Below are 67,990 nucleotides of genomic sequence, written 5' to 3'. Positions count from 1 at the left end.
GTTATATTATTTCAAATAGCTTGATCATTAACGTACATAGCCCTTAATGAGTGTACATAACGTACACTCATCCTTCGTCCCACTAGTAAATGGTCAGCTTCCTTTCTTGTCCCTAAGGTCTCTTCTGCATTCTCTTGCCCTTATTTGTTTTTGTTTTTTTTTTTTTAAAGATTTTATTTATCTATTTGAGAGAGAATGAGAGACAGAGAGTACGAGAGGGAAGGGAAGGGAAGAGGGTCAGAGGGAGAAGCAGACCCCCCGCTGAGCAGGGAGCCCGATGTGGGACTCGATCCCGGGACTCCAGGATCACGACCTGAGCCGAAGGCAGTCGCTTAACCAACTGAGCCACCCAGGCGCCCCTCTTACCCTTATTTGTATGGTCCAAGTCCTCCCCTGGGTGTTGGGACTCTCCTTCCTGAGCCAGCCCCAGGTTTGGGGTGTAAGATTGAGCTACAGCCATGGTAAGGGTCACATGAACTTTATTTCAGGCATGGAAATACATTCCAGCCTTCTGCATCCTTGAGCCCCACATCACTCCCCTCAGGAGTGATGGTGATTTGTTAAGACCTCTATCCTAAAACCTTCACCTCCCCATGCTCTACAAGTGGAGTAACTTCAGAAGTAAACAGCCCTCCCTCCTAACCCATTGGCCAGATCTCACAGCTTTGTATACTTTGGGCAGAGGCTGGTCTCTCAGCCACCGCAAGACTGTGAGCCTCCCAGGGCCTGGCCTCCACCTGTCTCTCCAGACCTCTCATCCCTGGAATCCTCAGCCACTGGCCAGTCTGGTAACGGGACACCTCTACCTTGCTGGTTGCTCAGAACCCTTGGAGTTTACTTCTTTATGTTCTCTGTAACTCTAAATGATCCATTGTTTAGCTGTAAATGTTCTTAAGCATTGCATACTATATATGTATTCTGTGACTTGCCTTTTCTCTTCATGTTAGCTTTGTGAGATTAATCCATTCTGGCATGTTAGTCATACCACCACTGCATGTAACACATCACTGCTCTATGGTATTATATTTTACGAATGTATCACAATTTATCCATTTCCCTGTTGGAGAATATGTGTGTTACTTCTTTTTCTCCCCATTACAAACAATACCACCAAAGACTTTATTAAAGATTTTCTTTATTTATTTGACAGAGAGACACAGCGAGAGAGGGAACACAAGCAGGGGGAGTGGGAGAGGGAGAAGCAGGCTTCCCGCAGAGCAGGGAGCCCAACATGGGGCTTGATCCCAGGACCCTGGGATCATGACCTGAGCTGAAGGCTTAACGCTTAACAACTGAGCCACCCAGGCGCCCTGACTTTTATTTTTTTTTATTCTTTATAACTAAGCTCTACACCCAGCATGGGTCTTCAGCTCACGACCCTGAGATCAAGACTCACATGCTCTACTGATTGAGCCAGCCAAACGCCCCACCACCAAGGACTTTTGTGTACATGAATCCTTATACATGCATGTCAGTTTGAATAGTCTCCTGTCCTTACATATCCAGTTTGTCAGCAAATCATGCTGGTGTTACCTTAAAAATAACACCAAAATCGGATTGCATCTCACACCTCCACTCTGGTAGGCACTCTCATCAGCTCACCTACATGACTGCAACAAAGCCTCCTAACTGGTCTCCTGGCTTCCACCCTTACCCTGTTACGGTCTTATATCCACACAGCAGCCAGAAGTTTCCCTCCACGCCATGACTTGGGACTTGTCTCTCTGCTGCTCAGTATCCTGCAATGGTTCCCATTTCACTGAGAGTGAAAGCCAAAGTCTTCACAAGGTCCTCCCAGGTCTAGCTCTGTTGCCTTTGAACTCCTCTCCTACTCTCCACTCTGCCTCAGCCACATAGCATGAAGCCAGGAGCTGGTGCGCACTCTCCTGTCAGTGTTCAGGGAGTAAAGGTTTTGCTTGCCGGCTGGGGTCACAACCACATGCCTTGGTCTGTAGGGTAGACTGAAATTTGTCAACAGAGCCCGTGGATGTCATTTAGGTGGTGAGGAAATCCTAGAGTGGAGAAATAACTGTTTTGGACATCGTTTGTGGAACTGTAACTTTATACAATCCATTTGGAAAACAGTTTGGCAATACCTATGAAGTCTGATGCACATTCTCTTCAATGCAGTGTTTACGCTTCTGGAATACACCCTAAATACACATGGATTAATCTCACAAACAATGTGAAGGGGAAAAAAGGCAAGTTAAAAAAGAATACATATGTAGTATGTAATGTATTTTTTAAAAGATTTTTTTTAAAGATTTTTACTTAGAGCAGGAGAGGGGGGAGGATCAGAGGGAGAAGCAGACTCCCTGCTGAGCAGGGAGACTGACACGGAACTCGATCCTGGGACTCTGAGATCATGACCTGAGCCGAGCCAAAGGCAGTCGCTCAACCAACTGAGCCACCCAGGTGCCCAAATGTAGTATGTAATGTTTAATAATATTTACTTATATACTTATACTATATAGCTCAACTATTGTTTAGAGTTAAATATAATATAGTAAAAGAAATGCATGGGATTGCTAAATGCTAAATTCAAGCTAGTAATTACCTGGGCTGTGACCAGGGGGTGAGTAGAGAGAGTGGTGCAGTCAAGGTGGTATACATGGGGGCTCCATAGGAGCTCACTGTATAATTTTTCATATTTTTTTATGTCTGAACTATTTCTTAACTTAAAAATATGGTTTGGGACCTGTGAATTCTGAAGGGCTGAGCAAAGGCAAAAGCTAAGTCACTCCCACAGAGACACCTGCAGACTCTGAAGCTCAGACATAGAGCTCCCTTGGAAGACATCCAAAATGAGCCAGATTCCAAAACCCTGGGCATCCACCCCAACAGGAGCAAGTCAGCAGACGCAGCAGCAGGTGACTTTATAGCTAAGAAACTCCGATAACAGCATGTATGAAGGCTGAAGGTGTTCAAAGAGATAAAGAAAAAATTTATTGCACACAAACAGGGTATTACAAAGAGCAGGTAGATTTGAAAAGGAAGCAAATGAGGGGCGCCTGGCTGGCTCAGTCAGTAGAGCATGCAACTCTTGATTATGGAGTTGTAAGTTCAAGCCCCAAGCTGAGTGTAGAGATTACTTAAAAATCTTTATTTATTTATTTATTTTTAAAGATTTTATTTATTTGCGAGAGAGAGAATGAGAGACAGAGCATGAGAGGGAGGAGGGTCAGAGGGAGAAGCAGACTCCCCGCTGAGCAGGGAGCCTGATGTGGGACTCGATCCCGGGACTCCAGGATCATGACCCAAGCCGAAGGCAGTTGCTTAACCAACTGAGCCACCCAGGCGCCCCTACTTAAAAATCTTTAATTCGGGGGCGCCTGGGTGGCTTAGTTGTTAAGCATCTGCTTTCGGCTCAGGTCATGATCCCACGGTCCTGGGATGGAGCCCCATACCAGGCCCCCTGCTCAGCGGGAAGCCTGCTTTTCCCTCTCCCACTCTCCCTGGGGGAGTGTGTTCCCTCTCTCTCTGTCTCTCTCACTGTCAAATAAATAATTTTTTTAAAGATTTTATTTATTTATTTGACAGAGAGAGAGATAGCGAGAGCAGGAACACAAGCAGGGGGAGTGGGAGAGGCAGAAGAAGGCTTCTTGCTGAGCAGGGAGCCCGATGTGGGACTTGATCCCAGGACCCTGGGATCATGACCTGAGCCAAAGGCAGACGCTTAACGACTGAGCCACCCAGGCGCCCAATAAATAAAATCTTTAAAAAAAGTCTTTAATTTGGCTTGGGTCATGATCTCAGGGTTGTGAGATTGAGCCCTGCCTCGGGCTCTGTGGAGCCTGCTTGAGAGTCTCTATTTCCCTTGCCTTCAGCCCCTCACCCACCCTGCTCATTTGCTCACTTGTTCTCACTCTCAAAAAATTTTTTTAGTTAAATATATTTTTTAAAAGATTATTTTAGAGAAAGAGCACAATTTGCGGGAGGGGGAGAGGGAGGGAATCTTCAAGCAGACTCTGCTGAGCATGGAGCCCCACATGGGGATCGATCTCATGCCCATGAGATCATGACCTGAGCAGAAACCAAGAATCGGATGCTTAACCAACTGAGCCACTCAGGCGCCCCCACCCCAAATTAAATCTTTAAAAAAATTTTTTAATTAAAGCAAGCAGAAAAACTCAAATTGAAATAAGCGAGTACATAAGCACAGTAAGTTAAATAACAGAACAACTGAATAGAAAACTAGTGAGTGGAAGAAGAAATCCATAATGTGGAGCAGAGAAAACAAGTGAATAACTTTTTTTTTAAAACAAGTGAATAGGGGCGCCTGGGTGGCTCAGTCGTTACGCGTCTGCCTTCGGCTCAGGTCATGATCCCAGGGTCCTGGGATCGAGCCCCGCATCGGGCTCCCTGCTCGGCGGGAAGCCTGCTTCTCCCTCTCCTACTCCCCCTGCTTGTGTTCCCTCTCTCGCTGTATCTCTCTCTGTCAAATAAATAAAATCTTAAAAAAAAAAAACAAAAAACAAGTGAATAATTTGAAAAGGAAGTTAATATGAAGGATGGTAGGAGATGCTCCAACCTTTGGCGTTGTGCGTTTAGAGCTGCCCTCACCTGGTTGGTTTGTTACAATGCCGCTGCCAGAACAGCTCTGCCCAGGGGCACATGGGCGCATCTGGCTGGAGCAGCTCAGGGCCATCTGTTAATTTGTTTATTGTAGTACTTTCCCATCCATTAACATCCTCCTTTCCCATGATTATCTTTTGATTGTTGTATTTCTCTTTTTTTTAATATTGTATTTATTTAGTGTGTGTGTGTGCGTGTGTGTGTGAGAGAGAGAGAGAGCGCACAAGCAGGGGAAACGGCAGGCGGAGGGGAGAAGCAGGCTACCCGCAGAGCAGGGAGCCCGATGCGGGGCTCGATCCCAGAACTCTGGGATCATGACCTGAGGAGAAGGCAGATGCTTAATGACTGAGCCACCCAGGCGCCCCTGTTGTGTTATTTCTCAAAGAGTAAGGAAACAGGCTATCCCTAAGGGTTAAAGTATCTGCTGACTCTTCAAATGTTAAATGTAATTGCAGGCAGTCAGGTGAACCTCAGGTGGTAGTGGGTCAATTCTAGGCTGACTGTTGCCTGGCAGTAAACCACTGAATTCTAAAGAATGTAACAAAGATAGAGATGTCACCAATAATCCCCAGTTATCTGCTGACATTAGGTAATAAACCAAGGTGGAGGTGGGGGCCGGGGAGGGGTGAGAGCTGTCTCTCAAGAGCCTGCCATAGCAGGTATCACCTGGATCAGGGCGCTTCCCATTTCCTAGTGGCATACGGAGAGTGGCTGTGCTCCACACGGGTTGTTGTCTTCTAAAGGAGGCCAAGCAACTGTTATAAAAAACTAGTTTTTTAAACTTTTTATTATGAAACTTTTAAAAAAATAATGTCTACCCCCAATGTGGGCCAAGATCATGAGTTGCGTGCTCTATTGACTGAGCTAGCCTGGTGCCCCTGAAGCTTTTAAAACAGTAGGAAGGGGGGGGTGCCTGGGTGGCTCAGATGGTTAAGCGTCTGCCTTTGGCTTGGGTCATGATCCCAGGGTCCTGGGATCGAGCCCCACATCGGGCTCCTGGTTCAGCGGGGAGCCTGCTTCTCCCTCTCCCTCTGCCTCTCTCCCTGCTCATGCTCTCTCTCTCTCTCTCTCTCTCTCTCTCTCTGTATCTCTGTGTCTCAAATGAATAAATAAAATCTTAAAAAAAAAAAAGTCACAGTCCCAAATAGAGCCATTTAAAAACAAAAAAAGAAACAAACAAACAAAAAACAGTAGGAAGGGGCGTCTGGATGGCTCAGTCAGTTAAGCATCCGACTCTTGGTTTTGGCTCAGCTCATGATTCAGGGTTGTGAGATGGAGCCCCGAACTGGGCTCTGCACTGGGTGTGGAGCCTGTTTATGGATTCTCTCCCTCTCTCTAGCCCCTCCCCCCTAAAAAAAACAATAGAAAGAATAGTACAAAGAACACCCATATACCCACATCTAAATCCAACAATTGTCAACATTTTTCTGAATTTAAAAATATGTCAATGGGGCACCTGGGTGGCTCAGTCGGTTAAGTGTCTGCTTTCGGCTGAGGGGCTCAGGTCATGGTCCCAGGGTCCTGGGATGCAAGCCTCACGTGGGTCTCCTGGCTCAGTGGGGAGCCTTCTTCTCCCTCTCCCCTCTGCTCTTGCTATCTCTCTCTCTCTCAAATAAATACAATCTTGAAAAAAATTAAAAAAAAAATATGTCAAATATATATATTAAATTAGGGCGCCTTGCTGCCTCTGTCAGTAGAGCGTGTGACTCTTGATCTCAGGGTCACTGAGTTCAAGCCCCATGTTGGGCCTAAAGCTTGCTTTAAAAAAATAAAGAAAAGTAAAAAATATATACATATATATATTAAATTATATACACATTTGGCAGGCTCATTTCAAAGTGAATCACCATGACATTTTATCTCTAAATAAATGGCAGGTTTTTGTTTTGTTTTGTTTTGTTTTGTTTTAATTTTAAGTAGGCTCCACACCTAGTGTGGAGCCCAACACAGGGTTTGAATTCTGAGATCAAGACCTGAGCTGAGGTCAAGAGTCAGACACTTAACTGACTGGGCCACCCAAGCATCCTGGCAGTTATCATTTTTTAAAGAGCCAGTATCCAATCAAGGATAAAGCACATTATTTTTTGTTACATCTTGTTAGTCTTTTGATTCTAGAATGACCCCCTTCTTTTCTCCTTTCTGGGACATTGATCTTTTGAAGAGACTAGGCCAGTCATCTTGTAGAATGTTCCACATACTGGCTTTGTCTAATTGTGTCCTTTTGGTGTTTTGAACTTGTTCCTCAATCTTCTCTGCATTTTCTTTAAACTGGAAGTTGCCCCTAAAGGCTTATGTAGATTCTGGTTACATAGCCTGGGCAAGAATACTTCATGTCTGACATTATGTATTACTTTCTTGTGGCCTGTGTAACAAAGTACTACATAGTTGGGGGGTTACAGCAACAGGTATTTATTTCCTCACAGTTCTGGAGGCCTGACGTTTAAAACACTTTCCCTGGGCCAAAATCAAGGTGTCCACAGGGCCTTATCTCCTCCAGAGACCCTAGGCGAGAATCCATTCCTGTCTCTTCCAGCTTTTGGTAGCTGTTGGCATTCCTTGTGACTTGTGGTTACATCACTCCAGGCTGTCTCTGTGGCACATCGCCGCCTTCTCTTCACTCTGTGTGTGAGTCTTCCTCTGCTTCCTGATACAACCGTATAAATGATTGCATTCAGGGTCCACCAGATAAGCCAGGATAATCTCCCATCTCAAAATCCTTGACTCAATCACACCTGCAGATTCTCTTTTCCCCTGTGAAAGGTAGCATTCACAGGTTCCAGGGATTAGGATGTGGATATCTTTTAGGGGATCATTTTCAGTTTACCACATGCTATGTGCTTCACAGGGCCTTGGATCAGGGGTATCATCATATCTACTTGTCCCATTCTTTTTTTTTTTTTTTTTTTTTAAGTAGGTTCCATGCCCAATGTGGGGATTGAACTCACAACCCTGAGATCAAGAGTCGCATGTTCCACTGATTGAGCCAGCCAGGCACCCCCTACAAGTCCCATTCTTTTTTTTTTTTTTTTAAGATTTTATTTATTTATTTGAGAGAGAGAGAATGAGAGACAGATAGCAAGAGAGGGAAGAGGGTCAGAGGGAGAAGCAGACCCCCAGCTGAGCAGGGAGCCCGATGCGGGACTCGATCCCGGGACTCCAGGATCATGACCTGAGCCGAAGGCAGTCGCTTAACCAACTGAGCCACCCAGGCGCCCTACAAGTCCCATTCTTGATCTCAGCTTGATTACCCAGTTAAAGTGGTGACCCCTAGATCTCTTCATTGTCGAGGTACTTTCCCCGCTTGTGACTGACAAGATTTGGCACCATATGAATGAATATCCAGTTCCCCATCAACCTTTAACCTAATGGTTTTAGCATCCATTGACGATCTTTGTCCGCGTAGAGGAGGAAAGTGTTCCCTGACCCTCGCAGGGTCCCTGGCTGGGTCTGAACATTAAGACAAATACACAGAAAAAAGGCATACAGATTTATTTAATATAAGTTTCCCATGACACTGGAGCCTTTATATGGAAATGAAGATCCAAGGACACGGTGACTACTTGTTTTTCTGTTGGGTTGAACAAAGAGAGGCAGTTGTGACAAAGTGACTAAACTGTGGGGAGGTGACAGGAAATCGGAATTATTTTAACAGTCTGTTTGTGTAGCATTCGCTCAGTCTCAGCCTCTCGTCCTTGATAATGAGAATGTCTTCCTTCCTCCGGCTACAAGGAGGGCACCTTTCACATGGGAGCTTTATTTCCTGCTTTCAGGAAGAAAAAGGAAGGACAGAGGGCCTTCTTTGCACCTACTGTTTTTCCAGTGCCTTTAACTCAAAATAATCAATATGCCAACACCCCATGTTTGGGGCGACACGCTCTGAACTCCTTCACCTAAGTTAGTTCATTCAGGTTTGCCAAATGATTTTCTAATTTGATTATCCTTCCTCCCCTTATTAGATGATATTCTGCTGTAAAAGAAGCAATAAGTATGTCATTTCACCAACATTTATTTATTTGAGAGAGAGAGAAAGCATGAGCAGGGGGAGGGGCAGAGGGAGAGGGAGAAGCAGGCTCCCTGCTGAGATCATGACCTGAGCCGAAAGGAGATGAGATGAGGAGTATTTTGTCAAAACTGAATTACTTGTTTCCACTGCAAAGGCAGGATAAATGATTCATTTTTTCCCTTTATTTACAGTATTGTGTGTGTGCGGAGTTGGTATAAAAGTCTCCTCCAACAGTGGCAAATGAATTCCCTTACTTCTTTTTATCCAGGAAATTTCCCTGTGGACCCTTTGACCTTATCAAATGCCTTGCTGAGACCCAAACATTCTGAGACACTGATCTTCCTCTGATCTCTGTTTTTAAAATTGTGGCCAAGGAAATGCCCGTGTGTTTGGCCTGACATCCTCAGAGGACCCACGATAGTTCCTGGATGTTGCTCCCACCTCCAATAGCAAGGGCATCTCCACATCTCCAGGGATTTAAAAATAACAGAACCAAGATCGGTAATTGTCAAACAATACATGTCCCTTAAATTGGTTAATTGATAGCAACATAGCAAAATTAGATGGGCTTAAGATACTGAGGCAAGAAGTTAACTATGTATATATCATATACATATATAGTGTATATAATAATAATGTACAATTTATTATTACTACTTTTTAAAAGTAAGTTCTAGGCCCAACGTGGGGCTTGAATTCATGACCCAAAGATCAGGTGTCACATGCTCTACCACTGAACCAGCCAGGCGCCCCTAATTACATACACTTTAAAGAAGACTAATAAACAACATGTACTTACCGCTGAGCTTAAGATCTGGTACTGCTAAACTTGTGGCTTGCAGATTTGGAGGCGACAGAGGATGTGATTTCTGGTCCCAATCCCACAGGAGTGTGAACTTCTGTTAGGCGTTTTCCAGAGACACTTCCCTGACCTTGATCCAGAACAAAGTCAGAGGCCAGTTGATCCATTGAAGATGTGGCCTCTTGATACTTTGTTTACAAAAAGAGGCAGCCCACTTGTGAGCTGTAGTTTGCCAATTAGATTTTTAGAAATATTGCATTCAAACTTTATTTATCTTGATTCCTAAGTTTTTTGGTGTTCTCTAAACAGGTTAAGTATCTCCTTTCGGCTCAGGTCATGATCCCAGGGTCCTGGGATCAAGTCCTGCATTGGGGCTCCCTGCTCAGCAGGGAGTCTGTTTCTCCCTCTCCCTCCGTCCCTACCCCTGCTCATGGTTTCTCTCTCTCTCAAATAAATAAATAAAATAAAATATTTTATTTTTTTTAAAGATTTTATTTATTTATTTATTAGAGAGCGAGCGAGCGAGAAACAGCATGAGAGGGGAGAGGGTCAGAGGGAGAAGCAGGCTCCCCCTGAGCCGGGAGCCCAATGTGGGACTCAATCCCAGGATTCTGGGATCATGACCTGAGCCGAAGGCAGTTGCTTAACCAACTAAGCCACCCAGGTGCCCATAAATAAAATATTTAAAAAAAATTTTTAAAAATTATGCACCCAAAGTGCAGTCCTGCTTTGTTGGGGATGGGTTGGGGGGACAGGAAGAACTTTCTTGTTTAATTTTCAGTCCTCAGGTGCCTGGCTTTATCTCCTGACTGCAAATCTGAGATCCACTGAAACCCTGATTTCAGCACTGAGCATTGGCTGATGTCCGCAGGGCAAGCAGAGCCTCCAGGCCCACTTGATTTTCTGGATTCTTGCTTTCTATTATTTATGGTTTTTGAAGATTTCCCTTACTTTTCTGCCAGCTAAGCCTTACACTAAAAATGTGTTCTTAAAAATATTCTATCCAGAGTATTAGGAAAGGGAAACCTACTCTTTCATTGTGGTAATTTGAGTCAGGTTTTTTGGTGGTCAAAAAGAAGTGCAGGCTTTTGCCTTAGATCTTCTCTCCTAACCTTTCTTTTTTTAAATTTTTTAAAAGATTTTATTTATTGGGGTGCCTGGGTGGCTCAGTCGTTACGCGTCTGCCTTCGGCTCAGGTCATGATCCCAGGGTCCTGGGATTGAGCCCCGCATCGGGTTCCCTGCTCAGCAGGAAGCCTTCTTCTCCCTCTCCCACTCCCCCTGCTTGTGTTCCCTCTCTCGCTATGTCTCGATATATCTGTCAAATAAATAAAATCTTTAAAAAAATTTTTTTTTATTTATTTGACAGGGAGAGTGCACAAGCAGAGGGAGCAGCAGAGGGAGAGAGAGAGAGAGAAGCAGGCCCACGGTTGAGCAGGGAACCCAACACGGCGCTCAATCCCAGGACCCCAAGATCATGACCTGAGCGGAAGGCGGATGCTTAACTGACTGAGCCACCCAGGTGCCCCTCTCCTAATCTTTCTTTGGGCAAAATTGATTGACCTCCTCCTGCTCCTTCCTGGTAGCAACTTCTGGTTGTGAGGACTGACTAGTGAAAAGTATACCTGGTGCCTGGTCCCTGGTATTTGCTGCTCAACCTAAGTTGTTAATGATCTTTTCTCACTGTTTAAGGGCAGCCTGAGGACAGGGAGAGAGAGCCCAGAGTTCAGTCCTGAGCCCAGGGGCTGGGGAGAGGGATGGGGGTGGGTGAAGGGGAGGGGCCTGTGTTAGGGGCCCAGCTCCAGGCTAGAATGTGGCTGCTCGCCTAGGAGACACTGGCCAGGCTGCAGGCTATGTTTGCTCTGTCCCATTTGTACAGATAAGCACTACACCTTCCTCTTACAGCCTCCAGACATTCCTTCCAATCCCCCCTTTACATTAAAAGAGATCCCCTGTGCCCATCTGGGACCATACTTTGAGAACCACTGGCCTAGCTCCTTACCCACCCTGATCTGTCTTGCCTCCAGTATGAGGCACCCACCATGTGGCAGCTGTTGTGGGGGCATTCAAGGTGCTGGGGTAAATAAGCAGGTTTGGTCCCAGCCGGCTATTAGGGTTACTTGTTTTTTGGACATAAATTCTTCCTACTGAAACAGTTTCTCTTTTGAGATCTTTTTTTTTTTTTTTTAAGATTTTATTTATTTATTTGAGAGAAAGAAAATGAGCAGGAGCGGAGGGGCAGAGAGAGAGGGAGAAGCAGGCTTCCTGCTGAGCAGGGAGCCCCATGTGGGATTTGATCCCAGGTCCCTGAGATCATGACCTGAGCGGAAGGCAGATGCCACCCAGGCTCCCCTTGAGATCTTTTCTACAGTGTTTTGAAGTCTATTCTTCCTAAGTCTAGGCTAAATGGGCTCCTCACTTAGAGGGGAGTCTGCTCCAGATTCTCTCTCCCTCTGTCCCTCACCCCACTAGGGTTTATCTCTCTCTCTCTCAAATAAATAAATAAATAAATAAATAAATTTAAAATGCAAATCCCAGATTGATTCTAGAATACTGAACTTGCAGTTCTGGGATGGGGCCCAGGGATGGGGCCCAGGGCTCTGCCCCACACCCTCCTGGGGGAGGATCCTCTCTCAGCTGATGGTTCTTGGCTAAAAAGGAACAAGGTCACTCTTCACAAGCCTTCTGCCACATCTACTTAAATGACACAGTAGCTCATGGGTCAGACATTCATGGTATCATTTCCTTTCTTTCCTCCAGTATTTTTTTATTTTTATTTTTTTTAAGTAGGCTTCATGCTGGGCTTGAACCCACGACCCTGAGATCAAGACCTGAGCTAAGATCAAGAGTCGGACTCTTATCCGACTGAGCCACCCAGGCGCCCCCTCCCCCAGTATTTCTAAAAGCACTGTTGGCAAGACCTTGTCAGAGGTGCAATTTTTAGTGCTATTAGATAGATGTCCCAATTGCTGCAGACGCCACCCTCTCCGATCTTCTCGCATCCTCTCCGATCTTCTCGCATCATACCTATCTTGTGATCTGTATTAGAAAAACAGACCCCCTCACCCCACCAGCCATGCTGCCTGGGGCCTGGGTTTCTCTCTCCTTTCTTCCCTCAGATGTCCCCCTGCCTCCTCCTACCGGCCACAGATTCTTCCTCTATATGTCCCCTGTGTGGTTGGTAACAGTGTGGTTTACTGGCCAAGACAAAGTATTACATCAGTCAGTTTACTCTGAGAACTGGCAAGTAAAAGGGGGGAAGTTAAGCGTTTATCCTGCCTTTCCCTACAATGCTTCAGGGTAACCCAACAGCTTTGATGAGGGAAAGCTCTTTTTTTTTTTTTTTTAAGATTTTTTATTTATTTATTCATGAGAGACAGAGAGAGAGAGGCAGAGGGAGAAGCAGGCTCCCAAGGAGCAGGGAGCCCGATGCAGGACTCGATCCCAGGACCCTGGGACCATGACCTGAGCCAAAGGCAGACCCTTAACGATCTGAGCCACCGAGGCACCCAGAGGGAAAGCTCTCTTTTTACTGAAGAATTTCAGGTAATGGGTAGAAATAATAGAATTAAAAAAATCAACATTTCACAACCCCTCAAAATGGTTCAGGCAAAACCCATCTGTGGATGAAATTGTCAGTTGGAGGGTTGATGGGGGGAACTTACAAAGGAGGGGTCAGGCTGTGGCCACCTGAACCCACTGCTCAAGCTCAGCTTTACTCAGTACTTGCCCCCTGAGGGGGTACAGTAGGAAGCAGACACCACCTGGGAAGGGATCTTATCCTGCTGCCCTCTCCCCCGCCCCCGCCCCCAAAATGGATCGGCAGCCAGGCCTTCAGGTTTGATAACTGGAAATGTGAAGGATGGAGGAAGAAGTTAAATGACAGTCTGAGGAGCAAACTGACAAATCAGAGTGGAACGTTCTATAGGATAAATGTCTCTATTTCTGCATAGATGGTATCAAGAAAAATTGAAAGAGGGGAGGTGGGATGGCAGATTAATCTAGATTTAAGAGACATCAAAATGAAATATATAGGTTTTCTTTGGATCCTGATTTGAACAAAACTATAAATAAGACATTGAGACATTTGATGAAATTTGCACATTGACTGGATGGATATTAGATGATATCAGAATTATTGTTGGGGCGCCTGGGTGGCTTAGTTGGTTAAGCGACTGCCTTCGGCTCAGGTCATGATCCTGGAGTCCCGGGATCGAGTCCCGCATCGGGCTCCCTGCTCGGCGGGGAGTCTGCTTCTCCCTCTGACCCTCCTCCCTCTCATGCTCTCTGTCTCTCATTCTCTCTGTCTCAAATAAATAAATAAAATCTTAAAAAAAAAAAAATTATTGTTAATGTTTTGGGTGTGCAATGGTGTTATGGTTACATAATAAAATGTTCCATTTTTAAAGAATGAGATGCATACTTAAGAACGTAGGGGTGAATGTCACAAAGTCTGGGATCTGCTTCAAAGTATTTCAACCAAGGAAAGGAAAAGAAAAAAGAATCGGAGGAAGCAAATGTTGGACATGTGGGGCGTACATGGCGTTCATTAAGCTATTTTCTCTACCTTTGTGTTTTTAAAAGTGTCTGTAAGTGAGGGCGCCTGGGTGGCTCAGTTGGTTAAGCGACTGCCTTCGATCAGGTCATGATCCTGGAGTCCCTGGATCGAGTCCCGCATCGGGCTTGGGCTCCCTGCTCGGCAGGGAGTCTGCTTCCCCCTCTGACCCTCCCCCCTCTCATGTATTCGCTCTCTCTCATTCTCTCTCTCTCAAATAAATAAATAAAATCTTTTTAAAAAAAATGTCTGTAAGTGAAAAAATTGAAGTATTACCTTTTTTATCACAAATTCTGGATCAAATACAAAACTGAACCATATCCTCACACACAGTGGGATTATTCCACTTTTCCTATCTGGCGGAATGAATTAACCTAACATTTCTTAGATGTTAGGATAATTAGACAAGTAAGTTGAAAGTAAAAGGAATCTCTAACTGTAAGTGAATGTGACCCTTACTCCTCAGTCTTTAACATTCTTATCACCTCATCTAGGCATCATATTTTCTTTCCTCCTCCATATGGAGGAAAGTTACATATGGCTCTCCCACTCATCTGTAGGCTGCCCATTCTCTTCACAGCATCTGCCTGAGGATGGTGCTATTTTCTCACATAATTTGTCACCGTGCTTATTTCTCTGCCAGGTTGGTCTGGGTGAGAGGCTTCCCATCTGCATTTCACACACCTGCCCCCTGCCTCCCAGAGGACTCCATCTTAGCAATATGAAACAGGGCAGATTTTTAAATATCTCACAGGGCTCCCCCTGCTACTCCTCATTACACGTATGAAGATGAATCTGTTTTCCTGTGAGAAAGAAGAATGTGAAAGGGAAAGGAGGATTTAATGTGCCGAAGTCCGATTTCCACAGGCAATAAGCACACCAGCTTCCTCCCCAAAGCTCATTCCCAGCCTCTTACAAGTGTACACGAAGAATGGACATGAAGATGCGCACTGATAGAACCACACAGACTCCACAAATGCTCATTCTCCTTCATTAAAAACGTTAAGTTACAAATATTTCGATTTATAAATAGTCAAGGTGGGTGGGGCACCTAGTTCTTTACCCTGAATCCAAATATTGCCCTTCCAGAACTTTCACCAACCCACACCATAGCCCGCATCTTACCCCGAAGAGGAAGCTCAGCCTTCCCCAATTCCCTGAGTTCGCATTTATTCAATTCTACAGGCCTGCCTCGCCCTGCCTAAGAAAAGGACCAGTCATCGCCCCGGGAAGGCAGAAGGGGCAGGGGGCCAAACCCAGCAATGATGTGGAAAGAAAGTGCTCTCAAGCGAGGGCAGGACTTCCTGTGTGGAAGAAGCCAGGCTTGCAGTCCTAACAGAGTGATTTCCCTGTCAAAGAGGACTTGGTTTTGCAAAGGCTAGAGTCTAAAGGAAGGTGGAACTGTCTTTTAGTCAACTCTAGCAGATCTCTATGGACCCATGGGCCCAAAGGCTAAGTCCAAGGCCTTCTACTCCTGGGGCAGGTGTACAGCTCAGAGTGTCCCATAGACGCTGACTTTGGCCAGGGAGATGCTCTCTGTGTACTGGTTCCGGCCTTTCTCATACAGGACATAGAGCTGGGGGGCCTCGTCCTTCCTACCCATGCTGCCCTCCAGGGCTGCCAGTGAGGAGTAGCCGCTGGGGCCTGGCCACAGTTGGACCGTCTCTTTCCGCCACGAGGTACCATTGCTGAAGCTCCAGCGCAGGGTCAGGTTCACACCTGGGGAGGGCGGGAGGCTCAGGGGAGGGGCTCTGGGCGCACCTTCTCTAGATAAGGGAGGCTCCCCCCGCCGGCTCCCCCCCGCCCCCCGACAGACACTCACGGAACTCGGGATGCGCTGGATTGGAGAAGAAGACGATGCCGGAGCTGGTGGCTATGGCTCCTGCGGCTACCACAGGGTCCACGAGCTCAGGGTCAAAGGTGACGTCCCGGGGCCGTATTGTGTCACAGGCGTCGTAGCTGCGGAGGACTACCCGGCAGTGGCAGTGGTAGTTGTTCTGGTTCCGGGCGTTGATGGCGACCGAGCCATCTGGGAGCTCGTAGGGCTAGTGGGGGAGAACAGGGCTTCAGCAAGACCCGGGGACCCTGTCCCTGAGGAAGCAGGCGGCGGGGGGAAGGGGAATGGCACAGAGCTGGGCGGCCAGATCCTGGGTCTGTGAGGCAGGGCAGGCGGGGCGGGTGCGGAAGCGCCAGGGCCTCCCGACCTGGCACTCATCGGGGTTGAAGTCGTTCTCCCGCTTGGGCTGGCCGTAGGGGATGCCGCTGACCCCGCTGCCGTAGCGCCACGAGGCCCCGTGATCATCACTGAGGAGGCAGAAGACCCCGTCCCGCTCCAGCGTCCCATGGCCACACACGATGAGGCGGCCCTTCCGCGGCTCCCGCTGCTTCTGCAGGAAAGGAAGCTGCGGTCACTGAGGGAGACACTGAAGGGGCTCCCAGGCAGGGAAGGGGAACCCATCACCTCCCAAGTGGGAGAACACATCTGGTCCCCTTCAGTTCTGTCCCGGCTCCTGAGGGTCCCAGGAGGATCCCATAAACACCACTGCCTGAATCAAGGAGCTCTTTCGCAGAATGAGCTCCTTCAGGACAGCCGGGGCGTCCACAGGAGGACAGGTTGTGCGCAGGAGCCGGGGGTCTAGCCACAGGGGTGCGTGGGAGCTTAGAGCCAGGCTTGGTGTGCTCACTCACCAAGCTGAGCACCACGGACCACAGCACAGGCTTGTGTCTGCTCAAAGCAAGGGCTGCCTTTTCCCATTCTGCACAGGTACCACGTAGACTAATAAGGCCCTGTTGACAACCCCCAGATGGAAGGCGATGGCAAAGTTCCACCTTCCCTTGGGAGGCAGTTCCTCCCAGGATGTCCTTTTCTTCCAAGGAATGCCATCTAAGCAGAAACCTGACTTCACAAGACCTTCTCCCTGGGGAAGAAGCCCAACTGGGGGCATCTCCCAGACTCCTCAAAAGGCAGCCCCCTCCACCCATCTCAGGACAGAGACCTGGATGCCAGAGCCTGGTCCAGGGGCAAACATCTCGGTGCCAATATCCAACGAGAGATTCCGGGGAGGGCTCCAGGAAACCCCGTCATCTTTGCTCCACACCAACATGGTGGAGGCCACCTGGCAGCCAGCCTTGTGAGCGCAGAGGGAATAGAAAAGGAACACCACTCCTGTCTCCATATCGCTCACCACTGCCCCCAGGTTCAGCCCATCTGGGGTCTCCCCATCATCTACGATGAAAGCTGTCGGAGACCATGTGCTGCCTGAAGAGAAAAGAGAAGTAATCCAGGGTGAGCACTCTGAAGGTGCCCTTTCTACCACTCCCTGTTAATTTCCACCCCTTGGTAGGGACCCAAGGCCTCAGAGTGGCCCCAGGGCCCCACAAGACCTGCCCCACCTCACCTCTCTGATCTTATCTATTCCACCCTTGCTCACTCCATCATGTCCCCCAAGTTCCTTCCCATTCCTCATATACTTCTCTCCAGGAGGCCTCTGCACAGGCTGGTGACATCTGCCTGGTATACCTCTGCCACTCCCTCTGCTTTGTGCTCTCTCACTCTAGATCTCTCTCAAATAAATAAATAAATAAATAAATAAAATCTTTAAAAAAACTAAAAAAATAAAATTGCAACCAATCTCCAGCACCGTTTTATTTCTCTCCATTATATTTATCACTTTCCAACAAAAAATAAATTTACCTATTTATTATGTTTATTGTCTGTCTCCCCACAGACAATATAAGCCCCAAAAGGGCAGAGATTTTTGGTCTGCTTTGTTCACAAGTGTATTCACAGAATCTAGAATGGGGCCTGGTATATAGCAGGTGCTCAATAAATGTTTGAATGCTCAACTCCTAGGTGATCACAATTTCTAGATCCCTGCTCTGGACAGCTATGCCTGAGATGGGTGGAGGGGGCTGCCTTTTGAGGAGTCTGGGAGATGCCCCCAGTTGGGCTTCTTCCCCAGGGATAAGGTCTAGATCCCTGCTCTGAGCTTCCCTCCTCAATAAATGTTTGAATGCTCAACTCCTAGGTGATCACAATTTCTAGATCTCTGCTCTGGACAGCTTCCCTCCTCAATTCCCTCTACCCCTCAGGGACCCAGGCCTCCAGCTCTCCCAGTGGTCCTATCCTATCCTCAGGGCCCTTGGGCAGGTCAGGCTCCCCACCCATGCAACCCAACACCAGCCCTTGCCACCCAGGCATCTTTATACCCTGGTCAGTGGATCTCCGAAGAGCAATGAACTTGGCCCCCTCATCCGATGTGGACATTTTTCTGGCCTCGGCGAAGGCAAGGAGAGTGCCCTGAGGAGTGGTTGTGATGAGCGGGATTCGGAAGGTGTGCACAGAACCGATCTGCCTCCCGCTCACCCACAGCAGCTGCTCCATGGTCACCAGCGGCTGAACCTGCGAAGGGAGGAGGAAGGAAGGGTCAACGGACAAACTTGACTTCGGGTTTTAGGACCGGTGAATAGTGGCTCCGGGTCGAGTTTCCCTGGGAAAGCCAGGGTGTTGGGGATCAGAGTGTGGGTGGGGGGCAGAATGAGGAAGGGGAACCGGAGGAGAGTTTGGAGCAAAGCTGGGGGGGCTCGGAGCCGGGGAAGGGCTATGAGGGGAGAAGGCGCCTTCGGGCAGCGCGGGGGTGGGGGACCTCCAAAGGGAACGAACTCGAATGAAGAGGAGACTCGGAGGGCAGGAGAACAAGGGCCCGGGAAGGGAGAGGGGTTGGGAGCGGATGGAGGGAACGGGGTCTGAGAGCGGCGGGAGAGTCCCTCGGAGGAGGGGGTCTCAGCAGCCCGCGTCCCAGGGGGCGCTGGGCATAGACGACCCGCGTGAGTCTGGGATGGGTAATACGAGGGGAGACTCACCAGACTGAAGTCGTTCCTTATCCCAGCCCCAAATTCTGCCAGAGACAACAGCGGCAGGAAGATCGCGGCAAATACCTGAACTCTACATCCTCCCCAGAACCCCGGCATCCGCGGTCCCCCGGGCCTGCCCAGGAGCACTGTGCCGAGTCGGTTCGCCATCATCTCTTCCTGGGCAGCCGGGACCCAGGCCCCCAGGGCTAGACGCGGGCTGGAGTCTGTCAGCTGACCGGGCCCTTTAAATGCCAGCTACTACTCCCCCCCAGCCCCCCTCCCACAACTCCCCCAACCCGCCCGGAGTCCAGCCACCTGCCGCACTTCCGCGACTCTAATTGGCCCTCACACACTGAGACTCCTCACATGACCGGAACCGGGCCTTCCAATTGGCTCCTTTTGAAGCCTCGGAACTTGTGACCCGGACTAGAAGCTTATTGGCTGGGATGAAGAAGGGCTGACATCACTCCGCAGGAACCTTTTGATTGGCCATGGCTCCTGGGGCGTGTTAGAGGGGGCGGGGCCTATTTTAAAGAGCCAGGCGGCGGAAAAAAAGCTGCAATTCGTCATGGAGGAAATAAAAGTCCCGGACTTTTTGAGAAAACAAAGTATCAACCTTTAATAATTTTTTTTAACTACAAAATCGAGATCTGGAAGGCGGGGTGAGGCTGGGAGGCTGTACAGGAGGGGTGCAGCCCTGGATCAGGGCCGCGTCTCTCACTTCTTTTTCTTCTTCTTGTCCCCTGGGAACGCCTCGTTTTTCCTGCCTAGGATCTTCAGAAGGGATTTGGGCATGTAGTAGGGCCGGTCCAGGGAGCCGTCGTTCCTCTCCAGGTCTTCCACTGAGCCGCAACAGAGACCGTTAGAGTGGACCCTCGGGAGCTACCCCACTCCCCGGGAAGATAGGGGAAGACGAGACTAGCTGCCTGGTTTCAGGCTGCACCACCACGGGCTGTTCTTTTGGGCAGTTTTGGTAACCTATATGTAATCTCGGTTTCTTGGTAAAGTGGGGTCAGTAATACTGTAGTTCATAGCGTGCTAGAGCTTAAGAACAGAAATGCATGTCAACCGCGTACTGCAGACTGCAGTGCATACTAAACCCTGAATGGATGTAGAGCTGACTCTTGAACGACACAGGGATTAGGGGCGCTGACCCCCCACGCAATCAACAATCGGCCTATTGCTTTTTTTCCATCCGAATTTTATAGCCTACTGTTGACCCAAAGCCTTACTGGTAACAGTCAGTTAACACGTATTTTGTATGTTATATGTACTGTATACTGTATTCTTACAATAAAATAAGCTAAGGAAGAGAAAATGTTAAGACAATCCTAAGGAAAAGAATACGTTTACAGTACTTACTGTATTTATCGGGAAAAAATGGGGTTGTTCAATGGTCATAGGAGGGTGAGCTAATCCCCACTCACTACAGCCACCTGCTGGGAAGTCTCTTGTGGCCGTTCTACCTTCGATTTTCTACGGAGAGATACCAGAGGCCTCTGCCCCGGAATGCTCTTTCTTGGGAGACCCTGCCAGCCTGGCAGCTCATTTCCTCTTTTCTTCCGCAAGCCCCTGGCTTGAGGATGGCAGAAGAGGCTTCCTCTGAGTTTGGCTCCTTTAGCTCACAAAGCTGCTGTTTCTAGAAGTCCCAAGTCTCCAAAAAACCCTAAACAATCTGGTACCTTGAAATTTGGGGGGAGTGGGAGGGGCTGTCACTCACAGAAACAGAGGAAGAGTGTGTCCACACACATGCCAAAAACGCTGAAGAAGCCGCTGGCAATGACATAGGCCCCCAGGATGGAGATCTGGAAGATCCAGGGCATGTTAGAGTTCCTTCAGGGGGTTGGACAGTGAGGCAGAGCCGGGGAGTCACTCACCATGATGGGCAGCCAGTAATAGTTGAGGAAGGGGTTCTCAAAGTCTCTACCCAGCCCCTGGATGCGACCGGTGAAGAAAAAGAAGGACAGGACCCCTGGGGGAGAGGTCTGGAGGTCAGTGTCATCACTCCTCTGAGGTCACCTCGGCTGCCCTCTGCCCCTGCCCTCCGTCCGCGTAACTCCCAGCCCTGGCCCTTACCGACACCTCCAACCACCAGCAGCTTCCCGAAGAGCAGCAGCAAGTCTGTGACTTTATCCAGAACGACCACCCTGTATGGGAAGTTGGGGTGGGTCGGGCATGAGGGGGCCTGGCAGGGCTAGGAACTGGATTGGCTATATAAGTTGCTGTGACAGATGCAAAATGAAAATCGTTCACACTTCAAGATGAAGGCAGCAGAACATTCAACCAAGCTCGAGGCCCTGCTGAGCACCGCATGCCCACAAAGCCGGCCTTGGGTAGGAGATCCTGGGGGTGGGGGAGAGCCTGACCTGACAATGTTCCGCATGAGCAGCATGAAAGCATTTTTGGCGGAGACACAGAAATTCTTCCCGTAGATGGCGATCTGAGTGGGGTCGAAAGGTCAGAGTCACCTGTGTGGAGCTTACCTGGACCAGGGCGGGGGCCTGAGCCCAAGGACCCCAGAACAAGGGGCTGCTCGTGCAGCGGGGCTCACCATGATGTAGGCATTGCGGTTTAGGAACTTGATAAACTTCTCCAGACACCAGAGGCAGCACTTAAAGCAGCACATGATGCAGCGGGCCACAGGGTTCTGGGCTCCTGGGAGAAAGGGGTCGCTCATGTTTGGTCACTGTGCCCTGACAGCCCCACCCCAAGGGGCCAGCTGCTCACCTCTCAGTTTGCTGTCAGTGTACTCCAGAATGACTCGGGCTATCTGCACAAGGGTCAGGATGAGGGCTCCAAAGGCCAGCGACCCAGTGTGGTAACTGCAGAGGGGCCAGGCAGTCAGAGGCAGCTCCAGGGCCCCTGAGACTCCCAGGCTCACAATTCCCAGCCCCCGGCCCCAGGCTTACCGGAGTGTGCGGATGAAGGCAGAGCTCAGGGGGAAGGTGGGGATGTCCCGGGGCTTGTGGAAGGCCCAGTAGAAGGAGGCAAAGGCCCCAGCCAGGACACACTGGCCCAGGGCCAGTACCCAGTTGATGGTCCAGAACAGACCCAGGACCCCGTAGATTTGCAAATTGAAGAGAGAACGCTGAACCAGGCCTGTGGATGAGTAGCTCTGGAAGACGCACCCCAGCCCTGGGCATGAGGAGTTCACGGGCTGGGCCTGGGGGTGACAGAGTACGGTCATTCCCAGCCAACTCCTGCCACTCCGAGTAGAGGGAGGGAAGTAGCGGCCTCCCTGAGTTGGGGAAGCCATTTCGTTCCAGGAGATCCTTCTCCAGGTTCTAGTTGGGTTCAGATTGCCTAGTGTGTGAGAGTAATTAGCTTTCCTTCAGTCTCCATATGGGCACAAGAGGTCCCAGGCTGCATGGGCCAAGCCTGAATGGTGTGAAGGCAGCGTGACCAGCACCTAGCTCTCTCCCTGGCGCTCAATCAGCAATCCCCTCTAAGACAGCCTCTGCAGGGACGCCTGGGTGGCTCAGTCGGTTAAGCGGCTGCCTTCGGCCCGGGTCATGATCCCAGGGTCCTGGAATTGAGTCCCGCATCAGGCTCCTTGCTCAGCAAGGAGTCTGCTTCTCCCTCTCTCTCCCTCTGCTTGTGCTCTGTCAAATAAATAAAATCTTAAAAAAACCCCAAAAAGACAGCCTCTGCAACTTCAACCAAAATGCTTGCTAGCAAAAATGAACACACTGGGAATATTAGATGGTATTAAGGAATTATTGTTAATCTTGTTGGGTGTGATAATGGTATAGTGGTTAGGCTTTTTATTTATTTTTAAATTTATTTTATTTTTTATTTTTTTGGTTGTGTGTTTTTTTCTTTTTAAGATTTCTTTCTAGAGAGAGAGAGAGCAGGGAGAGGAGCAGAGGGAGAGGGAGAGAATCTGAAGCAGACTCCCCACTGAGCAGGGGGCCTGCCCCAGGCCTCAATCCCATGACCCTGAGGTCATCGCCCTGAGATCATGATCTGAGCAGAAATCAAGAGTCAGATGCTCAACCGACTGAGCCACCCAGGCGCCCCTTTGGTTATGCTTTTTAAAGTCCTTATCTGTCAGGGCACCTGGCTGGCTCAATCTGTAGAGCGTGCGACTCTTGATCTTAGAGTTGAGTCTGAGCCTCACGTTGGGGGTAGAGATTATTTAAAAAAAAAAAAAGTAAAAAGTGCTTATCTGTCGAGATCCATCCTGATGTGTTTACGGGTGAACTGGCACATATGTCCAGAATTTACCTTAAAAAACTCCAGGAAAAAGGATTGTGGGGGGTGGGGGAGTGGAGATGGATGAAACAAGGACAGTGGGAAGGTGAGAGTTTGTGTGGGTTTGAAAATTTCCACAATAAAAAGTAAAAAACACAGAAGTAAAACAAAAATCAAAAAAACCCAACAACCCTTTCCAGCAAATGTGACAAAAATCTTAAGAATTGCTGAAATTGCTGTGTGTCTTCAAAAATTTTTTTTTTTAAAGATTTATTTATTTGAGAGAGCGAGAATGAGAGAGAGTACATGAGAGGGGGGAGGGTCAGAGGGAGAAGCAGGCTCCTCGCTGAGCAGGGAGCCCAATGCGGGACTCGATCCCTGGACTCCAGGATCATGACCTGAGCCGAAGGCAGTTGCTTAACCAACTGAGCCACCCAGGCGCCCTCAAAATTTTTTAATAGGAAAATAACTACTTTCCACTTTGTAACTGTGGGTTTCTAGCAGTCTCCACTGCTAGATCCTGAACAAGCTGGAAGCGAGAACCAGGTCATTTGGAGCTTTGCATACCTAGTGCTTGGCACAGGGTGGGTCCTCCCTAAATGTAAACCAACCTCCCTCCCTCTCCTGTTGTAGAGTGGGCTAATGCCTGGGAGCAAAGCCCCATCCCAGCTTCCAAGAGGTGGCCCCACGAAAGCTCTGAAGACAGCAAATCCCCTGCAGTCCCATGCACTTTCTGGGAACCCCAGAGGGCAGAGTGTGGGGAAGCGGCTTCTCTTCCCCGCCCCCCCCCACTCAGCCCCACCTGCCTATTGCCTAAGGCACTTTGTTCCCAGGAAAAAGGCTTTAAAATGAAACAAAACCCATCTACAGTTATCAGCTCTTATCAGGTGCCAGACATTGTACAAAGCACTTTACGTGCCTGATGTCATTCAATCTTCTCAGCCACTCCGAGGGACAGGTATTATGATTGTCTCCATTTTACAGATGAATGGACTGAGACTGGAGGCCCAAGTGGCTAACAGTCCTCCTGGCAGAGGCCAGTTCAGGGGAGGGTGGGAAGGGCCGACCCCGCTTTCCCAGAGCCACACGCCTCCTCCAGCCTCAGTTTCCTTCTCTGAGTAGGGGTGGCTGAGGGGGAGGCATACTGGATCCAGAGTCCACTACTGGCCCCCTTTCTGGCTCTACTGGGGGCCTGTCATGTGACCTTGAGGGAACTCCTTTTTCTCTCTGGTCCTCAGTCTCTGCTGCACAATGAGGGATTTGGACCAGCTGGCCCCTAAGGTCACCTCAGCCCTGCTGGTGCCCACCACCATGTCCACCCCAAATCCCCTCACCATGGGGTCGCACGATGTATTCATTTGCACTTTCTCACAGCCGGGCAAGCTGGCGTTGGGCACCCAGAGGACATATTGGGGTTGCCCGGATGTGGCCAGGTACCCAGAGGGGAGTCAAGGAAGAAGGCATAGTCACATGGGGGTCTCCACGGGTACGTTCCTCAGGGACACCTTCCCAGGCACTTGCGCAGGTTGTTCACTGCAGAAAGGGTTGGAAATCAGCCTGGGCTCAGTCTTTCAACTCTGTCCAGGGGCGGGCCTGTGTCTGCCCGGAGAAAGGGGCACCTTCTTCCCATTGCACTAAGGCATTGTACAGGTAAATACTGCCCCTTCCCCGCCGCCCCCCCAACCCCGCCACCGACCCCCCCTCAGAAGGGCCTTGGCCATGTGGCCAAAGGATACAGGGCAGTCATGGTCCAATAGACAATGCAGATGAGCAGGAGGACAAAGGTGACCAGAGGGTAGAACAGGGTAGACATCATCTGCCCCACAGCCCTGTAGGGAGGTAAGAGTAGTCCATCAGTATGGCCCCGGGCCCCAGCGCCCACCCATCATCCTGTCCTGGGGCTGACCCTGATAAGGTCCCCACTGCTGCCCTTGCCAGGGCCTGCTCTGTCCCCCAGGCTGGGCACACAGTAGGTGCTCACTGAATGAACGGAATTGAATAAACCAGGCTCAAGGGACCCTTAGAGGAAATCAGAGTAGCAGAGGAGCCACCTGGGGCAGCTTCAGGGAGGATAAGGGAGCAGAGTCCTCAAAGTCCGGTCTCCTGACGGGCTCGGCAGGTAGGACCGGGGTGGGAACAAGCCTGGGCTCCTGCCATCCCACCCCTCAGCCACCACCACGGCAGCCACCTTTCTGCCCGCTCCTCATGGAGAGCCTGCTTCCTGTTCTGGGAACCTGACAAGACACTAACTCATTTAATCCTCATGACAACCCTACGAAGAGGGAACTATTTTTTTTTTTAAGATTTATTTATTTATTTATTCATTTGAGAGAGCGAGAATGAGAGAGAGAGAGAGAGCACATGGGGGGGGAGGGTCAGAGGGAGAAGCAGACTCCCCACTGAGCAGGGAGCCCGATGCGGGACTCGATCCCTGGACTCCAGGATCATGACCTGAGCCGAAGGCAGTCGCTTAACCAACTGAGCCACCCAGGCACCCCTGAAGTAGGAACTATTATTGGCCCCCACCCCCCGGGCACCTGGGCAGCTCAGTCGGTTGAGTGTCTGCCTTTGGCTCAGGTCATGATCCCAGGGTCCTGGGATCGAGTCCCGCATCAGGCTCCCTGCTTGGCGGGAAGCCTGCTTCTCCCTCTCCCTCTGCCTGCCACTCCCCCTGCTTATGCTCTCTCTTCCTTGCTCTCTCTCAAATAAATAAGTAAAATCTTTAAAAAAAAAAAACAAAACTATTATTGTCCCCATTTCACAGGTAGGTAAACCGAGTCTCAGACAAACTGAGTCACGCGGCAGTGTTAACCACTGCGTAACTCTGTCCTTCTCTTCCGGGGCTCCCCGCCACCTTCCCAGCACTGCCATGCCATGCCTGCACCCCTGTCCTCTGCCCCATCTCCCTCCCAGACAGGTTCTGACTTGCTGGCCTCCTTCAGGAGGGCGATGGCGATGCAGATCCGCTGCCGCAGGAAGATCAGCAGCAACAGCAGGATGCCTTCAAGCACAGCCAGCACGATCACTGGGGGTGGACAGGGAGCAGAGGGGCCTGCGTCAGGGCCGGGGCTCGGCAAGGGCCGGGCCAGCCCCTGGGCGGCTGGTGGTCCGGCAGCGGGCAGGGCACTCACAGGCAGCCAGCCAGGTCTCCTGAACGTTGCGGTAGGCGCCGAGGTTGGTGGTGATGCCCAGCTGGTTGATGGAGGCACCCTTGTCCCGCAGCACTCGGTACTCCTCCCAGCAGTGGTAGATGCCGTATGCCAGCACGCCCAGCACCCCGAGGATCAGCACCAGCACCAGCGGCCCGGCCACCAGGCGCAGAAGCAGGATAAACAGCAGGCTCAGGACCAGAGCCACACCTAGGGCGCTGCAGGCAGGGTGAAGTAGTTGAGAGTCATCCCTGGGCCCCTAAATCTTCTCCCTTTCCGAGGCTCCCGAATGCCTCACACTCCCCATGTCCCCAGGTTAGATCCCCTTTCTCTTACAAATCTTGTTGGGTGTGGGGTCAGTTCTGAGCTCCGGGCTCCTCCTCCTCTGTCCAAAGTTTCTGCTTCAGACATTGGGCTAGGAGCCAGAGGAGGGGGAGGGAGGGCAGCAGGGAAGGAGAGAGTAGGGGGACCAGGGACTCACACAAGAATCCAATGCCAGGACTGGGCAACATCTTCGAAAATCTTCACAGTGATGTCACGGGCACTGAGGCTGTCAAGAACACCGCTTCGGCGGGGTGGGGGGGCAGAGTCAGATGGGGCTCTTGGGGGGGGAAGGGGTACGGGACAGAGGTGTGGGGGCAGGAGGATGCCCACCTGATCCCGTGGGAGATGGAGGTGTTGCTGGGGATCCCTGGGAGTTCGGGTGGAGTGCTGTTCGCCAGCGGAAGACAACGCCCCAGAGCTGGGGGGAGAAAACCGGGGCTCCTGGGTGGGCAGGCCCAGAGCTTTGCCTTGAAAGCCTCTGGCCTCCACCCAGCACCCGAGTGGCCTTAGGGAAGGCAGGAGAGATGGGCTTTGCCCCCCCTCCCCACCCAGAGAGCTGCTCTTGACTCCATAGCCAAGAGGGAGTTCCTGCCCCGCGGGGCCCCAGCCAGCTTCTTTCCCGGTCTCTCAGGACCACTTCCTCCCGTCCTTGTCTCTGCCAGGTGGAGACCCGCATTTCCTCTGGCCTGACTCTTACATTCCACCCTCCACCCACCCTTATACTCCACCCTTCAACCCCCCTCTGCCCAAGAGTCAGGGAGACCATGCCTCCTCATTCCCGGGCTCTAGAGCATTCTGCTGCTCAGACACTTCCAGCAGCTCTGCCCTGGAGTGCCCACGCTCCCTGGCCAGGCTTCAAGGCCCCACCATCGGAGCTCAGCCCACTTTCCCCTCACCTCTACTTCTGCTCTCCCTGAGCCTCTCTCTGAGTGTTCTCCCTCCAGAAATCCCATCCATTACTCCCTGTTCAGCTCCATCTCCATGTCACCTCCTCCAGGAAGCCTTCTCACCCCTTCCCCAACTCCTTCAGCACCTATTATGTGCCTACAGAATCCTTTATCTCCACCCTTCCAACGACTTTGCCAGGCAAGCTGGCTTTGGCATTTACATTCTAAAGATGAGGAAACAAATCTCAGAGAGGTTGAGTAATTGGCCCAAGACCACACAGCTGGAAAGTGCTGGAATCTGGATCTGAGTTTGGAGCATTCACTTGAGATCTTTTTATTGTACTTATTTGAGAATTGGCTGTTTTCTCATGCTATAATTAAAAATTTTTTCCTATTAAAAATACCATTGACGGGGGGGGCGGGAAAAAAAAATACCATTGACTATTGGAAAGAAGAACATATAGAAAAAATTAGAAAGTCAACTGCGAGCCCAGTACCCAGCCACATTTGCTTGTGAGTCTGGCTGGACATCCAGTCTGCTCCCAGTGCACAGACATTAACGTGTGTGGGTACATTTGCCCAGCTGTGTTTCTGTGGGATGCTCATGCAGTGTCTTTGCCAACATCTCTGATCTCTGCACCTAAAATGTAGCTCGAACCGGGAGCAGTTTCATCTGCCCTGTGACTCGCCTGGGTGCCTGTGCCCAGCAGGTGCACAAGACGGTAGGGTCAAGATGCAGAGAGCAAAATGAAGACCCGGTGCTAATTCCAGTTCGGCCAGACAAGCTGCATGACTTTACTCTCTCTGGGCTTGGTTTCCTCATTTGAGCAATAAGAATACAGGACTAGATGCTGCCCGAGGAAGGAATGCAGCTTCTCACCTGGAGTGGAAGGGAGGAGGAATCCGGGGCAGAGCTCCTGCTGCAGGCTTTGGGTCACTGGCTGGGGGTTGGGGGAGGACATACAGACACACAGACAGAGCAGGATGAAGGAGGGAGCCCCCCGCACCACCCCCACCCCCACCATAGTCACCTACCCAACTCCCCGTCCCCCCACCCAGGTGACTCCTCCTTGGCCACAGGGATGACACTGGAGGTGGCTCTCACCATATCCCAGGGCACCCCTGGCAGGCAAAAGTTCCTGTCTGCCATGTAGAAGACCTCCCCAACCTTCTGCGAGAGCTGCTTGGCTTCCACCGTCCATGCATCCTTGGGGCAGGAGGACACACACACCTGGGGGCAGAGAGAGTGCTGAGGGGCTGGTACCTGGACCCTGGGGGCAACCGGGGCAGAGGTGGGTCCCCGGCTCTGACCTGGGGTGTGGGACACTGCAGGCCGTTCTCAGCGACCACGATGACGTTGGTGGCCAGAATGCAGCTGAAGATGTTGAAGTACAGAAGATACGGTTTATCTCTGCGGGAGGGAAGGAAGTGTGGGCATCAGGACCTGGTCAGGTGTGGGGAAAGGGGAGGACTGCCGGGGCCCTGGCTCAAGAATACAGTGGGCCCAGTGGAAGTGTGTGTGGGGCCCATACCCTGATGCACACCACTCAGCTCCTGGCCTTAGGAAGCTCAGTTCAGCTGGGAAGATACAGGAGGCACCCGGAAGACTTCCCAGAGTAACTGAGCATCGAAGCTGCTACCAAATGGCTAAGAGTTTTACGACCTTGAGCAAGTCACTTAACTGCCCACTGCCTCAATCCCATCAGGTGTAAGGTAAGAGGACCTGCTTCGTAGGGTTTCAATGAGTGTGTGTGTGCAAAGTACACCATCTGCCTGGAACGTAGTAAACGCCATGTCATTGGGAAGGTTTTATTATTTACTGAAAGTTTCCTGCTGGCGGAACTGATGGCATGGTTTCAGGGATCCCCCCTGAGTTTCAGATTAAGAAATCAAAAGCTCAGAGAGGTTGACTACCTTGCCCAAGGCCATACGACCAGAACTGACTTAGCCCAGTTGGGGAGTCAAACGCCAAATTCTGAACTTTAAAACCCATGCACTTAACCATGGCTCTGCCTCCCATTTTCGGAGGGCATCAGAAGCCAGCTGCTCAGAAATGGAGGCTGCTCAATGTGGCCTCGCCTGAGGAAACTCAGGGAGGCTTTGGCCCCCGGGCGGGGGGCAACAGAGGAAGGATCTGGAGCCTGAGTGTTGGAACCATGCTGGGGAGCCTGCCCCTCTTTTTTTTTTTTTTAAGATTTTATTTACTTATTTGTCAGAGAGCGAGCGCACAAGCAGGGGGAACAACGGGCAGAGGGAGAAGCAGGCTTCCCGCTGAGCAGGGAGCCCAACGTGGGGCTCAATCCCAGGACCCCGGGATCATGACCTGAGCCGAAGGCAGACGCTTAATGACTGAGCCCACTAGGCGTCCCGATCTGCCCCTCTTCCTGCCTTTGTACTCACTCATTAGCCCCTACCCCGCAGTAGGCACCGGTAGAGTTCCTGGGGTAGAGGACTTGCCGGGGGTCTCCGTACACCCAAGCTGGAAGCAGATGGAGAGTTGAATCACCAGAGAGTGGGACTTGGGGGATGGGGAGCAGCCTCGGGGATGGTCTTTGCTCTCCCCGCCTCCCACCACCGCCCCAGCACCGCGCCCGCTGGAAACTCACCCACGATCCCCACCACGATGTAACCCAGAATGAAGACAAGGAAGAGGACACAGCAGATGATGTCTGTGCAGCTCCTGGGAGAGAAGTGGGGGGAGGCTTTGGAGGGGGAGGCGGGGCGCATGGTTTGGAGGAGTCACGGGTTGGAGAGTCGGGGGATGCTGGAGAAGGTGTGCCGGTAGGTTTTATTTTATTTTTCTAAGAAAACCTTTTTCTCACAATGCACCAGGGAATAAATAAGAAGCGCTTGTTTCCATTTGTCCTCAGGAAGGTGTGTGTGGGGGAGATGACAAAAAAACCCCCAAATAACCGTTTTTTGGGTGAGTAAACTTCTGAAGTATGACCCAGAAAAGTAAACAACTCCTAAGTGCCCCGCTGGATGAATTTTCCCAAACAGCACACACCCGTGTAGCCAGCTTCCAGGTCAAGAAACAGAACCTCACCAGCACCCCAGAAGGCCCCTTGTGCCTGCCCCAGACAGAAGAGTTCACCCAAGGGCACCACTTTCCTGGGGCAGGAGTTTTCTTTTTTATAAACTTATTACCAATATTTCAGCAAATACAATGCAAAACGAAGACCCCCACCCCCTAGTTGGGCAGGTGCCCAGAACTTACCTGTTCCTGATGGGACCTCGGAAGGTGGGGTCATATTTGGCTGGCTTCCCTGAGGGCACGGGGAGGAGTAGGGAGAGTGAAGCCTGAGTGGATGTCTCTTCCCATGTCCTGTCCCTCCCACATCCTTCCTTGCAGTGTGATCCTACCCTGGCCCAGGATCCTCCCTGGACCTCAGGAGTTCAGGGGGAGATGGACAGGGGCAGAGCTGGTGGGAGAAGTTGGAGAGCAGGAGAGGTAGGATTAAGGCATGGGCAGCAGCTTCACTGCTCACCGTGAACTCCACCAAGTTGGCTTTGGAGGGAGGGGAAAAGGGGGCCTTAACAGGTTGTTTCCAGCTCACACCTCAAGGCTGGCAGCCAGGGAAATAGCCTTCGCCTCCTGCCCCCATCCTGGCCCATTTCTCCTGTGTCTCCCCCTGGCTGGGATGTGGGACTCTGAGTCAAGCCACCCCAGTGGCTCTCCCACCCCAGTCCTTATCCCTCTCCCCTCCCTGTGCCCAGGCCAGGGTGGGCACAAATCTAGAGCACCTCAGGGAGGTCACAGCCCCTCCCCACAGCTGCCCCAGGTCCTACCTCCACCCTCTGGCCCAAGGCCGCAGAGAAAGAGACTGGAGCCAAAGGCATTAACTCCTGCAGGACCTGGGCAGGGAGGGGCCCCTGTAAGGCCTCCCCACCCAAAGGGACCCCAGGCCACTGCCAGTCTCTGGGTGAGCAGTCAGGGTGACACCTGAGCCGGGTGGTTGAGACTGTGGTCGGTTTAGATTGTGGCCATGTCCTGTTCCTGGTCCTCCCTGAGTACACACAGGGAGGAGGTGGGGCCAGGCAGCTAGGGTCCTGTGTTGGCACAGAGCAGGGAGGGCAGAGGGTTGGGCAAGAGTGTGGGAAGGGGTGAGATTCCTTCTCCTTAGGTGTTCTGGACTCTGTCCCTCCATGGCTCTCACACATGAGATCAATGATTGACCCAAAGCTGTTCCAGGAAGTCTGCTGGGGAGGCCTTACTGTTCCTTGTCCTAGCCTGCTTAGGAACCCAAGCTTTGCCTCTGGGAGGCCCCTCCCTTGGGATTCCCTCCCCTTCAGACCAGGAGCTCAGACCTCTAAGCCCCAAGGGACCCTGCAGGCAGGCCTGTGGCCCTTACTGCTTCACAGGGAGCCCAGAGGCTGGTGTCCCAGTTCCCTCTTGTCTCAGAACACCCCACCCCTAATCCTAGGGGTCTCTGGGACAGGCTCCTGGCCCTGCGTCCTCACGGAGATTCTGCAGATAGGCTCCCTGCTCCCTCTCCCCTTGCCTTACCCTTCACAGGAAGCCCTTGTGAAGCCCCTGCCCCTATCTTTCATAGTACCCTGAGAAGTCTTCCCCTCCTGACAGAGACCCCAGAGGCAGGACCCGGCCCCCTCTCCACAGAGGCCCACAGCCCTAACGCCTCACAGGACCCCCAAACACACCCCACTCCTGCTGTCACTGCTCAGAGACCCTGGGAAGCAGACTTCTAGCACCGTTTTTCCCTCAGAGACCCAGGGTCCAGACTGAAACTCCTCTTCCTTACAGGGACCCCAGCTGTTCCTCCTGACAGGGGCCCAGACCCCAGCCTCACCCTTCATGGGCTCTGCAGCACATAGACCCTCCCGGCCCCTGAGCCCCATCCTCCTGCTCAGGACGCTGACCCTGCCTTCTTCCATTCAGGCTTTGCTTCCCAGGGCCCTGCCCTGAGGGACCCAGGTTCCAGCCCCAGCTCCCCAGCTTCACTCTCCAAAGTCTCCCTGGCAAAGGCCCCCAGACCCTGAACCCAATCCTCCTCCCAGGACCCTGACTCTACTTCCTTCCATCAGCTCTTTCCACACCCTCCCTTCAGGGACTCAGGACTCCCCTCAGCCCCTCTCCCTGGGGCCAGCCCCAGCCATCGCTCCCCGAGAGCAGGCCCAGCCTGGCCTCCCCTCCCTCCGAGGGTCCTGGGCCTCTGCCCCAGCCTTGCCCTCAGACTCACCATAGGCCTCATCCCCGTCCTGTTTTCCCCCCATGGTTCAGTCTCCAGAGTGATTGGAGCCAGGGAGACCTAGCGACTCACCTGCCGCCCGCCCCGCCCTCCCACACGTCACAGCCCCACCTCCGCCTGTGGTCCCGACACACTCTGGTTCCTCCTTCTCAACTCCACCAGGGCAGTGCCCTGCTGGAGGCCTGGAAGGCCGAGCCTGGGACCGGCTCAGGGCTGCTTGCCTGCTTGCCACGGGCTCCATGGACCAGGGCAGGCTTTAAGGAAATCCTTCCTGTTTTTGCAAATTACTTCAGCTGTGGTTCACTCACACCTACATTCTCCTGCCGAAGATGAAGTGTTGAGATTTGCCTTTTAGCCCTTGACTGGACCCTGTCCACAGTGGTCTCCCCACAACCCTCCCCTCCCCTTGGGTGGCTGTCCACACCAGCCACACCTGTCCAGCCTGCTTCCCATCCTGCTCGGTCCCTTGGACCCACATTCCTTCTAGCTGTGTGTGTTTCCTCCCTGACCAAGCCCCCGGCCCCCCAACAATCATCAAGACAGTTTATTACCAAACCCAGTATTTATTGAGAACAAAGGATACCAGCTGGCATAGAGGCCCAATTTCAATTCATCGAACTTCAGCTGAGGATGGGGAACAGGGAGTGGCCAGCCCTGAAGTTAACCCTCCCAGGGAGGAACCAGCTCTGGGAGAGAGGGGCTGTCAGACCTCCAGGGCCTGGCTGGGGTCTCGGGCCAAGGAATGTGTGAAGGGGGAGGGGAGAGAAGATGGCAGCGCCCCAAGGTGTGGGCTGTGAGCAGCAAGTGGCCGACGGGGCTGCTGGCGGGCGGCCACCCGGGGGTGGGATTCGTGTGTGGTCTGCTCTCAGGGATTGACGGGGGGCAGGGAGCTGAAATCGGGCAGCAGCTCGGGGTGGGGGTCTAGGCGCGCCAGGCGGCTCTGTTCCAGGGCGATGGCCTCGGCGGAGTGCTTGCATTTCTCAGAGCCACACTGACATGTGAAGTATTTGCTTTTGATGTCCCAGAAGCGGTCACCGTAGTCAAACCTGTCGGAGGAGGACAGGAGGCTACGGGATCCAGAGCCAGCAGCCCAGGCCTGCCCCAAAGCACCCACCCTCAACGGTCTCCGACAGGCGCCCAGCCCTTCTCTGTGCACGGACCCGCCGCACTAGCCCTGCCTGCGCGCTCGTCAGACGTGCAGAATCCTGGGCTCCATCCCAAGTCTACTGAATCAAAATCTGCGAGGCCCAGGACTCCATTCATACTGTCTTGAGAGGCTTGGCTCTAATCCATGCCAGACCCCAGGCACTCTCCAGCCTCCGGCACCTGGTCCCGGGCTCGCTGCATCTCCCACGCCCCGGGCACACCCCAGAGACACCTCACCCCAGCTCCTCCCCAGTCCGGATGTCTCGGGAACTGAAGAAGGCAATGCGTGGAAAGCGCAGGTCTTGGTGCAGCATGAAGACCCGGACGGGGATGATGTTGGGGTCACACAGGTGGTTGATGAAGCGGCTGATGTTGCCATAGTAACGGGCATCGATGCAGTACACCTCTCCATCCTGCGGGCAGGGCAGCACTTCACATCCCCCACTACCCTGCTTGCCTGGCCAACCTCCCCACCCACGGACGGACCCCCAGTCCCTCCTCCCACGTTTCCATCTGCTGCCTGGCTGCAAGGCACAGAGGGGTCTCCTGCTCACCTTGTTGTCTAAGTCGAAGAGGTAGGAATCATCCTCTCTCACATCAGCCTCGGCATCAGAGATCAGCTCCCCGACATACCTGTAGGGCAGGAAGTGGCGGTTCTGAAGGTGAGCGGGGGTTATCGGGAGGCAGCTCCAGGCCCTGTCCCTCCTCACAACCCCGCGGAATCCTCCTTCACGATCTGTCAGCTGCCCCGCTCCACGTCCACGGATCCCACAGATCTGCATGGCTGGGGTGGGCAGCCAGGGCAGAGCGGGCCCGGACAGCGGACGTCAGGCATCACGGGCTGGGGGAGGTGGGCAGCTCCCCGCCGGAGTGAGGAGCAGGAGGAAGAACAGGGGATACCAACACGGGAGGGGACACACAGGGCCTCCTGCAGCCAGCTGGGGTCTCTGCTGGACAGCTGGAACAACAGGCAGGACTGGCATATGTGGGGGACGCTGGGGGCCGGTGGGCAGGGCCTGAGCTGAGCCGGAGGAACAATCAGTGAGCAGGGAGACGCCAAACCCCTGTGGCGAAGGGGACCCGTATCTGTGGGCAGCTGGTTTGGGTGGGGCAATCCGTGCAGGCTTAGTGTACTAGGAGCCCATGCTGGCGAGGCCAGGCTGCAGGACAGGCGGGACGGCAGGCCTGCAAGAATGCGTGGAGCCACAGGGGCCAAGAGGGATTCTGGGAAGGCGCTGGGGACAAGGACAGCCACCCTGAGAAAGCAGAGGAAGGAAAGGTGGTGAAGAGGAAGGAAGGGCGGGTCCAGGTGAGGACAGCGCTGAGGGAGCCAGAGCAAGGCGGGTAGCAGACACCGGAACGAGGACCAAGACCCAGGGCGGGGGCAGGCTGTCGAGAGGCGGCATCAGCCGAAGGGTGAGGGCAGAGGCCGATTCCGGCCGGGATGAGCAGTGAGCCCGTGGTGGGGAACTCAAGGTCCAGGAGGAAGGGGCCATTTGAACCAAGTCAAGAGATGACCCAATAATTATTCTTTTTTTTTTAGATTTAGGTTTTTAAGGTTTTTATTTATTTATTTGACAGAGAGACAGAGATAGCGAGAACAGGAACACAGCAGGGGGAGTGGGAGAGGGAGAAGCAGGCTTCCTGCAGAGCAGGAAGAGATGACCCAATAAAGAGGAAATGGGGGTGCCAAGGTGGCCCAGTTAAGCATCTGCCTTCGGCTCAAGTCATGATCCCAGAGTCCTGGGATTGAGTTCCACATCAAGCCCTGCATCGGGCTCCCTGCTCAGTGGGGAGCCTGCTTCTCCCTCTGCCCCCACCCCACTTGTTTTCTCTCTCTCAAATAAATAAATAAAATCTTAAAAAAAAAAGAAAAAAAAAAAAGGATGGTCCCTTAAATAGGGTAATGGGGCCAAAGGAAGCCTAGATGAAGTCTGCAAGCCATGGGGGAGGAGCCGGGCAGGGGACAGGGGGGTGACAGATGCTGGGAAAAGAAAGTGGAGGTGGATGGAAAGGTTGTCTTATCACCTCCATTTTGCAGAGCAGAGAAATGAGGCTCAGAGAGGTTAAGAACTTGGCCGAGGACGCTCAGCGGCAGAGTGCGGCTCAGACCCAGGTCTGTCTCCCAGCTTGGAAAGGCAGGGAAGGGGCGATGTGGTGGTGGTGGCAGGAGGCTCTGCGGTCTGGGCAGGCTGGGGGCAGGTGCAGTCTGGCCAGGGAGGTGCGGTGAGAAGGGGTGGGGCCCGTCAGGGAGGAGAGCAGAGGGAGATTGGAGAGTCAGTGGCGGGTGGGCACCCAGCACCCGACCCCTACTCACTCGCAGATGAAGGTCCCCTGGGGGATGGTCTGCAGGGCACGGACCCCCCAGCCCATCTTGGCTGTTCGGTAGAGCTGCAGTCGCACTCTGGGGGGCGGGAGAGAGGCTGCTGTTAGGTGGAAGGGCGCGGGGGTGAGGCGGGCTGAGGGCGGGCTGCAGGGGGGCCTCACTTGATGCCGCTCTGCACCACCCGGTTCTTGCAGTTTCTCCAGCAGGAGCATGCCTGGTTACACTCGAAGATCAGTGGGGGCTCGATCTTGTTAAATTCCTGGAGCAGCCGCCCATCCTGGGGTCGAGGGAGGGAAGGACGAGTGGTTTCCACGTGGTGCCTGCTGCGGCTCCCAACCCCACAGCCGGGGAGGATGGGCTGGGGGAGGCCACGCGAGCCGAGCTCAGAGACCAGGAACCCCAGCGGGCCGCTGGTTTGCATCCCGGCGGCGGCGAGCGGGGCGAGCGCACGCACCTTGTCGTACCAGCAGCGAATGCTGAGCTGGCCGCAGAGGCAGTTGGAACTGGAACAGTCATCCACGCAAGTGCAGTGCTGGGGCAGGGGGCAGGGGTTAGCTCGGCCCTCAGAAGCGGCCTTGTCCCCTCAGCAACCAGCGCTCCCTGACCCACAGCCACTGGCCTTCCTCTGAGATCATTATTTTAGGACAGTGGGTGCTGATGGTCCCAGTGTGAGGGGGAATCAAGATGTTGCTGACAGGGGTGTCCCGGGGCTACCGTGAGCCCATACACCTTCATGTGGCCTAAAAAAGGGACCCTTTCCCAGATGGAAGCCCACACTCGAGTTCCCTCTCGGCCCCGCTCCCCTATTGGCCCACGACTTGCCCACTGTCCCTGGTAGCCCTGGATGTCCCTCTGAGAGGGCGCAGGACCCCCCACTCACTTGCAAGTGGGTGATGTTACGGTCGATGTTCATGGTAGATGTCTCACAGTTCTCCGAGATGTACTTGTAATCCTCAGGGCAGGGCTCCCCGTCCACGCCGTTGACACAGGGAATAGGCACGTTCTCATAGCCCCGAGCCACATCCCTGACAGAAGGGAGATGGGGCTGGGGGCACTAAAGGAGGGGGTGCGGGGGTCCACTAGGTGCAAGGAGAGGCCTGAGAGGTTCCTGGGGCCGTGGGACGGAAGGGAGTGGTTCTGGGTGGGGGGGCAGGGGGAGGAAGGTTGCCAAATAAACTGCAGGACACCCCATGAAAACTGGATTTCAGATAACTAAGAAATTTTTTTACTATAGATATGTTCCCACTACTGCATGGGACCCTCTTAACACTAAAAAACGTGCGGCTCCTCTGAAATCCTCATTTAGCTCTATTCTCATTTACTGTATCTGGCATCCTGGTTGGGGGTTGGCTCTGGGGATTCAACGAGCCTGGGGAGGGTCCGAGGGATGTTCTGAGGGTTCAACAGGGCTTGGGGAGGGGGCAGAAGGCTGTTCCGGGTGCAGAGGGCCCTGGGCTCACCGGCAGATAATCTTCTCAGTGCGGACGGCCCGATTTCCCACTCCCAGCCGAAGCTTGCGGTTGAGCTGCAGCGCAAACCACACATCGGAGCGCTCGGGAGTCAGGTCCCATGCCGTGTCCCCTTCCTTGTTGCGTAGTTCCGGGTTCGCCCCGCGTGACAGGAACAACCTGGGAGGGGACAGGAAGCCTGTGGGGCCCGGGGCCGCGAGCCGGCGTTGGGGTGCCAGGCTGTGGGGCGGGCAGGGGCTCACAGCACGCAGTCGTGGTAGCTCTCCCGTGCCGCGATGTGCAGGGGCGTGTCCCCGTGGTAGTTGACAGCATGGAGGTCGCAGCGGGCATTGAGGAGGACCTCGGCGATGGCCGCACTGCCGGTGAAGGAAGCCCAGTGCAGGCAGATGTTTTCCTCCTATGCAGGTGGGAAGGGCGGGGGTGTGCCCAAGCCGTGAGCCCTTGAACCCAGCTCAGAGAGGGCCAGAGCAGCCCCCACCTCCCCCAACCCCTGCCAAACTCTCACGTTGTCTGTGAGCGTGACGTCGGCACCCCGGGTCAGCAGCATGCGGATCACCTCAATGTGCTTGTGCTCTGCGGCCCAGATGATGGGCGTCCACCCCCCACTGTCCTGTGGGTGGGGAGAGAGGGAGGAGGGTGAGGGGCCCGGGGTCCGCCCGGGTCCGCCCAGCAGCTGGCCCTGCTTACCAAAGCAGCGTGTGGTCTAGAGCATAGGCTCCAGAGCTAGACTCCAAGCATGAGTCTCAGCTCCACCACTCACATGGTGTGGGACCCTGGGTTAAGTCTCTTCACCTCTCTGGGTCTCAGTTTCCCAATCTGTGAAACGGGACTAATAGCGTCTACTACTCAAAGTTGTGGAATAATTTCTCTTTCTAAAAAACACACCTTTCCTAGGTCTTTCCACTCAAAAGTCCTAGAGTACGATGACCCAACAGCAAAACCGCTCCTAAACACCCAGACTGCAGTCTCTAAAAAATATTTCCCATTTAAAGGAACCAGTCTCTTAGAGAAATGGCAGATTGAGCCTGGTGCAGGAAACTTGCTAAAAAGGTAAAGATGCTCTCAGAAGTTGCTGGGTCGTATCAAAAGCCACAGGAGCCTAGTTGAAGGGCTCCTCCTGGACAAACAACGGAACAATTCAGATTGAAGAGGGACTGTAATAGGCCGAAACACACCCTACATACGACAAACTAAGAGGTAATAAAGAGCATCACTGCACGTTTCTACGAGACCAGTGCTCTAAGCCCTGAGCTATGGAGCCAACCACATACATCCCTGCACATTTCTAGAGATTAAGGCAGCAACTCATCGTTCTGGAAACTGATAGAAAGAAGCAAAAAAAAAGAAAAGTAAATAATACAAACGAGGAGGGAGAAAGAGATGGGGACAGACCGGAACAGGGCTGAGATTCAGGGAAAGGGTCAGAGGTCCGTGGAGGCCGAAAGGGGGCCCGGAGCCCGAAGCTGAGCCCAGGACCCAGAGGAAGGGGGCTGGGCAGGCAGCCAGGCCGCTGACCTGGGCGTTGACGTCCACCTGTCCCGTGCTGAGCAGCAGGCTGACCATCTCCAAGTTCCCAATTTTGGCTGCATGGTGGAGGCAGGTGGAGCCGTCCTCCTCCTGAGGGAAATGCGGGCAGATGAGTGCCCTGCCGGCACGTCAGACCCGGCCTGTGGCCCGCGCCCCGGCTGGCCTGCCGGCACACCTTGCTGTACACGCAGCCGCCACGCTGCACCATGTAGCGGGCTACCTCCAGGTGGTTGTTCACCACGGCCTCCATCAGCGGCGTCCGCTGCTGCTTGTCTACCGCGTTGATGTTGGCTCCCGCCTGCAAGGAGGGCGCACGTGGGCTGGCGCCGCAGAAGGGCTGGGCGCGGGAGGGGGTGCGAGGGCCGGGCCTGGGCTGACCTGCAGCAGCACGTGGCAGATCTCCACGGAGCCCTTCTGGGCAGCCGCGTGCAGGGGTGTGCGCTTGCTCTGCTGATCGCTCTGGAAGTTGGGGTCCAGGTTGTCCACTGCGGGGAGAGCCCGCCACACCGGAAGAGGGAGGAACAAGTGGTAAGTGAGCTGGGGGGGTGGGGCGGGGGGGAGGCAGGTGGGACCTCCTCCGGGAAGGCTATGTCAGGGCCCCCTCCTAGGCAATGTAGTTAACCTCTGCGAGCTTCCACTGGGAAGGCTGAAGTGAACAGCACCGTCCCCAGCACCTATGTGCTCGTTGTCACCACTGTCCCCATCATCACAGGTTATCTGTGTGTCTGTCTCCCCCTCCCCGCTAAGTGACTTAGAGAAGGACGATGACCTTCACTGCTCCCAGCCCTGAACCCAGCGTCTGGTGGGTGACTGCTGTTCCAGCAAGGTTCACGGAACAAATGAGTGAGCGGAATACTCACATAGCATCAGGATCACCTTCTGCAGCTCCCCCTGCTTCACTGATAGGTACAACTGCCGGGGGTGGAAACGGAGTTTCTTCCGCCTGCCACGGTGAGGGAGAGGGGTGGGCTCCTCAGAAGGAGCATCCCCCTCAGCACCTGCGGACCCACCTCCCAGCCCCAGCCCCAGCCGCCCTGCCCGAGAGCAACCCCTCATTCACCTCTCGGACTCCTGGATGACCAGGGCTTTCTCCAGGGCCTCACGGCCGGGCCCCGGGGGCAGCCCCACAGCTGACAGGCAGCCCCCGTTGGGAAGGGTCAAGGAGGGCCCCGAGCTGTCGATGGTGTCAGCCAGAGGGTCGCAGGGTGGGCGCCGGGGCTCCCCATGCCCTCGCATCCGGGCACTGAGGGAGAAGGTGCTGATGTCTACAAGCAGTGGCGCTGGGCAGGGAACGGACAGTTGGGAAGGGGGAGGCCAGTACCTGGGCTGGGAAGTGTCTGCTCTCCCGGGGGCATCCTGAGCCAGGGGTGGGGGGGCAGGGGCTGCAGTGCCAGCTGGTGGGGTCACCCCATCCCCCCGGGGGATGGTCACCTCCTGGGCCTCAGATGCATCCTCCCCACAGTGGGGACAGAAGACCATGCCGTTCAGCTGGGACACACAGGCCTTGTGGAAGCGGTGGGCCACACGGAAGTCGGGGTGGCACTCCAGGAAGGTGCCCTGGGGAACAAGGCGGTCAGGCTCCGGGAGAGCCCTCCCCTGTGGGGCACAGCGGCCTGTCCGCCCCACCGGTCGCTCACCGCTGTACAGAAGTAGCCACAGCCTGGGCAGCAGTGGTGCTTGACCATGCGGGCACGGTGGGTCTCACAGAGCACCATGAGCGCCACGCGGCTCGACGGCCTCATGGTCTCCCGCTTGAGGATGGCGGCATTGCAGCCTGACAGCTGTGGCGGTGTGAACGGGCAGGGAGCGGGTGAGGCTGCGGCCTGGAGCCGCGTCCCCACCGCCGGCACCTCTCCTACCGGTCCTCAGGCCCACCTCTCCATCCACACTCTCTGTGGCCATGCACTTGTGGCCAGCTCTCTCACTGATGCGGTCGATCTTGGGAGCCTCCATGCGGCAGCTGCAGAGCGGCAACTCCTCAAAGCCCCGCTCCGTCTCCAGGGAAGATGTGTCATTGGAGACCCCTTGGACGGAGGAAAAAGGGAGCTGAGGGAGGCCATCCCCATCACCCACAGGGACCCCTGGTGCGGCCTCTCACCCCCGCCATGCCTTCCCCTCTGTGCTCTAGAACTCCCAAAGCCTGGCCATGGACGGACACCTCGGCTCCAGCGGGGTCCCCCTCCTCCCCGTTCCCTCCAGCCCAGAGGGTGCCCCCTAGCGGCTCGCCGTCCCAGCAATTGGCAATTACCAGCGTGGTTGGGGGAGAGGGTCCCCTCGCTGGGCAGCTCCAGGGACCCCAGAGGGACCTCCATGTACTCACTGGGGCCTGAGGAGCCCACACCATTCACTCCTGACACAGAGACAGAGAGAGTGAGAGCGCGAGCTCACAGGTGCCCGGACGCGTGGGTACATGCGGGTGTACGTGCATGAGCACATGTGTGGGCATGTGTTAGTGTACGCTCTCTGGGGGCCGGGAGGGGGGCTGGAGGAGGGGACCCAAAAGCAGAGGAGCCTCCTCACCTCGTGGCTCCTTGGCCCGGGGAGGCTCGCGCTTCCGCCGTTTCCTGGACGGCTTCACCCATGGGCTGTCCTTCCGCCATTTCTTCTTGGCTTTGCGCCGGCCACTGGAGCCACTCTGGGATGGAGGAAGAACTAGAGAGCCTGGCCCCCAGCCCACGACCCCTCCTCCCCTCTGAGGACTCAGACCTCCGGCCCCACAGTCCCCCACTCCTTGGGATGCTAGCCTCCAGCCCTTACCCTGTCAGACTGATTGCCTGACTCCTCGTCCTCCTCTTCTTCTTCCTCTTCCTCCTCCTCTTCTTCTTCTTCCTCTTCCTCCTCCTCCTCTTCTTCTTCTTCCTCACTCAGTTGTTCAGCCAGAGCTTCAACCTCAGACTGGGAGAGAGGAAAGGCAGGCTTGAGGAAACAGCAACCTCCAGGCCACAGCCCTCTCTTGGGGGGAATTGGGAGACAGGCAGGGCAGGACATATCCAACCCCCAAGACTCAGACAATGAAGCAGGATAAAGAGCTACGACTACAATCCCAGGATGGCTCCCTGCAGGAGGTGAGCATGGACAGGAAAAGAGAGAAAGGGTGCTGAATGTTAGCTGTCAAAATCTCACTTACAACAATGTGTGCGAATCTTGGCAACAGAATAAGGAAAAGAAAGTTCCAGAAAACAAGCATATAGTTTAATACTATTTATGAAGTTCACACATAGACAAGACTATCCACGGCTGCTCAAAACACTAGTTGAAAAGCTCATGAGGAACTTTACAATGAGGATGAAGTTGACATTCCGGAAATCCACGGACCAATCTTAAATAGGACTAATAAAAAGATGAGATGCTCTATGCCTCCTGATGTCATGCAACAGGAAGCATGCATACTAGCTATCAATCTTCTCACCATTAAAAACAAAACAAAACAAAACAAACCCCAAATCACCCGAAGCTGATCGTTGCTTCTAGATCTAGTTTACAAGAAACATTGGGCAGGGAGGAACATGTCAGTCCCCACCCAATCAGCAAATACCTAAATTTGAGGAATTCTGTATTACAAGTGACCTGGTTCCTCCAACAAATAAATGACAAGAAAAACTTCTTTTTCAAAGCCACGGCACGGGCACCCATGCATCAAGAGAGACCTAAGGCAAATGTCAATCAAACCAGTGGATGGAGCGCTTTTGAATCTGGACAAACAAAACCCCATTTACGAAACCACAGAGGCATCGTGAACCCTGGTAGCCGGGTGATGGTTTTAAGGAGTCACCGGGACATTTCCGAGGTTGTGAACACAGTGAAGCCGTGATATTAAAACACAGGAAGAGGCCTCATGTTTAGAGATACATATGGAAACAGTTCCAGATAAAATGATGTGATGGCTACTTTACAACGGTCCTGGAGGTGGGCAGGCTGGGGGAGGAAGAGCTGAGTCAAGAGCCGCTGTGTACTGACAATTGCTGGAGCCGGCTGAGGCTTCGTGAGAGCTCACCCTTTGTTTTTTTACGTATTTGAAATTTCTCATGATATCATGTTAAATAAAAAGCATACGGGTAGAACAGCATTATACTGCATAAGCAAACACGTATGAGACAAAACCAAACCAAGAGCGAAACAATAAATAAGCAAACAACAAATAAACAACAAAATGGGATGCTAAACCCAAAGTCCAGGAGGGCGGTTACCACCTTGGGGAGGGGCAAGGGGATGGGCTGGGGCGGAGCACACATGGGGAGGAAATTGAGAGGATGGGGTGGTGAATTAGGGGGTGTCACAAGGTAAAAAGGAAAGAGAGCCGGGGGGTGGGGGTGGGCATGGGCAGGAAGGACTGGAGAGTGAGCCTTGGGCGAGGTGGGTGCTGGCAGGGAGGTAGGCTGGCTCCTCCTCACCTTGCTGTCAGAGTCCACACGCTCATCCACAGAATAGGAGTCGTAGTACAGGCTGAAGTCGTCCCCCACCACTGTCTCCCACTCCTCCAGGGACCCTGGATCCCCTTTCTCCACGGTCACTTCTCCCGAACCCCGCGTAGAACCCAACTCCTCTGACTAGGAGAAGATCAGAAAAATGGAAGCTGCTGGTAGTCCCCCCTCCCACTTCCCCTGGGGACCCCCCCCACCCCCAAGATGGAGAGGCCTTGTTTTCTGCCTCTCCAGGCTTACCAGGCCACCTCCTGCGTTCAGCTTCCTCCTTTTGGCCACCTCTGGAAGAAGAGAGAGAGAGAGAAAAAGGAGTAAGGCCTGTCCTTAAACCCTCAGGACAGGTCTTATCAAGTGGCGGGTGGGTGGGGGGTGGGACTGACCTGAGGTCATCTTCCCCATCGAGTGCACGTCATCACTCATGCGGAAATGCTGCACTTCAGGGGGCCGCTTCTCAGGGACTGGGGGCTAGGGGCCAAGAGGGAGCACACTTAGGGTCAGGGAACATCTGTAGTTCTGCCTGGATTAGCCTGGAGCCCTGGATGAGGGTGGGGTGGGTGAGCCACACCCTCAAAAATGCCATCTGAAGCCCCAATAAACCAGAATGTGGCAATGACGAGAACTCCTGTCTCCCAAGAGGATGTGTTAAGCACATCCCACACCTAACACTTACCTCTTCAAGCACTCAGAAGCAGACCCTCTTTACCCATTTTATAGATGAGAAAACAAAGGTTCATGCCTTGACCAAAGCTGCCTAAACCATATCCAGAACAAAATGATACCAGGAGCCCCAAAAACATTGTCATAAAGCTTCTGAAATTCTGGGGCTTTTGTCCTTTCCTTCACCTCCTTCCCTGTAGGGATTCACAGTAAAAACCCTTAGAAACCCTTTGAAAAAAGAAGTAGGAGCAGTTTCAAAGGGAGGAAAAAGCTCCCTTGGGGCCTACTTTGAGGTAGAGAATTTGAAGTTCCTTAGACAGTCATTATCATAAGAATAATTACTACGTCTACATCGTTAACTCTCGAACCTTTGTTTTTTCTATTTCCCTCTCCCCAAGAATGTAAACTCCAGGAAGACAGGAACTTGTCTGTTTGTTCAGATTAAGCCCAGCCCAGAATTTGACACACAGTAGCCCCTAGGTAAATACGTGGAGCCATGAATAGATGAGAAAAACTCTGAAGCTAAACTGTAAAAAAAAGTCCACAAGGGGTTCACAGTGGATTACTCTGGTCTCCCCACCCCCATGCCTCCCCCCCCAATCCTCACCTGCCCATTTCCTGGTTTGGACATGGTTTTTCTGGCTCGGTGGACCTTGGGCTGCCCCTCTGGGCTGGGTGTGGCCACAGGGGGTTCAGGCCCTGCTGTGGCTGCCCCCTGGGCCCCCGGCATACTCAGCAGCCGCATAGCCAAACTCTGGACTGATGGGGGTGATTTTCCAGCCCCTGTCATTGACATCTTGGCCCGGCTGGGACAGGCACCCCCCTTGCTGGGGGAAGAGGGGAATGACTTTGTGGCATGGCCTGGAAGACAGACAAGCAGGCAGGCAGACAGAGGCAAGATAAGATGGAAAGTGGTCAGAGGATACCCCACCTCACCCCTCCAGGCTCCCCAGCCTCTCACCCAGCAGGATGCGACCCCCATGGAGGTCCCCATCTCCCTCGAGATTCTCAGGTTCATCCCCAATGAGTGGTGTGGCTCCCACCGGGGTGTCAGCCCCCTCATCGCCCACGGTGACTGTGACAGAGGCTGGGGATGAGGGGCCAGCAGGCTCCAGGGAGTCAGGGCTGGCCTTGGGCAGGGTCTCTTCACTACGAGGGGTGTCCCCCAAAGAACCATGAACTGTAAGGGAAAATAAAAAGTTTAGGGCTAAGGTCTCAGGGAATCCTGTGTTGGGGGAGGTGAAGGTCCAACTGGGCCCGTTTCTACTGCACTCACCTCTCTCCGTGGCTCCTCTAGGCTCCTTCTCCAGCACCAGCGCCCCCATCTCAGCAGGGGCCTCCCCCTGGCAGGGGACACAAGGTATAGGAGGGCTGGTCAGCCCAGTAGGAAGTTGGGGAGCCCAGGACGCCTGGGCTCTGGGAAGAGAGAGTAGGCTCCGGGGCCTACCTCTTCCTCTATGGGGGCCCCCCCTTCCGCGGCCTCGGCTGCCCGGGGGGGCCGCACGACCCCTCCCCCGGGCCCGCATTAACCCCCTCCCTCTCGGCAGACCCCGCATCTCAGGGGCCGAGAAGAGAGGAGGGGGAGGGGGCGGGGCCTCTGCGCCCCGGCCCCGCCCCCTCCTCCCGGCTGCACGCGCCGCTCCCCCTTTGTCCCCCAGGCCGCGGGGACCCCGGGCACCAACCCCTCCAGCGCCCGCTGCCCCCCAGCCCGGTGGACGGCCCCTCGTGCCCCTCGCGCGTGCTCCTGGGGCCCCGGCGCCCGCCGCCCACTCGGGGGCAGCCGGCGGCTGCACGCGCGCCTCCGTGCCCACTCCCCCCACCTCCCACCCCCTGGTCCCCTCATCCGCCCCCGGTGCTGGCCCTCCGGATTGCTGCAGGTCCCGTCCGGGCCCCCCGGCCCCGTTGCACCCCCGGAGCATTGCACGGGCGCGCGCTTCCCCCGGGCGCGCGCGCGGGCATGCACCCGCCTCTCCCCCTCCCCTTCCGCACCTCGGCGGCCGTCGCCGCTGCAGCTCCCGCCGCCGCCGCCATCGCCGCTTGCGCGGGGGGCCGAGCCGGCGCGCGGCCGCCCCGGGTCACGTGGGCGGGGGAGGGAGGGCTAGGAGGAGCCTTAAAGGAGCCACTACGCGCTTTCTGGCCATTTTCCCCCCGAGAGCCGCTTCGGAAATGGCAGTGGCTGTCCTAAGCCGGGGGCTGCAGGGGAGAATTCCTGCCAATCCTGGCGTCAGCTCAGCGGGGAGCCGAAGGTGAGGCACGCCTGGGTCCAGGTGTGGCTTCTCCATCCCCCGCCTGTTTTTAGGTAACGAAAGAAGTGTCTGACCCTCACGGCTCTTGGCAGCGGCTGTCTTTCCAATCTGGCCCGCCTAGGCTTCTCCCGCCTCTGGGTGCTTTCTGGTTTCTGGGTCGCCAGATAGAAGACTCGGGCTCCGTTTTGGCCTCGCTTCTCTAACGAGCAGGAAGGGGACAGTGGGAACGCGCGGAGGACACCTTTGCTCGACTGCTTTTACCTTGCTGCTTCATGTCTCCTGGAGCAGCGTCCCCTTTTGAAAACCTGGGGCTAAATGTCTCTTCTGTTTATGCCAGACCTGTTACGCCACCATGTGCACTAGGGATCCAAGTAAGCCCCCAGAGGCCCAAGAGTTATTACTGCCTGGTGACACTACTAAGTAACCTTTTTTTTTTTTTTTTTTGCCAAACACCTCCCAAGCATAGTCAGGCACTACGCGGGTCATAAGCCCAGCTAACAGTGGAATTATGAATATTACACCAAAATATACAACCTTGATAGCATTATTTAGGGTACCATCCCTTTACGGATTACATTCTGGTCAAAGTTCAGAAAAAACCCTGTTACGATTTCACACGCAGTATTTGATAGAAGCCCGTGGTTGGGCTATGGGGCACCTGAGGCCAATTCAAGGCCTTCTGGGAACTGTAGTTCTCTTTGGTTAAGAACTATTCCAGAGCTTTGTGGGACTTGTAGTCTTCTCCATAACCCTGATCCAAGCATAGTGGGTTTTTTTTAGCTTTTCAGAGGACATGTACCCTTTCGTCAGAACATAAATGCCCAAACATAGGTTCCTGCTTACAATTTTGGTGGGCATAATGATCACCTTTATAGCTCATCCCTAGGGCTGATACTAAACTCTTGTAATAGAAGGGGAAGTTGTGTGTTATCACCATGGCCAATCATAGAACATAAGCGTGAGATACCTGTTAGAGGTGCTGAGGTTGCAGAACTGGGAGGGTCTCCAGCCAGAGAAGCCCACTTGTCACAATCCCCTGCTCTTGTCAAGTCTTCTTCAGGCATGGGACCTGCATGAGCTTTGCGGAGTATTGAGCAAATGCAATAAGGAGGGAGACGCTGTCTAGGGTGGGATAGTCATATACACGCAGTTGCCAGACAGAGTATAAAGAAAAAAAGTGTTTGGCTTTTTTTTTTTTATTTATTTTGTGGAAAACAAAAGCAGAAAAACTAAAACCCCAAACTCCAGAAAAAATCCTAAAAAATACGTTTTTTTCTTAAAAAATACTGTATGTCTCTACTCCTCTCCCTCCCCTCCCAACAGCCCTCCTTGTATCCTTTCATCTAAGTGCCCTACCCCCACCCCCACCACTATTCATCCTTCTTGCTATTGTCCCCCACTTTTCCATATCTACCCAGGATGCTCACCCCCAAGTTCTCTTACCTGGCACCTGACATGGTTCTCCCTAGAGTTTCGGTGAGCCTTTTCCCACAGTCCCATTCCCCCAGCATGCAAGAACTGTCTCCCCACTTCCTTTTCTGGGATTCAATAATCCTTTCCCCCTACCACTCCCTCTCCCAAGGATCTATTCTATGCAGGAGCATGTAAGCTGCCTCCTGCCAAATTCCCTCCCAATTCCCACCCACCCACCCCCCATCTCAAGAAATATCAGAACCTCTCCCTGGGCAGCCTTAACCAGGAATAAAGCATTTTCCTCTTTTTTTCTTCTCAATCTATAAGACCCTTTCCCTCCCTCCACATATCCATGCACCTCTAAGAGAAGAAAATTTTTCTCTGGGAGGCCATATCCCCTTGGCCTTCTCAAAGAACCCTCTCCCTCTCTTTTTTTCTTCTGAAAAGACAGGGGTCTTCTCTCCAGGGAATCTTCAGCCCCTCCCTCAGGATGTGTCTGCTCAGGTTCCCCCACCGTACCTGCCTGATCCCGACCCTCCCACCCCCCCATTCTCCTGGGCCAGGGAGCTCCCTTCCCACTCAGCCCAGGGACCCCTGCCTCCTGGCCTCCGAGCCTGCCCCGCTAGCGGATGAGGACGTTGATCTCGGCCACGCTGGCCTCCAGCACGTTCTCTGCCGTTGTCTTGCCATGCTGCTCCTTGAGGTGCCGCCTAATGGCGGGCTTGTGAGCGAAGCGCACGTCGCAGTAGGAGCAGCGATAGGGCCTCGCTCCGGAGTGGAGGTTGAGGTGGTCGTGCAGCGTGGACTTCTGCGTGAAACACTTGCCGCAGATGCCACAGGAGTGCGACTTGACGCCGCGGTGCACGTTCATGTGGCGGTTGAGGTTGCTGCTGTGGTTGAACTGCTTGCCGCAGCGTGGGCACATGAAGATGAAGTGCTGCGCCCGCATGTGGAAGACCAGCTTCTCCACGCCCTGGAACACTTCCGGGCACTTGGTGCACTTGATGTTCTTTAGGGGGTTTCCACTGGAAAAGCCCCCAGGCAGGGGTCCCCTGCTGCCCCCTGCCCCCAGGCTGCCCCCCGCCCCCCGGGCAGCCATGGCCACCGCTGCTGCCTCCACCAGGCCCGAGGTGGCCCCCACGCTGGCCCGGCCTCCAGGGATCAACAGCAAACCCTCCCCTTCTGCGTCCTCGGACAGGCTATAGCAGGCTTTCACTACACCCTGCGGTGGGGCCACAGTGCTGGGGGGCACGCTGCTCTGAGCCAGCTCTCCCAGGTGGCCGCCCACGGAGCCTCCGATGCTCAGACCCCCTCCCAAACCTCCGGGAGGTTTGAGCCGGTGTGCCACCTCCAGGGCCGACTCCACCTTGACGATGCAGATGTCAGACACGTCCTCGTCCTCGTCCTCATCTTCTTCCTCGGCCTTCAGCTCCAGGTCCTCATCCAGGGGGAACTCCAGTTTCACAGGCCGTAGGAGTGGAGGGGGTAGAGGAGGTGGGGGTGGGGGCTTGGGGGCTGGTTTTGGGGTCCTGGCAGGAGGGAGGAGGGATTTGGTGGCACTGACACTGCTCACAAGGCTGGCATCGCTGATCCCGTCCTCTTTGAGGCCTATTTTGGGCTCAATGAACTGGCTGAGGGCGTTCCTGCATTTCTCCACCACGTGCTCCATCTGCAGGTAGGAGGCAGCCGTCAGGTAGTTGACGATGTCCCTGACAGCGAATTCCAGAGCGCCCGTGTAGCAGGAGAGGAGCAGGTCGGCCACGATGCGCGCACTGTGCATCAGGGAGACCTGCAGCTCAGAACTGGGGTTCAGCAGGAACTGGTCCCTCAGGAAAGGCGAGCAGGCGGCCAGGATGACCTTGTGGCCACGGAACTTGAGGCTGTCGGCCACAATGGTCACGTCACAAAACCGCTCCTCTGCGCGGAGCTGGTTCATGTTCCGCAGGGTAGCGGCCTCGTGGCCGGGCAGCTGGAAGCGCAGGACTTCCACCCCAGAGGCCATTGTGGCGGGGGTGGGCAACCCTGGTTGGGAAGGAAACCGGTCAGAGACAAAGGTCTCTGGCTCTCCTAAGCCAAGGCTCCAGGCCCCTCGCCCCCATTTTTGCCCAGCCTCCCAGCTTCAGATCTCCCAGTCTTCAGGCCTCTTCCTCAGTTTCCCCAGTCCCTGGGGAAGCGCTGTCCCTCCGAGAGGACGGAGGCGTGGTTCCCGGGGGCGGGGCAGCGGCGTCCACACCCCCAGCCCGACCGCCCGCGAGGACCGGGCGAGCCCGCGCGCCCACGGGGAAGGTAGGAGAAACCGGGAGCAGAGGCCTGGGGCTCTGGGCTCCCGGGTGGCCCGGGTTGCAGCCTCTTCTCACCCCGCCCCCTTTCCCCGCTGCTTCATTCCTCCGCCCCCCCTTGCACGTTTGCACGCGCTTTTCACGTCCTCCCCCGGCCGCCTGCACGCTTCGTGCACGCCCCCCCCACGTTCAGAGCTCCGTGGCACGCCCCCCCAACCCCACGACCCTGAGTGCACGCGCCTCTCACCTGGCCCGGTTCCGCGCGCTGTTTTTTCCCCCCCTATTTCCCCCACCCCCCCCCGGGGTCGGCAGCGCCCCCAAACACGGGCAGGGCCTGGGCAGCGCGCAGGCGCGGGGGTGCACGAGGCGCGCGCGCGGGGCCAGCTCCGCGTGGGCGTAAGGAGGGAGGGGCGGGGGCGGCTCGTGCAGTGTGTTCCAGGCCCCGCGCGCCTCAGCGTCGGCGAGAACTCGGGTTGGAGGAAGAGGGGAGGGAATTAAAGGAGCAGGATTCCCCCTTTCCCGACCCCCCTTTCTTCAGCAGCCCCCCCACACGGTTAAAGGGCCGGATGGCCTGGCCTCCCCTTTGGCCGGTATTATTTGTCCGCCAGAGCGGAAATACGTTCCACACCCCCCTTTCTCGCTCCCCCTCCTCTGTGCCTCCGGGCCCCGCGGCCCGTCTGCGCGTGCGTGCCAAGTGCCGCGCGGAGGCCCGCTTGCTCGGGCCCGCCCCCCGTTCCCGGCGGCCCGCGGCGCCCTCCGCTCCGCGCCTCCCGGCGCGCGCCCCCGCCTGCGCTCTCCGGCTGCGGTGCTCCCCGCCTGGCCCGCTCCCGCCGACGGTGCTGCCACCTGCTCACAGGGGTGGTGCCGCTGCGGCCCAGCTGTGCTGTGCGGGACAGGGCTGCAGTCGCAGCCCCTCCCAGGGACCCAGACCGCCCCACGGCTATCGGAGCTGTTGGTCGCTGTTGCCCACGCGGTGCATCCTCTGTTGCGTATGCTCACAGCCCCTCTGTCCACACTTCGAGACTCTTTCAACTCTTCGGAAGCTAGTGACCACCCCAGACCTCCTGGCCTAAACGAAGTTTTGACTTCCTAAAGAAACAATCCAGTACCCTCCACTTTTCTCTGTCTCACGATAGTGTAACATCACACCCATCCGACCTTCTTCTCCATTCTTAGAATTGATCCTACTTCTTGGCAAGGCAAACGTCCTCCGCTTGTGTGTACTGTCGATGACCTTGCCCATTTCACCCCTACTGTATAATTAGCCCTAGTACTAATTCTTCTAATTGTGCGATTATTTGTATCAGTACGATTTTACCATCTTTAATCTTTCCTACTGCCGCTGTCCTTCCGATGGCGGGGCTGGCAAGGTCAGAGCTCCATCGCCCTAAACAAAACCTCTCCTCAACTCTGCACCTCTGCCTTCTCTTTCTCTCTCACTCCCAACTAACCTGCGGTCTCCACAGCTTCGCCAACAGCATTTATTAGCACCTTGGAGATTGCCCTGCCCCCTTTCCTGCACAGTCACTTCCTTACCCATCCAAGTCCAGGTGAAAAAGCCCCTGTTTCCCATTAGTTGGATTGGTTGGTTACATACTCCAGGAGACTAGAGCATTTCTCATACACATCAATTTTGAGGAAACTGCTTGTTATATAATGGGTTCAATATCTGGTTTCCCCCATTAGATTGTAAACTTCTTGATTGCAGGAATTATGTTATGGGTTATATTTTGCAAACAAAAGGCATGCAATAAATGACTGGCTGCTGAAGTCATTCCTTTTCAGCTCAGCCAGCATCCACCCAGAAAAAGTTTGTTTCTGACTTAAGCTGAATTCCTGAACTCAAAGGGATGACCTTTGGTGGGAGAGTGGGGGCAGTATTTAGTGGTGCTTGACTCTTGCCTTTCCCTTTTAAATTCTTGCCTTTTATGCCTCCATCCAGTTCTCTTTATTCTAAAATGCCCTCTTTGTAGAAATCTCCTTTGTAGTCAGGCCATATAAATCTGAGAAAGAACTTTGGCTTTTGTGTCAGACACACCTAGGCTCAAAGCCATATTCCACTACCTTTTTTTTTTTTTTTAAGATTTATTTATTTAGTGTAGAGGAGGGAGGGGCAGGGAGAGGGGGTGGAGAGAGAGAATTTCAAGCAGATTCCCTGCTGAGCATGAAGCCCTACCCCGGGCTCCATCCCAGGACCCTGAGATCATGACCTGAGCTGAAATCAAGGGTTGGACATTCAACCAACTGAGCCACCCAGGTGCCCCCATATTCCATTAGTTTTTTAGAAGACCCTTGGGCAAGTTACTTAATTTTCTGAATCACAGCAGCTTTGTCTTTGAATTGGAGACCCTGATTTTTCACAGGGCTAATGTGAGGTGTAAGGGAGCCTGGCAAACAGTAGGTGCTAGAAGAGATAGCTCTCTTCCCCTTTGCCTAATTGGGAGACAGACTACAAAATCTTCAAAAGAACTTTAGCTGGATATTCTGTTTCCCTGTCTCATCTCTTCTCTCCCTCATTGCCAAACTTCTCAAAAGAAAGTTCACACTCCAGTGAAATCAGAAATACAAAGGCTGTCAAAGTAAGAACTGAAGTTTGTAAAGTTTTGTATCCTGTCACCTTCTTGCTACTTCTCCTTTCTAGGGGAGTGTGAATGGGACGAGGGGCCTCAGCTTGGAATTTAAGACAGGTTCTTGGGTGGCAGATAGAGCTGAGAGCTGATGAGTCCTTCAAGTGCCAACTGCCCCCCCCCCCCCGTTACAGTTTTCTATGGAAACAAACCGTAGTGCACAAGGCTGTCTTCTCCTGTGCAGCCTGGTGGGGAGATGCTGTAGGGGCTATTTTACCACATAGCCCGTGTAGGGGGATCTAGATCCTTGTCCCTTGGTCACAGACTTCTGCTAGTGTGAGATGAGGGACCCTCCTGTCCCTGGCTTGCAGTACTAAACTCCCTGGCATAGTGTCAAGGATGGGTAAATTCAGGATTCTTAGTGGGCATGAGAAATAAAGTCTGACTAGGGAGCAAGAAACAAGTAGGAGACAGAAGGTCTAGGCTCTGTTCAGGTTGGAGGCCATCAAGATCCCAGAGGTTTCAGTATTCTCTTCAAAAAATGGAGGGGGGCGCCTGGGTGGCTCAGTTGGTTAAGCGTCTGCCTTTGGCTCAGGTCATGATCCCTGGAGCCTGCATCGGGCTCCTTGCTCAGCCTGGAGTCTGCTTCTCCCTCTCTCTCTGGCCCCTGTTCGTGCCCGTCCCCCAAATGAATGAATAAAATCTTAAAAAAAAAAAAAAAAAAAAGGAGGGGTTGTCCTATGAAGTCTCTTTCAGCGCTATGAGTCTTTAAAAGCTCAATCTGAAAAGAGGCATGTGTATTTTTGTGTCTATGTCTGGGAGAAGTGGTGGAGGACTAGCCTGCTCATGGCTTAGAGAACCACTCCTGGTTATGGATGGAGGCTAGCGGTGGTCTAGATAATCCCAAACAGGAAGGGTTACACATTTCTCTGCGGCGTTCAAGGTAGTTTTGGCAGTGAGTGTACTTTTGCCATATGCTTAGCCTAGACTGGAATAGGTATATTCCTTGAGCTACTAATAGGAAATATTGGACTTAAATCCATAGGCTGATAAAACTTTTCCTGTATTACAATAAAACCTCCAACATCTCTTCCTCTCTTTGACCCACACTCAGCTCTACCCTCACTGTAAGAACCCTGAGTCCTGCTCTGCTGCTCCCTCGGTCTTCTTGTTGCCTGAGCAACTGACTTCCAGGCCTGTGGCACCTGGCTCAGGTCATCCTCTCAGACCCGCCAGTGTCCATGCAGATGACCTAATCCACACCCCAATTAAAAAATAAATTGTCCGGTTTATTTTAAGTTTTCTTAGAGTCATTTGCATGGTTCAACGTTCAAAAAGTATATTTTATTTTATTTTTTTTTAAAGATTTTATTTATTTGAGAGAGAGAATGAGAGAGAGAGAGCACATGAGGGGGGGAGGGTCAAAGGGAGAAGCAGACTCCCCAGTGAGCAGGGCACCTGATGTGGGACTCGATCCCGGGACTCCAGGATCATGACCAGAGCCGAAGGCAACCACTTGACCAGCTGAGCCACGCAGGCGCTCTCAAAAAGCATATTTTACTGAACAGAAAGAGAATCAATACCAGATGGGGATTACTTGCTTGCTTATCAAGAGAATACGTTTGATATTCATTTGGGAGAACATTTTTACCCTGGTGGGGAATAAGGACTCATAAGCACGTGATAAAAAAATCTATCACCTTGGGAATTCTGGCCAATGAAATTGCTCAAGCAAAATAGCTCAACAAAAATCATTAGACTCCTTGGCCTGGGTAGTTCTGGACAATAGAATGGCCTTAGATTGTATTTTGGCAGGACAGGGAGGGATATGCAAGGTAATTAACTCTTCCTGCTGCATTTGCATTAATTCCTCAGCTGAAATAGAAACCCACCTAGACAAGATTAGAGAACAAGCCACTTGGCTGCAACAAATTGCTGCTGAAATCCCAGGAACAGAATGGGATTGGTTTTCTGGTCTGTTTTCCTGGATTGCTCAAGGAATTTGATCAATACTCTGGGCATTAACCCAAGTGGGATTATCTATCTTGGCTGTGCTTTTTATGATTTATCTACTCATAAATGTGGCATGAGTTGCTGCTTAAAAGCAGCAAAAGCAGGAATTAACTTAGTGGTTGTCCAAAGCTTTGAAGTTAGGCCAGGCCAGAGGACTTACAGTCAGGAGCAAACCAGTTTCATTCCTCCAATCGTGATCTTTGCCCCTCTTCAACAGGAACTAGCTAGAGTTCCTATCCCTCAAGACTGAGGACTGACTAAAGACAAGGATGGGGGGCACTGAGACTGGGGTTGCAAGCTCCCACAGACCCCACAGTTTAGACATAGCTGCCTCTGACCAGCCACGTAGCCCGTAGTTACTGTTAAAGAAACCTGTAAGATTGCCTCAGGAAATCACATTCTGTTGCCTCTGAAAAGTCTGTGGGATGCTGTTCTGCCTGAGATGATAAACATCATGTGCCACGTTTGCAAGAAAAGAAATAATAGTTTGCAGCTTAGTAATAGTCACAGGATATAAAACTTCTGCCTTTGTACTCTAGAGGTGACATCACTAAACATAATCTGCCGAGAACGTTTTGCAGTTCCAGGCCCCTAAAGAGGAACAACCAGGCCCCTGCTGCAGAACGACCGCCTCACTACAAATCGCACCAGAACCAGACAAGGAGATGCCAAACGGAAGAAGATGATCAAGAAAGGAAATATTATAGTCGACCTAATCGCCAATCAATCAGCATGATCCAAGACCCTTACCCTGAATTTTCACCCTTTATTTTATTATTTTATTTTTTTGTTTTTAAGATTTTATTTATTTGACGCAGAGAGAGTGTGAGCTGGGGAGGAGCAAGGGGAGGGGGAGAAGCAGGCTTTCGCTGAACAGGGAGCCCGATGTGGGGCTCCATCGCAGGACCCTAGGATCATGACCTGAGCTGAAGGCAGATGCTTAACTGACTGAGCCACGCAGGCGCCCTTATTTTATTTTATTTTTTAAAAGATTTTATTTATTTATTTGAGAGAGAGAGAGAGTACGAGCTGGGGTCAGAGGGGCAGAGGGAGAGGGAGAAGCGGGCTCCCCACTGAGCAGGAAGCCCAACTCCGGGTTGATCCCAGGACCCCTGATCATGACCCAAGCCAAAGGCAGCCGCTTAACCAACTGAGACACCAAGGAAGGCACCCCTGAATTTTCATACTTTAAAAACCCCTGCTTGGAAGCCAATGGGGAGCTTAGGCCTCTGAGCATTAGCTCTCCGTTCCCCTGGGTGATGCCACACCAATAAATAGCCTATTTTTCTTCGCTCCCAAAACAAACAAAACCAAAACCCAAAAGTAACGAAAACAAAACCCTGAAAAACAACCAACTAAAAAAATAAAACAAAAATCAACACCCCCAAACCCACAAAATTCAGAAAGTGTAAAAGGGTACGTACTGAAAGGCCTCCTGCTACCTCCCCACCCAGTTCCCCTGCCCTCCCGCCACCAATATTATTTGTTTCTTCAAAGTTGTTTGACCTTCCGACAACTTTTATCTTCATTCCATTTCATCCACTTTCTTGTCAGGCTCGCCCTCTGGTGATTGACAGCATCTGGAACTTCCTCCTTTCTGAAATTTGGAATGCCAGCGCACCATTCTCTGAGTAGCCCTCGGATCTCTCCCTCCTGGGGGACAGTGAGTATACCTGCCCCACTCTCCAGGGAGACCTCCAGGCATCTCGTCTTCCCTTTCTCCCTGTCCAGCCAAGAGAGCACTCACATGCAGCACTCAGCTGCTATGACCTAGCAGCACTCTTTAGTTGGGTTCTTGGTGCCCCTTGGTGCACTTGGAAGAGCCCCTCTGCCCCCCATTCCTGAGCCGCCACCCCTCTCCCTATCCCCTTCTCCCAGCAGACTGAAGTGCCCTCCTTCACGCTCCAAACATCTCTTTCTTTGCTCATCCTTATTTCCCTTTCCTTAATTTCAGAGCCTGTTGAAAGCCCATCCATCCTTCCTACATCCCATTCTTTTTTTTTTTTTTTTAAAGATTTTATTTATTTATTTGTCAGAGTGAGAGAGCACAAATGGGGGAGTGGCAGGCAGAGGTAGAAGCAGGCTCTCTGCTGAGCAGGGAGCCCAATGCGGGGCTCGATCCCAGGACCACGGGATCAGGACCTGAGCTGAAGGCAGACACTTAACTGACTGAGCCACCCAGGCGTCCCCCTACATCCCATTCTTAACCTTGCTTTGTTTCTTGCTCTCCTGGGCTTTATACTCGCCCCTTTATTTTTAAATCCAGACAAGACTTTGCTTCCTTAAAAGAAAAAATCCTTCTTCAGCCTGGTCCCTCTCGGCTGCCACCACATCTTACCTTATCCTTCTCAGCACAGCCAGCATTCCAACTGTCCCCCACGCCTTCGTGCTCATCCTCTCTCCTAAGAATATATATTGTGAATACATTATATACATAGAAGAACGTATAAAATGAGCATGTAGAGTTAAAGACAAACGAAAACAAGGGGCACCTGGGTGGCTCAGTCGGTTAAGCATCTGCCTTTGGCTCAGGTCATGATATCAGGGTCTTGGGATCGAGCCCCACATCAGGCTCCCTGCTCAGCAGGAACCTGCTTCTCCCTTTCCCTCTGTTGCTCCCCCTGCTTGTGCGCTCTCTCTCAAGTAAATAAATAAAATCTTAAAAAAAAAAAAAAAAAAAAGACAGATGAAACAGAATATCTGGGCACCTGACCACAGCTTAAGAAATAAATTCCCAGGACCTTAGATGTCCTGTGGGCTCCACACTGACTGCATCCCTCTCCCCTCCTGCAGGGTGACCTCTACCCTGAATTTCTTAAGTATATGTCCATTTCTTGTCTTCATAATTTCACTATCTATGCATGTTGTAGGTATTCCTAAATAGCATTCCTAAATAAAAAATAGCATTTTTATTCCTAAAAAAAAAAATTTAGCTTTGTGTGTTCGATCTTCACATAGATGGAATCATATGTTACGTATTTTTTTCTGGAGCAGGCTTTTTAACTCATTCTGATTTTGTTGGGTTGTATAGTTGTAATTCATTCACTTCCTTTCTATTGCATGCTTACACCACAATTAATTAATCCATTGTCCTGCTGATGGACATTTGCGTTGTTTAAAGATTTATTTATTTGAGAGAGAGAGAGCAAGAGCAAGCAGCAGGAGGGGCAGAGGGAGAGGGAGAGAGAATCTCCAGCGGACTCCCTGTTGAGCATGGAGCCTGATATGGGGCTGGATCTCACAATCCTGAGATGACCTGAGCTGAAATTGAGTCGGACACTCAACCGACTGAGCCACCCAGGCGCCCCACATTTGCGTTGTTTAAACTGGTCGTTATCACAACAATGCTGCTGTGAGCCCTCTTTTACTCTTCTCTGAGTGGGACATGTAAGCTTCTCCAGGGCAGCAGGCTTCAAACTAGGGACCTATATCCCTGTGGTGCAAGAGGACTGTCCAAGTAGGTGGACCTGGATAGATGTGAGGGAACCCTTTTCAGATCTGACTCTCCCAAAAGGCATAGGGTCCTGAGGAGACCCCTGTGAAGGAGAAACACTTGCCCCATTCCCTTGCCCAGCCCTCCCTTACCACAGAAACTAGGCCCCAGGGGCATTCAAGAGGGTCAAAACACCAGGGCACCAAAGGGACAGTTCCAGAATCTGTGTTGGTTCTGAGAAAGTGAGTGACCTAGCGACATCATTCTGCAAGTCAGCTACTTTCTCTGTCCTTTCAACAAAGTTGAGTGTTAGCTGATTTATTTATTGTTTTATCCTTTTTATTATTGAGGTGAAATAGATATAACATAAAATTAACCATTTTGAAGTGAACAATTTAGTGGCATTTAATGCATTCACAACGTTGTGCAACCGCCACCTCTATCCACCTCTATCTCGTTCGAAAACATTTTCATCACCCCAGAAGAAACCTGTACCTGCTAAACAGTTGCTCCCTTCCTCCCTCCAGCTCTCAGCAATCCCCAGTATGTGTCCTGTTTCTCTGGAACTATCTATTCTGCTGGATATCTTGTGTAAATGGAATCATGCACTATGTGGCCCCAGGTGTGGCTTCTTTCACATAGCGTAATGCATGTCTATGCATGCTGTAACGTGGATTGGTACTCCCTCCCTTTTTATGGCCGACTGATATTCCAGTGTATGGATATACCACAACTGGTTTGTTCATTCCTCCGTTGATGGATGTTTGGGCCATTGCCACCTTTTGGCGACTGTGACTAGTGCTGCTATGCACATGTATTTGTTGAGTACCTGTTTTTAGTTTTTTGGGGATATGTACCTAGGAGTTGGATTTCTGAGTAATTCTTTTTTTTTTTTTTTAAAGATTTTATTTATTTATTTGACAGAGAGAGACACAGAGAGAGAGGGAACACAAGCAGGGGGAGTGGGAGAGGGAGAAGCAGGCTTCCCGTGGAGCAGGGAGCCCGATGCGGGGCTCGATCCCAGGACCCTGGGATCATGACCTGAGCCGAAGACAGAGGCTTAACTGACTGAGCCACCCAGGCGCCCCAGATTTCTGAGTAATTCTATATTTAACTTTGGAGGAACCACCAGTTTTCCAAGGCCACTGAGCCATTCTGTATTCCCACCAGCACATTGTATGAGGATCCCAATTTCTCCACATCCCAGCTATCACTTATTTTCCATATATATGTATTTTAAGCCATCCCAGTGGGTATGAAATGGTAGCTCATTTTGGTTTTGATTTGCATTTCCCTAATGACTCACAATGTTGAGTACCTTTTCAGGTGGTTGTTGGTGTCACTTATATATCTTCTCTGAGAAATATCAATTCAAGTCCTTTGACCATTTTTAAATTTAATTGTTTGCCTCTTTGTTGTTGAATTGTAAGTGTTCTTTATATATAGTGGATACTAGATTCTTATAAGATACACGATTTACAAATATTTTCTCCCATTCTGTAGGTTGTCTTTTTTACTTTCTTGATGAAATGTCTTTAAATTGGGGCACCTGGCTGGCTCAGTCAGCAGAGTGTGCAACTCTTAATGAGTTCAAGTTGCATGTTGGGTATAGAGCTTACTAAAAAAAAAAAAAAAAAAAGTAATAAAGTGCTTAGAAGTACAAATATTTTATTTTATTTTTTTAAGATTTTATTTATTTAATTGACAGAGAGAGACACAGCGAGAGAGGGAACACAAGCAGAGGCAGAGGAAGAGGGAGAAGCAGACTCCCCACTGAGTAGGGAGCCCGATGTGGGGCTCGATCCCAGGACACTGGGATCATGACCTGAGCCGAAGGCAGACGCTTAATGACTGAGCCACCCAGGCGCCCCTAGAAGTACAAATATTTTAAATTTTGGTGATGTCCAACTGTTTTTCCTTTTGTTGCTTGTGCTTTTGGTGTCCATATCTAAGAAACAATCACCTAGGGGTGCCTGGCAGTCTCAATCAGAAGAGTGTGCAACTCTTGACCTCAGGGTCATGAGTTCAAGCTCCACATTGTGTGTAGATTACTAAAGAAAATAAATAAACTTTAAAAAAAATCACCAAATCAGGGGCGCCTGGGTGGCTCAGTTGGTTAAGTGACTGCCTTCAGCTCAGGTCATGATCCTGGAGTCCCGGGATTGAGTTCCGCATCGGGCTCCCTGCTCGGCGGGGAGTCTGCTTCTCCCTCTGACCCTCCTCCCTCTCATGCTCTCTGTCTCTCATTCTCTCTCTCTCAAATAAATAAATAAAATCTTAAAAAAAAGAAAATCGCCAAATCCAAGGTTGTGAACTTCTAACCGTTCTTAAACTCTTGTATTTAGGTTGTTGAACCATTTTGAGTTAATTTTTGTATACAATGTGAGATAGGGGTTCGACGTCATTCTTTTGCATGTGGATATCCAGTTTTCTAGCACCATTTGTTGAAGAGACCAGCTGATTGATTTTTGATGATAAGTCACTGTGTTTTGGTATATAACTTCGTATGATTTCAAAGAACTTAGTGACATTGCTATGACAAAACTCCTTCCATTTACATCTACATATTTATGTGAACAAAATTTTCAGTTCTTAAATCTATAAAAATGAGAACTAGGGGGACGCCTGGGTGGCTCAGTCGGATGGGCATCTGCCTTTGACTTGAGTCATGATCCCAGGGTCCTGGGATCAGGTCCCGTGTCAGGTTCCTTGCTTGGCGGGGAGCCTGCTTCTCCCTTTGCCTGCCACTCCCCTTGCTTGTGCTCTCTCTCTCTGACAATAAATAAATAAAATCTCAAAAAAAAAGAAAACTAGGAATAGAATTCATGCTGAATCCTGTCTAATTCTAGCAATAAGTAATGTTCATTCATGTAGTTCATAAATACATGAACTAATTGAAAAGAAAGTGGCCGAACCATCTTGTTTAGAATTGTACTTCTTTTTAAAAAAAATATTATGTATTACTAACTTATTTTTTAAATTAATTAATTAATTAATTAGAGTAAGCTTTACACCCAATGTGGGACAAATCATGACCCCAAGATCAAGAGTTGCATGCTTTACTGACTGAGCCAGCAAGGTGCCCCTAGAATTGCACTTCTAATCTAATTTTATTTATTTATTTATTTAAAGATTTATTTATTTACTTTAGAAAGAGAGAGTGTGTGTCAGTGGGGGGAGGGGCAGAGGGAGAAGGAGAGCAAGAGAATCTCAAGCAGAATCCCCGCTGAGTGCGGAGCCCTACCCAGGGCTCCATCCCAGGACCCTGAAATCAAGAGCTGAAATCAAGAGTTGGACGTTTAACCAACTGAGCCACCCAGGTACCCCTCTAATTTTATTTTTTATGCTTAATCATTAGTTAGCAAAGTTTATCAAATATTCATGTTGTTTTGACAAATTAATTTTTAATGATAATCATAATAATTACTTAATCCAGAAGGAAAAGTTTGAAACTTAGAGCTGTAAGGCCACAGGAAATTTTAAATTTTCCTTTTTTTTTTTTTTTTAAGTAGGTTCCATGCCCAGCGTGGAGCCCAACATGGGGCTCAAACTCATGACCCTGAGATCAAGACCTAAGCTGAGATCAAGAATCTGATGCTTAACCGACTGAGCCACCTGGGTGCTCCTAAAAATTCAAATTTTTAAAGAAATTTTATTTATTTTAAGTAAGCTCTACACCCAATATGGGGCTCAAACCCAAGCCTTGAGATCAAGACTTGTATGCTTTTCCCACTGAGCCAGCCAGGCACCCCTAAAAATCCATTTTTATCTATATACATATTTTCATTGCAGAGAATAGAAGACTTTCAAACATAAGCCATATTTAGTAAGATAATGTTTTGGTAGGTCAAAAGAGAAATATGAATTCAGAAGAAATGGCACATGTGAAATTTCTGATTGTTACAGAAGAGAGTGGTCAAGGGCTTTTTAATGAATCAGAGAGGGTAAAGGGTCAGTATTTACAACACACTGGAAATTGCATCTTCTTGCAATGACTTAAACATTTCAGGAAAATTTTAGATAGTAGCATAAAAATGTGCATGTACCTACATATGTATGTACCTACATAGTTTACAAACTTTTTTAAACACGAGCAACAAAGTTTAAAGATGAAATGCTTCTCACACTTTGTTGTGCCTGTGAATCATCTGGAGATTTGTTCAAATGCAGATTCTGAGTCTGAAGGTCTGGATGGCGCCTGAGGTTCTGCATTTCTACAAGCTCCCAGTGATGCCCGCGCTGCTGGTCTGTGGACCACGCTTTGAGTAGCAAGCATCGGTACACAGTAGGCCCCCCTTATCCGTGGGGGATACGTTCCGAGACCTTCAGTGGATGTCTGACACTACAGAGGTCCCGAGCCCCATAGATAACTATTTTTTCAACACATACATACCTATGATAAAGTTGAATTTATAAATTTGAATTTATAATTTATAAGTTATAAATTTGAATTTATAATTTATAAATTTATAAAGTTGAATTTATAAACAGTAAGATTAACAAGAGTAACATAATACAACAGAACAATTATAACAATATACTGTAATGAAAGTGATATGAATGCAGTCTCTCTCTCAAATGTCTTATTGAACTGTACTCACTCTTCTTGTGAGGACGTTGGATGATAAAGCGCCTGCGTGAGAGATAAAGTGAGATGAATGACTGGCATTAGGCTCCTGTTGACTTGATCCACTTGATCTGTCGGAAGTAGGATCATCTACTTTCAGACCGAGGTTGACTGCGGGTAATAGCAGCTGTGGAAAGTGAAACTAGGGATAAGGGGGGTGGTGCTGCCTCAGATAAGGGGGTTACTGCTGCAGATAAGGGGGGGCTGCTGCGGATAAGGGGAGATGCTGCTGCGGAAAGGGGTTTCTGCCGCGGAAAAGGGGGGTACTGCTGTATTCCTACCAGTGGAACTGCTGGGCGATGGGATCTTCACATGTTCCACTCCCCTGCCTGATGCTGAAGTATCTTCTGAAGTAGTTGTACCAATTTACACTCCCCAGTAGTGGCCTCGCCGCCGCTTGTGAGGTCACCCCAGGCTTCCTGACTCCCAGTGCTCGCCTCACTTGAGCCTTCTGCAGCCGGGGGCGCATTTGACCATGCTTGTCTGGTACACCGCCTTCCCCTGGTTTCTGTGACACCTCTTTCTTCCGGCTTCCCTTTCTTCTACAACCTCAGGCTCCTCTGCAACCCCTTGCTCTCTTCCTTTGTCCACCTTTTAACTGTTGGTGTCCTTGGCTTTTATTCTCCTTGCTCTTCCTGGGCCATAGCTTGTGCACTTAAGAGGTGGATTACCACCTGGGAGACTCTGTGATGGTTAGTTTTATGTGTCAACTTGGGTTGGCTATAGTACCCAGTCCTTTAGTCAAACACTACTCTGGATGTTTCTGTGAAGGTGTTTTGTGGATATGATTAACATCTACACTCAGCTGACTCTAAGTAAAGGAGGTTTTCGTTGATAATGTGGGTGGGCCTCATCCAATCAGTTGAAGGCTCCAGGAGCAAAAATTGAAGTTTCCCAGAGAAACTCAAGACTATCACATAGAAATCTTGCTTCAGTTTCCAGCCTGCCAGCCTGCTCTACATACTCGAACTCAAGACCACAACATCAACTCTTCCCTGAGTTTCCAGCCTGCTGGCCTGCCCTGTGAATTTTGGACTTGGCAGCCCCCATAATTGCATGAGCCAATTCCTTAAAATAAATCTCTTTGTATGTATTTATTTTTAAAGATTTTATTTTTATTTATTTGAGAGAGAGCAAGAGTGAGAGTGAGAGAGAGTGAGCATGGCGGGGGTGGAGTGGGGAAGGGGAGAGGGAGAAGCAGACTTCCCACTGAGCAGGGAGCCTGATGCAGGGCTCGATCCCAGGACCCTGGGATCATGACCCATGCTGAAGGCAGATGCTTAGCCAACTGAGCCACCGAGGCACCCCAATCTCTTTGTATTTATGTTTCTGCTTTTCTGGAGAACCATGACTGATATAGATTCCCATGTTTCTGTCTCCCACCAGACCTGCCTCCCATTTCGGGTCTAGAATATCCATCTTCTCCTGAATGTTATAAAGGTACTTAAAACACAATATGTCCTGGATAGAATCTGTTCTCTTTCTCCCCAAACCTGTTTCTCCATATAGGTGCCACCATCCATCCCATCACCCAAGCTAAAAATTTGGGATTCGATACGGACTTCTCTTTGCCCTTCATCCCTCATATATACTTAGCCACCAAATCCCTTACCCATCCAATTAATAAATATATGAGTTCCTACAGTGTGCCAATGCTGAAAGTGCAGGTAGTTCAAGGGAGAGTAAGACCCATTTGCTGAGGGTGTGAAGAAACTGAAACCCTTGTTGATGGGAATACCAAATGGTACTGAAAACACCATGGTGGTTCCCCAAAAAATTAAAAATAGAATTACCATGTGATGCAGAAACTCCACTTCTGGGTATACATCCAAAAGAATTGAAAGCAGGGTCTCAAAGAGATATTTGTACACCCATATTCACAGCAACATTACTCACAGTAGCTAAAACATGAAAACAATCCAAATGCCCATCAACAGATGAATGGATGAGCAAAATGTGGACGCACATACAATAGAATATTACTCAGCCTTAAAAAGGATGGAAATTCTGACACATGCTACAACATGGATGAAACTTGAGGACCTTGTGCTAAGGGAAATAAGCCAGATGCAAAAGGACAAATACTGTATGATTCCTTTTATATGAGATACTTAGAGCAGTCAAAATCATGGAGACAGAAAGCAGAATGGTGTTTACCAGGGCTGGGGGAGTGGGGAACAAGGAGTTAGTGTTTAATGGGTATAGAGTTTCAGGTTTTTTTTTTTAAAGATTTATTTATTTGAGAGAGAGAGTGCAGGTGAGAGGGAGAGGGAGAGAGAACCTGAAGCAGACTCTGCCTTGAGCACAGAGCCTGACGTGGGGCTCAATCCGACAACCCTGAGATCATGACCTGAGCTGAAACCAAGAGTCAGACGTTTAACTGACTAAGCCACCCAGGCACCCCAGAACAATCATTTTATTTTATTTATTTATTTATTTGTTTGTTTATTTATTTATTTAAAAAGATTTTATTTATTTATTTGAGAGAGAGAGACTGAGAGAGAGAGCACATGAGAGGGGGGAGGGTTGGGAGGGTCAGAGGGAGAAGCAGACTCCCTGCCGAGCGGGGAGCCCGATGCGGGACTCAATCCCGGGACTCCAGGATCATGACCTGAGCCGAAGGCAGTCACTTAACCAACTGAGCCACCCAGGCGCCCCGGAACAATCATTTTAATACAGAAAATTGTCCTGTCAAATATAACTCTTTTTTTTTTTTAAAGATTTTATTTATTTATCTGACAGAGAGAGACACAGCGAGAGGGAACACAAGCAGGGGGAGTGGGAGAGGGAGAAGCAGGCCTCCTGCGGAGCAGGGAGCCCGATGTGGGGCTCGATCCCAGGACCCTGAGATCATGACCTGAGCTGAAGGCAGACGCTTAACGACTGAGCCACCCAGGCGCCCCCAAATATAACTCTTGAAAAAGAAACCTATCTCTTTAAAAGCTAAATACCCATACCTATTTATTGGACACATTTTACTTTTCTTGTTGGTTTCCCAGGAAGCTAAAACCTCTCTAATATTTCACTGTCTTTTAAATTAAATAATAAAACGTTAATTTGTAGAAACAAAAACAAAAACAAAAAAATGAAAGAAAAAAACATTTCCTACCCTCAAGAAGACTACAGTTAATAACTACGTAGCCAGAGTATGCTGGGGTAAGCGCTGAGATGGGGGCAGCCTGGGTGTGATGAGAGCCCAGCAGAGAGCACAGAGGGGCCTCCGAGGTCTACCCCTCAACACTTGTCCTAGCTCTCCTTCCCCACTGCTCTGCTTCCGTGTAGCCAACCCCTGGTCTCTTACAGGGATTAGAAATGTCTCCTAACTGGTCTTCCAATTCACCTTCCATAGTTTCCAGAATAATATTTTTGAAATGCTGATGAAATCATATCACTTCCCTGCCTCAAATGCCATATAACTAATTGCCCTACAAGCCACCAACCTGGCTCCCGAGTAGGGCAGACTCTCCTGCCCAGTCTGTTTAGCCATGTGGCAATGCCTAACTTCAAGAGTGCTGAGAAATTCAGTTCCACCATGTGCCCGGAAGAAGGCAGAAAATAGGAAAACTGGCGAACGGCCTCCATGACTACCACAGCTTGGTGCAGTGCCTACCTGCTTTCATCTCTCTCTTCCACTGGACACCGCGGATCCCAAGCACGGCACAGGGTTCCTGCCCTTGAGCGGTTTGCTCCAGGAATGGGCAGAGACCAGTAAATCAATGGACTGTAATTCTCCATGTTCCTGTGACAGTCCAGGTTTGGCTGGCGTGTTGGCTGGGGAAAACCCATGAAAGAAGAGCAATGGATTATGGGAGAGGAGAGTGGGAAAGGGACAGTACCGAGGCTCCAGAAAAGGCCCAGGTTGGGATGATTTAGCACAAGGTGAGTCTGAGCTCCAAAGAACTGTCCCCTTCAGCCATAGCTGAAGTCAGAGGGGCAGAGAAGATACAGGGCACAGAAATTGGCTGCTACAGGGGACCTAAGGTTTCCTAAATTACTGCTTTCTGGCAGTTGCTGTGCTAGGTGCTAATTTATGTACCTTACTCTTTTTAGTACAGCAACCTTATGAAGTAGGTTTTGTGATAACTTATAGAAAGATGGTAGCATGTCATCACAGCAAGCATAATGGGTGGCTCTGACGGGGTGGCTTTACCTTCATCTGGTCATTTTTCAAAAAGGTCTATCTCAGAAATGGGATTTTAAAAATGCAGATATGACTGGGCTCCAAAGGACTGACTCATGCCAATAACACTCATGAAAGTCTAATGTATAAAGGGCTCATTTATTAATTTCAATGGTAGGTGGGACTTGCAAGATGATTTGATACTTATGTTCCTCGAGCTTTTTTATTCATTTGATATTTTTGACAGAGCCTATTGTGTGGCAGGGTCTTTGTGTCTTGTCTAGTCTTTTTATTTGCTTGTTTGATCTTAGTCGTTTAATGATCAAAGGGGGTTAAAGTTTTTTATATTTTAACTTTTTTTTTTTTTTTTTTTAAGATTCTATCCATTTATTTGTCAGGGAGAGAGAGGGAGAAGCAGACTTCCTACTGAGCAGGGAGCCCAACTTGGGGCTCGACACGGGGCTCGATTCCAGGACCCTGGGATCACGACCTGAGCTGAAGGCAGATGCTTAACCGACTGAGCCACCCAGGCACCCCAAAAATAAATTCTTTAAAAAAAGTCAATGAGTTGTACACTTAAGATTTATGCACTATATGTGTGTTATATCTCAATTAAAAAAAGATAATGCCAGTGGGTGTGTCAAAGGTGAAGTGTTACATGTTATTAAAAATAAATTTGACCATTTCATCTAGGTTTTCCAATTTGCTGGCATACAATTGCTCACAATACTCACTTACAATCCTTTTTTTTTTTTTTTTTTTTTTAAGATTTTTATTTATTTGACAGAGAGAGAGAAGAGCAGGGGGAGAGGCAGAAAAAGACTCCCTGCCAAGCAGGGAGCCCGATGCGGGACTCAATCCCAGGACCCCGAGATCACTACCCGAGCCAAAGGCAGACGCTTAACCGACTGAGCCACCCAGGCGCCCCTCACTTACAATCCTTTTTATTTCTGGAATAATGTCCCCAGTTTCATTTCTGATTCTAGTAATTTGTGTCTTCTCTTTTTTCTTAGTCCAGCTAACTAAAAGGTTGTCAATTTTGTTGATCACTTCAAAGAAACAACTTTTGGTTTCATTGATTTTCTTTTTTTTTTTTTTAAAGATTTTATTTATTTATTTGAGAGAGAGAGAATGAGAGACAGAGAGCATGAGAGGGAGGAGGGTCAGAGGGAGAAGCAGACTCCCTGCTGAGCAGGG

General features: G+C 51.5%; 4 protein-coding genes across 12 annotated transcripts; all 4 read right to left on the bottom strand.

Annotated features, from left to right (window-relative positions):
* Positions 1-9,377: 9,377 nt before the first annotated feature.
* Positions 9,378-19,052, bottom strand: NEU1 (neuraminidase 1). 6 transcript variants are annotated; one of them, XM_035030545.1, is made up of 7 exons: positions 18,798-19,052; positions 18,144-18,336; positions 16,931-17,193; positions 16,139-16,321; positions 15,757-15,979; positions 15,534-15,653; positions 9,378-9,510 (listed from the first exon to the last, which is right to left on the bottom strand). In XM_035030545.1, the coding sequence occupies exons 1-7, from the start codon at positions 18,957-18,959 to the stop codon at positions 9,386-9,388; spliced, it is 1,269 nt and encodes a 422-aa protein (XP_034886436.1). In that variant the 5' UTR covers positions 18,960-19,052; the 3' UTR covers positions 9,378-9,385. The 6 variants fall into 6 exon arrangements, with proteins under 6 accessions (XP_034886436.1, XP_034886437.1, XP_034886440.1 ...); XM_035030546.1 differs by having other exon boundaries at positions 16,139-16,318; XM_035030549.1 differs by having other exon boundaries at positions 17,120-17,193.
* A 383-nt stretch (positions 19,053-19,435) lies between these two features.
* On the bottom strand, positions 19,436-32,574 carry SLC44A4 (solute carrier family 44 member 4). 2 transcript variants are annotated; one of them, XM_035030467.1, is made up of 21 exons: positions 32,541-32,574; positions 30,560-30,608; positions 29,949-30,022; positions 29,743-29,821; positions 28,654-28,753; positions 28,448-28,573; positions 28,223-28,283; positions 26,786-26,873; positions 26,613-26,696; positions 26,114-26,349; positions 25,908-26,007; positions 24,719-24,811; positions 24,317-24,419; positions 21,698-21,951; positions 21,516-21,610; positions 21,340-21,443; positions 21,155-21,228; positions 20,865-20,935; positions 20,666-20,760; positions 20,509-20,593; positions 19,436-19,630 (listed from the first exon to the last, which is right to left on the bottom strand). In XM_035030467.1, the coding sequence occupies exons 1-21, from the start codon at positions 32,572-32,574 to the stop codon at positions 19,506-19,508; spliced, it is 2,130 nt and encodes a 709-aa protein (XP_034886358.1). In that variant the 3' UTR covers positions 19,436-19,505. The 2 variants fall into 2 exon arrangements, with proteins under 2 accessions (XP_034886358.1, XP_034886359.1); XM_035030468.1 differs by lacking the exon at positions 28,448-28,573.
* Positions 32,575-33,092: 518 nt separating this feature from the next.
* Positions 33,093-46,167, bottom strand: EHMT2 (euchromatic histone lysine methyltransferase 2). Of its 3 annotated transcripts, XM_035030542.1 has the most exons (28): positions 46,085-46,167; positions 45,372-45,438; positions 45,057-45,275; positions 44,703-44,956; positions 43,819-43,903; positions 43,679-43,719; positions 43,409-43,564; positions 41,775-41,912; positions 41,538-41,652; positions 41,266-41,367; positions 40,893-41,041; positions 40,655-40,798; positions 40,339-40,574; positions 40,078-40,260; positions 39,878-39,960; positions 39,396-39,502; positions 39,193-39,315; positions 39,006-39,107; positions 37,996-38,100; positions 37,733-37,887; positions 37,482-37,649; positions 36,902-37,046; positions 36,476-36,553; positions 36,183-36,298; positions 36,013-36,099; positions 34,250-34,328; positions 33,933-34,108; positions 33,093-33,595 (listed from the first exon to the last, which is right to left on the bottom strand). In XM_035030542.1, the coding sequence occupies exons 1-28, from the start codon at positions 46,124-46,126 to the stop codon at positions 33,415-33,417; spliced, it is 3,636 nt and encodes a 1,211-aa protein (XP_034886433.1). In that variant the 5' UTR covers positions 46,127-46,167; the 3' UTR covers positions 33,093-33,414. The 3 variants fall into 3 exon arrangements, with proteins under 3 accessions (XP_034886433.1, XP_034886431.1, XP_034886432.1); XM_035030540.1 differs by lacking the exon at positions 46,085-46,167 and having other exon boundaries at positions 45,372-45,680; XM_035030541.1 differs by lacking the exons at positions 36,476-36,553; positions 46,085-46,167 and having other exon boundaries at positions 45,372-45,651.
* Positions 46,168-47,987: 1,820 nt separating this feature from the next.
* Positions 47,988-50,645, bottom strand: ZBTB12 (zinc finger and BTB domain containing 12). The gene is made up of 2 exons (XM_035030544.1): positions 50,281-50,645; positions 47,988-49,776 (listed from the first exon to the last, which is right to left on the bottom strand). Exon 2 carries the CDS (start codon positions 49,754-49,756, stop codon positions 48,377-48,379), a length of 1,380 nt encoding a protein of 459 aa, XP_034886435.1. The 5' UTR covers positions 49,757-49,776; positions 50,281-50,645; the 3' UTR covers positions 47,988-48,376.
* Between the last annotated feature and the right edge of the window lie 17,345 nt (positions 50,646-67,990).

Source organism: Mirounga leonina, unplaced genomic scaffold (genome assembly GCF_011800145.1).
Source record: "Mirounga leonina isolate KUSES-001 unplaced genomic scaffold, KU_Mleo_1.0 Mir_366, whole genome shotgun sequence".
NCBI lineage: Eukaryota > Metazoa > Chordata > Mammalia > Carnivora > Phocidae > Mirounga > Mirounga leonina.
This window is presented reverse-complemented; position numbering and strand designations above follow the sequence as displayed.

Bases quoted from the DNA above. Each gene is read 5' to 3' on its own strand.
- NEU1 (XM_035030545.1), bottom strand. From the start codon at position 18,959: ATGATGGCGAACCGACTCGGCACAGTGCTCCTGGGCAGGCCCGGGGGA. The intron at 15,980-16,138 runs GTCGGGAGGCCC...CTCCCCCACTAG, and splicing joins TCAACCCCGATGAGTGCCAG to CCCTACGAGCTCCCAGATGG. The intron at 9,511-15,533 runs GTAGGAAGGACG...TTCTGGATCAAG, and splicing joins AGCCCTGGAGGGCAGCATGG to GTCAGGGAAGTGTCTCTGGA.
- SLC44A4 (XM_035030467.1), bottom strand. From the start codon at position 32,574: ATGGGGGGAAAACAGGACGGGGATGAGGCCTATG. The intron at 24,812-25,907 runs GTCAGAACCTGT...ACCTCCCTACAG, and splicing joins CTCCTGAAGGAGGCCAGCAA to GGCTGTGGGGCAGATGATGT. The intron at 21,952-24,316 runs GTGAGGGGATTT...TGTCACCCCCAG, and splicing joins ATACATCGTGCGACCCCATG to GCCCAGCCCGTGAACTCCTC.
- EHMT2 (XM_035030540.1), bottom strand. From the start codon at position 45,651: ATGCGGGGTCTGCCGAGAGGGAGGGGGTTAATGCGGGCCCGGGGGAGG. The intron at 43,720-43,818 runs GTCAGTCCCACC...CTCTTCTTCCAG, and splicing joins GATGGGGAAGATGACCTCAG to AGGTGGCCAAAAGGAGGAAG. The intron at 39,108-39,192 runs GTGTGCCGGCAG...CATTTCCCTCAG, and splicing joins GCGGCTGCGTGTACAGCAAG to GAGGAGGACGGCTCCACCTG.
- ZBTB12 (XM_035030544.1), bottom strand. From the start codon at position 49,756: ATGGCCTCTGGGGTGGAAGTCCTGCGCTTCCAGCTGCCCGGCCACGAG.